The 72,089-nt window shown below is 33.2% G+C and overlaps 1 protein-coding gene across 1 annotated transcript; it reads left to right on the plus strand.

Moving 5' to 3' along the window:
- The first annotated feature begins 32,152 nt into the window (after window positions 1-32,152).
- LOC149536896 (wax ester synthase/diacylglycerol acyltransferase 11-like) lies at window positions 32,153-35,973 on the plus strand. The gene is made up of 7 exons (XM_089806366.1): window positions 32,153-32,359; window positions 33,481-34,086; window positions 34,184-34,256; window positions 34,344-34,432; window positions 35,190-35,387; window positions 35,479-35,612; window positions 35,829-35,973. The coding sequence occupies exons 1-7, from the start codon at window positions 32,153-32,155 to the stop codon at window positions 35,971-35,973; spliced, it is 1,452 nt and encodes a 483-aa protein (XP_089662492.1).
- The last annotated feature ends 36,116 nt before the right edge of the window (window positions 35,974-72,089 follow it).

Here is a 72,089-nt window from a genome sequence, read left to right on the forward strand (position 1 = left end):
TGGGTATCGAGTTACTGTAGCTCTTAGTGGTTGCTGAGTTACTATAGCTTCTAGTGGATACAAAGTTACTATAGCTCTTAGTGAATACCGCGTTACTGTAGCTCCTAGTGGGTGTTGAGTAATTGTAGCTCTTAGTGGATGCCAAGTTACTGTAGCTCCTAGTGTATGCTAAGTTACTATAGCTAGAGATTGCAAAGTGTTCCTATATGTGTCAAGTGCCAGTATTGATTTTGGTTATATTCGTGCCGAGTTGTCTGTGAGACAACTTTTGGCATTTAATTTATGTTTGGGTATTTAATTTGTGTTGTGGCCAACTTGTAGCTCAACATATATTTTATGTGAAGGATTTAATTTAGCTTGTAATGAACAAGGCTGACTTGTGGCCTAGTTGGGTATAAGTAAAGGGTTTTGTGGAGTCTTTAGCATAACTGGAGAGTTCATTTTTCATTTGGAGGAGTGAAGGGGATTGTGTGGATAATTTTTTTGAAGAGCTAGGGTTGTGGCTTGAGAACCAGAGAATTTTCTTGGTGGACCTGAGGGTACAAGTGTATATTTTCTTGGTGTTCTTATCTAGTTGTGGATTTGGACTAGCTAGAATCGAGTTTGTAAGTGAATCTTGTTGGATCTTGCAGAACTAATTTTGTAATTACTGTTTGTATTTGGCCCTAACCTGGAAGGCCTTGTAGCCAGGCATATTTCATGTAATTAGTTATATCTATGAAAAAAGAATTATGATTTGGTATAAGATCTTGTCTTGGTGTTGCTTTGTTGTATTGTTTCTATTGTGTGGTTGTTTGCTGGGGGCTAGGACATCTCCTTTAGGGATTCTCTTGCCTTGCATTGTGTCAACTAGCTCCAATTGATGAGATAATTTGATAGAGGGAAACTCTAGTGAAATAGGAAGCTTGGATTCACTTCCATATACTAGCATGAAAGGTGAATTCCCTACTACCCTCCTAGGTGTGATTTTGTCAACCTAAAGGGATGTCTTCAGTTTTGAATGCCAACACCTTTTGTTATCCTCAATTGTCCTCTTCATGATTCTAATTAGGTTCTTATTGTTGGAAATATAAGAGGAGTAATTAAGAGAGGAGGGGTGAATCAATTACTACAAAAATAAATCCCAAATCCCTTAGATGCCAATACAAAACAATTCTATGAAAGCTTAATTTTGCTGATGCTCAGCAAACAAAGAAATGTTGTAGCTTGGTAAATATTGAATATGCTTGGTAAACACTTATCATGAAAATCTTAAGATGTTATCTATGATTACTTATTACTTTAACTTAGTTGAAAACACAAAAGAAAATACCATGAACACATTTTACACCAAGATTTAATGTAGAAACTGAATTTGGGAAAAACCACCAATTGCAACTAGTTAGTAATTTCACGCTTCTAAAGTAAGCCCTATTAGGATCCAACAATATTAAAGGTTACAAAACACACTATTAGGTGTGACTCTATTAGAGGATTTAATCACCCTGTTAGGAGTGGCCTTGTTAGAGGTCTTTAAAAAAATCAATAAAATTGCTACCTTTTTAAAGGATTTACAAATAGCTGTTAAGCCAACTTTGTTAAGAGAGATCACTGCTACAATGGTTAGAGAGTAACAATGACACAACCTGATTTGGATGCAACTAAATTTTTGATCTTAGATCTCAATTCTAGATTATACTTGAACCTTCTTGATTGAATATATCTTTTTAACTTCTCAAGGATATTCTTCTTATCCTTCTGATTAGCTTCCTCTTAGCATCATTAGATCTTCAAATAATTGTCCATGCATTCTTGCTTCTAATCCTCAACTTGAACTTTTATTTATATCTTTCATATTGTCAAGTCAGCTCAAATACAAATTAGAATAATTAAATTCATCTTCTTAGTCGGCTAGAACCAATAGATAAAACAAATAAACTCAATATGCCAAAATAAGAAAATCCTTCATTAGTCAACCCTGCTTGGTAGACACTAACTCAGAAATAAATTTTCTATGTTAACCAAGTGGACTCGATTAATACTATATACTCACAAAGTTCCTTTGGTAACTGAGTGAGCTCGGCTAGCACTGGTTCCTTCCAACATTTCCTTCATTAATTGAGTGAACTCGATTAACAATCAACTTCTGCAATCTTTCCTTTGACACCCGAGTGAACTCGGTAGATACTATCTTCTGAATAGAACAAACTCTAGAATGCTCGGTAGATGCAAAAAAATTTCTTCATTGCTTGAATAAGCTTGACATATACTGACTGATATGACATTTTGTGTAGCATCAAAGACAATAGACAATTAATCAATTGTTTGAACAATCTCCCTCTTTGGCATTGATGGCAACACAACATGTCATAACACAATGAAATTTTGGAGCAAGAATAAAGTAAGGAACATATCCTTAGTTTCATTTTGATTCTCATCCATGAGAACTCCCTTTGTCTAAAAGCTTTTGTTTGCTAGAACTTTTTCCAAGTTCATTCTCCCTCATTGGCAATTCTTTTTATGACAACAAAATTCTCTCTCTTTTCAACTAAAATTTCTATGAGATATGATAGTAAAATTCTCCCTCTTTAACATCTTATGCCAAAGAAAATGATCAGTTAATATCAATGTACCTCAAGTACTGATTCATTTGCAATATGCCCTTGTCAATTCTGTATCAATTGATTGATCTTCAATAATGCACTAGTTGATGCATCACTAAACTTTATTTAGTGAGATTTAGATAGGGGAATGACCCCTAGCTTACCTCTTAGATACAAAAATGCATCCTTAGGTAATGGCTTGGTGAATATGTCTGCAATTTGTTCTTTTATATTCACATATTCCAATCTAACTTCTTTATCTTGCACCTATTCTCTCAAGAACTGATATTTTATAGCAATGTGATCTATTTTGGTATGCATCACTAGATTCTTTAATATATTGATTGCACTGGTGTTATCATAGTATATGATTACTGGATCCTTGATTTCTACCTTCATGCCCATCATTAGTTATTTGAACCAAACAATTTTAGAATACTTAACTATTGTTGCCACATATTCTACCTCTCTTGTGGATTGAGAGATACAATTATATTTCTTAATTGTCCAAGATATTAGTCTTTTACCAAGAAAGAATGCTCCACCACTACTGCTCTTTCTGTCATCAATACTTCCTACCCAATCAACATCGATAAATAGTTTTAAGTTTAAATCTCCTCCTATTTTGTACCATAAACCATAGTCTTATGTACCTTTCAGATATCTCATGATTCTTTTAACTACCATCATGTGATTTTCTTTGGGATTTGTTGAGAATCTTGTTACCATACTGATTGCTAATGCAATATCAAGCCTTATATGCACTACATATTGTAATTTTCCAATCATTGATCTGTATGTGGTCTAATCTACCTCTTTGGAATCATCATTGTTGGAAATCTTATGTCCAATAGACATAGGGGTTCCAATTGGTCTTGAGTTTTTCATTCCAAATTTCTTTAGTATCTTCTTGATGTACTTAGATTGAGTAATGTAGGTACCATCTATCTTCTATTGAATCTACAATCCAAAAAAGACATTTATCTCTCCAAACATAGACATCCCAAATTCTTTACTCATTTCTTCTAAAAATGCCTTGCACAAGTCATCATTTCCTATGAATAGAGTATCATCAATAAATATTTTTGCCAACACAATCTTCTTGTCTAGCCCTTCTTTGATGTACAAACTACTGTTATCATTTGTTCTTTGAAAACCAATTTGTATCAAGTAGTTATGAAGTCTTTCATACCAAGCTCTAGGAGCTTGCTTGAGTTCATATAATGCCTTGTGTAATTTGCAGACCATGTCCTTTTTGCTAGGATCTAAAAATCCTTCTGGTTGTTTAATGTAGACTTCCTCATCAAGAATTCCATTCAAGAATGCAAATTTTACATCCATTTGATAAACTTTAAATCCTCTATGAGTTGCATATGCTAGTAAAGTTCTAACACCTTCTAATCTTGCAACAGGAGCGAAAGTTTCACCATAGTCAATACCTTCTTCTTGCGAATAGCCTTTACATACCAACCTTGCTTTGTTTCTGGAATCTTTTCCATCTTCATTTTTCTTGTTTCTGAATACCCACTTTGTGCCAATTACATTTTTATCCTTAGGTCTAGGAACACAAGTCCAAGTTTTATTCTAACGTAGGCAAGGGATGAATAACTAGGGCCAAAGGCTCACCTAGCTATCCAAACCACCCTACAAGAGTTAACACAATGGAAGAAAATACAAGGAACAACAACCAAAGGAGGAAGAAGAGAGAAATACTTTTATTGATTCATCAAAACATCTTCATACATGCCCAGATGTAAGGCCTTCTAGGTTACGACCAATTATAAATACATTCACAATCAAAGATCCAACTGCAAATTAACACTTTCAGTTCTGCTCTCAAGAATTCCTCTTCTCCAAACTTGCCTAACTCTAAGCCTAAACACTCTATATATACTTGCCAAAATGGCTTATAGATCTTTCTAGAACATTACATAATAGCAAGGCTGACTCAATAACGGTCTGTATAAATCTCAAGAAAAGATCTTAGCATAAACATCACGATCAAAATAAATCTCACAAGTTAGCTCACAGAAATCATGTGCAAATATTTACACTCAACATAAACAAGAAAACTCAGGGCATGAAGGGTCAGTCAGCATACACTGGGTAACTCAACACATGAAGAGTCACTTGGCATACACTAGGTAACTCAACATCCACTAAGTGCTACAGTAACTTGGCTCCAATTGAGTGCTACAGTAACTCGGCTCCCACTGAGTGCTACAGTAACTTGGCTCCCACTGAGTGCTACAATAACCTAGCTCCAACTGAGTGCTACAGTAACTTGACACTTGAAGGATTTTCTAGGCACATGAAGGAATTGCTAGGCACCAACTTGTAGAATAAACAAAAATGAGTAGGATAACAAGGCAACCCAAGATGCTCCTACATCAGACAACTAGGGTTGAAAGAAATGATTCTCCTAAATCATCGAGACACAACAACTTGAGCTCAATCCAACTCAAATTGAGAAATCCATGAAACATCTTTAATAGGTCTATTCTTCCACTTCACCAAATATTCATAGTAATCTTTTCCTCTTGTGCTCTTGCCAACTCTCTGATCCAATGTCTGTTCAACTACTTCTTAGAATAATCTTCTGATACAATAACTTCATCCTCTGACTCATGATACTTATATAAATAAGAAATATTGAATATAAGAGATATATCCATGTCATCAGGTAACTCAACTTCATAAGTATTACCACTATCAAACTTCTTCAAGATCTTACAATGTCCAAATTTCTTCATCTTCAACTTACTATATGTTCCAACTGGGAATCTTCCTTTCTTCAGATGAACCATCACCTCATCACCAACTTGAAAATTATGGTGTCTTCTAGAATGATCAACATTCTCCTTATACTTCTAATTACTTTGTTCCAACCTCAACTTCACTTCCTTATACAAAGACTCCATAAAATTAGCAAATTCTTCTCCTGCAACGCTTCTCTTTTCTTCACCAACAACATTTCTCAAATCTGATATGCCTCTAGGATGCATTCCAGTAACAATCTCAAAAGGTTTCTTCCTTGTACTCCTATTCACAAAATTGTTATATGCAAATTCAGCTTGTGCCAATACCATCTTCCAATTACTTGGCTTATTCCCAACTAAACATCTTAGAAAATTACCCAAGATTCTATTCACAACCTCTATCTGTCCATCTATCTGTGGATGGAATGTAGAACTAAACTTCAGCTTAGTACCCATCTTCTTCCACAAAGTCTTCCAAAAAAACCAACAAACTCACTATCTCTGTTAGAAATAATGCTTCTTGGTAATCCATGCAATCTCACAATCTCTTTAAAGAAAAGTTTAGCAACATGCTCAGCATTTGATGCCTTCTTACATGGTATGAAATGAGCCATCTTTGAAAATCTATCCACTACAACAAATATATAATCATACCCCTTCACTGTCTTAGGCAATCTAAGAACAAAATCCATACTGATGTCAATCCAAGGTTTCTCAGGAATAGTAATAGGTGTATACAAACCAATATTTTGACTCACCCCTTTTGCAATTTGAAAAACTCCACAACTCTTTACAAATTTTTAAACATCCTTATACATTGGTGCCCAATAATACTTCTCTTTCAGCAAACTCAATGTCTTATCATTTCGAAAATGTCTAGCTAATCTACCACTATGCTTTTCCTTAATCAGATTCAACCTCATAGAACTTTTAGAAATACACAACTGAATACCTTTGAACAACATACCTTCTTGAATGAAATAATCATCATACTTACTTATGTGATCTATCAGATTTGGTGCTCTGCACTCTCTCCACGCCTTAGAAAAATAAGGATCAACATCATACAACTCTTTCATTTCATCAAAACCAAGAACTTCAACCTTCATTTCAGTCAACAAAGAATGTCTTCTACTTAATGCATCAACAACTTTGTTAGTAACTCCACTCTTATGCTTGATCACAAATGTAAAACTTTGCAAGTACTCAACCCACTTCATATGTCTTTGATTCAATTTATGTTGACTTCCCAAGTATTAAAAAGCTTTAGGATTAGTATACAGTACAAACTCTTCAGGAATCAAATAATGTCTCCACTTCTTCAATGCCTGGACAATAGCATAAAATTCTTGATCATACACAAAATATTTCCTTTTAGCATCATTCAACTTTTTACTAAAAAAACAACGAGTTTACCTTCTTCACTTAATATAGCTCCTATTTCATTACCACTTGCATCACATTCAACTTGAAATACTTTGTCGAAATCAGGTAAAGCCAATACAAGTAATTCAACAACCTTTTGTTTCAAAGTCTCAAAACTCTTATCAGCTCCATGTGTCCACTTGAATTCCTTTTTATCTCCCCTCATTGTCTTAGTCATAGCATTACAAATAGGATTGAAATTCTTTATAAAATTTCTATAAAAACTAGCCAAACCATGAAATGATCTTACCTCACCCACATTCTCAGGTGTAGGCCATTCCAAAATTTCTTTAACCTTCTCAGGATCCATCTTCAAACCATCAACTAAAATCACAAATCTCAAATACACAATCTCCTCTTGCATGAAAGAACACTTTTTCAGATTAATCAGCAACTTTTCCTCTTTCAACCTCTGCAATACTTGTCTAATATGCTCAAGATGTGCTTCCTTAGTCTTGTTGAATATCACAATATCATCCAAATAAACAATCAAAAACTTACCCAAGAATCTTTTTATAATTTCATTCATCAACCTCATGAAAGTACTAGATGCATTAGTCAAACCAAAAGGCATAACCAACCATTCATACAAACCATCTTTGGTCTTGAAAGCAGTCTTCCATTCATCACCTTCTCTAATTTTGATATGATGATAGTCACTCTTCAAATCAATCTTGGTAAAATACTTTTCTCTGCTCAAACAATCCATTATGTCATCCATCCTTGGCATAGGAAACCTATATTTCACTATGATCTTGTTAATAGTTCTAGAATTAGTACACATTCTCCATTCTCCATTCTTTTTAGGTGCTAATATAATAGGTACAACACATGCACTCAAGCTTTCTCTGATCAAACCTTTCTGCAACAACTCATGCACTTGTTTTTTAAGTTCTTCATTCTCTAAAGGTGTTAATCTATATGGTGCTTTGTTTGGAAAACTAGCTCTAGGAATCAGATCTATACAATGACTTATACTTCTTACTGGAGGTAAACCATCAGGAATATCATCAGCAATAATGTCTTTATACTCATTTAGCAATTTTTCAATTTCTGCTATCACTTTGTCATTACCAACTTCTACTACTTGGTCATTACTACCAACACTTGCTCCTCTAGGAACTATGGCAAAAAAAACTTGATTCTTCTTCACTTGCTTTTCAAATTGTTTCCCATTAACCATGAAATTTTTTATTATAGTGCAACTAACCTTATCTAGACTTTCAATCAAAGGCAACAATATTTGCTTCTTCCCATTCACCCAAAGAGTATATTGATTCAATCTTCCATCATGTACAACATATCTATCATATTGCTAAGGTCTACCCAAAAAAATATGACAACAATCCATGGGCATAATATCACACAAAACTTCATCAAAGCAATGCCCAATTTTAAACTTCACAAGGCATTGCTCACTTACCAATATCTTGTGCTCATTTTTGATCCATGAAACATGATAAGGTTTGGGATGTTTTAGCCTCTATAATTGCAACTTTGTAACTAGATCTTCTGATGCCAAATTTGTAGAACTTCCATTGTCAATGATTACCTTGCAGCATTTTCCAGCCATCTTACATCTGGTTTTGAAAAGACTTCTCCTTAAAGTAGGTTCCTCATCACTTCCCTTATTACATAAGGTTCTTCTCACCATCAGATTTTCTCTAGCCTTAGGTCCACTTGGTGAACCCTCATCATCTCCTTGAATCACAACATTTCTATTACCTTGCCCACTTTCAGAGGATCTACATTCAAAAGATCTATATCCCTCTTTACCACATCTGAAACAATTACCATGAAATCCACCTCTAGAATAAGAAATACCTCTTCCTCGGTAAGAATTAGTGCCTCCTTGGTAAGAATTACTACTTTTCCATTCAGTCTTGCTTTTATCTTCATTCTTCCATTTGGATTTTCCTTTATCTTGTACAAAATTATCAGATCTGCCACCTTCACCATAAGATCTACCTCAGCCTCTCTGGAATCTACCACCTCTACTTCTCTATCTTTGTTCATGCTTCTTTATCAAGATCTCCTCAACTTTCAAGGCATATTGATATGCTTCTTCTACACTTTCCAACTTCACAAAACTTATTTCATCTTGTATTCTAGATCTCAATCCATTAATGTACCTTGAAATTTTCTCAACATCATCATCCACATGTCTAGATCTGATGTCCAATATATATAATTCCTCGGTATATTCTTTCACAATCATGTTGATTTGTTTCAAATTTTACATCTTTCTCAACAAGATAACTTGGTAATCAACAGGGAGGAATTTTTTCTTTACCTTGTTCACCATCTTTGGCCAATTTTTGATCTTCTCCTTTCCTCTCCTTTGTCTATCAATTTGCAAGTGCTCCCACCATAGTGATGCATGGCAGTTTATTCTAGTGACTACAATCTTCATCTTTCTATTATCAAGAGTGTTTTCATATTCAAAGAATTTCTTCATATCAAAGATCTAATCCAACACAACATTGGTATCCAATTTTCTATCATAAGGAACAACTTCTACAATAGGCTTTGAATTTTCCCTAGACAACACTCGCAACAATCTTTCCTCATCTTGATCTTCTTTAGGTTATAGATTATGGTTTGGTGCTACTGCTTCATCATCACTTACATCATGAAGATGTGCTCCTCTCCTTTGGGTTGTCTCCATAGCATCTAATCTAGCTACAATTTGTCTGAACTGATCCAATATAACATCATCAACATTTCTTCTACCAGAAACTATCTTTACAAATCAAGTTCCTACAAAATCGTAATCCTCTGTAAGTTATAGGTCAAATGCATAGATCTGCAACCCTATAACCAAATTTGAATCAGGGTTCTACATGATCCAATCTACATAAGGATGAACCTCAAGCTGTGATACCACTTGACGCAGGCAAGAGATGAATAACTAGGGCCAAAGGCTCACCCAACTATCCAAACCACCCTGCAAGAGTTAACAGAATAAAAGAAAACACAAGGAACATCAACCAAAGTAGGAAGAAGAGAGAAATACTTTTATTGATTCATCAAAACATCTTCATACATGCCCAACTATAAGGCCTTCTGGGTTACAACCAATTACAAATACATTCACAATCAAAGATCCAACTACAAATTCACACTTTTAGTTCTACTCTCTAGAATTTTTTTTCTCCAAACTTGCCTAACTCTAATGCTAAACACTCTATATATACTTGACAAAATAGCTTATAGATCTTTCTATAACATTACATAATAGCAAGGCTAACTCAATAATTATCTAAACAAATCCCAAGAAAAGATCTTAATGTAAATATCGCGATCGAAATAAATCCTGCAAGTTAGCTCATAGAAATCATGTCCAAATACTGGCACGTGACATAAACAAGAAAATTTGGCACATGAAGGGTCACTTGGCATACACTGGGTAACTTAGCACATGAAGAGTCACTCGGCATACACTAGGTAACTCAACATCCACTAAGTGATATAGTAACTCAGCTCCAACTGAGTGCTACAGTAACTCGAGTCCCAGTAAGTGCTACAGTAACTCAGCTCCCACTAAGTGCTACAGTAACTCAGCTCCCACTGAGTGCTACAAATACTCCACTTGGCTCCAACTGAGTGCTACAGTAACTTGGCTCCAATTGAGTGCTACAATAACTCAACACATGAAGGAATTGCTAGGCACATGAAGTATTTTCTAGGCACATGAAGGAATTGCTAGGCACCGACTTGTAGAATGAACAAAAATGAGTAGGATAACAAGACAACCTAGGATGCTTCTGCATCATATTCTTCTCTATCTATTCTATTTCTTCATTCATTGGTTCAATCCAACTTTCATTATCCAAAGCATCTTTAACATTTCTAGGTCCAAATTCAACAAGTAAACATGTACCTTTCAATTTGCTTCTTGTCATTCTTCCATCTGATTTGTCTCCAATGATCTGATCATGTACATGATGCCTTCTGACATATCTTGCTAACACAAGTTCTTTGGATTTGGAATGAGTATCACAAATTTCATCATGAATTTCAATATTTAGCTCAGGTCCCACTACCTGTGACTTGGGTCCATCAGACACAGTTTTCTCTAGCTCAGTAGCCTTTGACTCAGGTCCTTCAGATTGTGACTTGGGTTGCATTGTCTGCAACTCAGTAATAGTTGGAGATTTTGGAGACTTGAGACCCCTTTTCTTAGATATATTTGGCAGGGTATTAGGTTCATAGTAAAAAAATCTTCTATAATCCTCTAGCTCTTTGTTGCTTTCTTCTTCACTCTTTTTTGCAAACTCATCAATTCTCACATGTGCACTTTCTATGATTTTATGAGTAGATAGATTAAAACATTTGTATGCTTTACTTCTGCAAGAGTATCCTAGAAATATGCCTTCATCACCTTTGACATCAAATTTGCCTTTTCTAAATTCTTTCAAGATAAAAAATTTGCTACCAAATTCTTTCAATTAATTTACATTAGGTTTGTAGCCATACCATAGTTCATAAGGAGTTTGATTTGAGTCTTTCTTCACCTATACTCTATTCAAGGTATGAACTGCAGTGCTGATTACTTCCTTCTAGTATTTGATTGCAACATTATTTTCTATCATCAATATTCTTGCACAATCTATGATGGATTTGTTCCTTCTTTTAGCTATACCATTCTGCCAAGGTGTATTAGGGGCTAATACTTATCTTTTAATTCCTTTTTCAATACAAAATTCATTGAATTCATTGGAGATGAATTCACCACCTTTATCTGATCTCAAACATTTCAATTTCTTTCCAGTTTCTTTTTCTACTCTTGCCAAATACCATTTGAATTTTTGAAAAGCTTCTAATTTTTCTTTTAGATACATTACAGTCATCATTCTAGAATAGTCATCAATAAAAATAATGAAAAACATATCTCCACTATAACTCTCTATTCCAATAGGTTCATATAAGTTTGTATGCACAAGCTCTAATACTTCTTCAGAATGATAGTTTTTTCTTTTTGAAATTAGTCTTTCCCATCTTACCAATTTAGCAATTTTTGCATAGACCCATATCAAGTTTCTTCAAGTTAGGAATACCTCTTACTCTTTCATGTTTACTTATCTTAACTAGATTATCAAAGTTTACATGACATAATCTTTTGTGCCATAACCAACTTTCTTCTAATTGAGCAATAAAACATGAACTTTCATTAAGATCAAGATAAAATAGATTACCTTTTGTTTGCTTGCCAGATCCAACCAGATTTTCTTTTCCATCTAACCATTTGGCCTTGCCATCCATGAATTCTACCTTGAATCCAATGTTATTCAACTGTGCCACACTCACTAGATTATGCTTTAATCCTTCAACCCAATAAGCATTATCTGTATGCAAGTTTATTAGTCAAAGAGATACATCCTCTTCCTTTTATGTTACAAGGTTCATTGTTTCCAAATCTCACACTACCACCATCATAATATTCCATGTGCTCAAATTTTGTTTTGTCTCCAGTCATATGATGTGAGCAGCCACTGTTAATAATCCAAGTATCATTTTTGCTAACATGAGAGATAAGTGCCATCTTATCTCATTCATCATCAGATTCATCTTTTACAACAATATATACCATTTCATCTTCATTGTTATCAAAATCTTTATCCATAAAAAAAGATTTCTTACCTTATCCTTGTAGTTCTTGAATTCCTTCTTGCCTTTGTACTTATTGCTTTTCTTCTCATCCTTGTCTTCTCTATTTGGACACCTAGCAACAATGTGACCAATTTCTTCACAAGAAAATAAGATTAGAGGAACTAAGAGGGAAGGTGTAAATCAATTACTACAAAAATAAATCCCAGATCCCTTAGACATCAATACAAAACAATTTTGTGAAAGCTTAATTTTGCTGATGCTCGACAAACAAAGAAACATTGTAACTTGGTAAATACTAAATATGCTCGGTAAACACTTATCATGAAAATCTTAAGATGTTATTTGTAATTAATTATTACTTTAACTTATTTGCAAACACATAAAATAAAATGGCATGAACACATTTTACACCAAGATTTAATGTGGAAATCCAATTTGGGAAAAACCACCAATTGCAACTAGTTATTGATTTTTACTCTTGTAAAGTGAGCCCTATTAAGAGTGAACCCTGTTAAAGGTTAAAAAACACACTATTAGTTGTGACACTATTAGAGGATTTAATCACCTTGTTAGGAGTGGCATTGTTAGAGGTCTTTAGACAATTCAATAATACTGCCACCTTGTTAGAGGATTTACAAATAGTTGTTAACTCAACTCTGTTAAGAGATTTAAATCACTGCTACAATGGTGGAAAACACACACTTTCTTGGATTCAATGACACACCGTACTCCTTGCACTTGATGAATACTTACCTTAGATGACCAAAGTGATTTTCCACATTCTTGGAGTATAATGTTATGTCATCTAGGTAGACTAGCAAAAACTTCTTGATCATACTCTTGAAGCCCATCTCCATTGCCTTTTGGAAGGTAACACTTGCATTGGTTAGTCCAAAAGGCATCTTGCTATAGGCATAAGTGCCTTATTTAGTAGTGAAAGTAGTCTTGTATCTATAAACTCTTGGACTAACACTTGGTTATACCCTGAAAACCCATCTAAGAATGAAAATCTTTCAGAACCACTGACCTTGGACAAGATTTGTTCCATGGAAGGGAGGGGGTGATGATCCTTAAGAGAAGCGCTATTCAGGTCTTTGAAATCTACACATAATCTAATTTCTCCACTCTTCTTCCCAATAGTAACAAGGTTGACTACCCAAGAGAAATGTTTAATAGGAAAAATAATATTAGCCTCTATTAGCTTGGATAGATCTTTTCTCATCATAGGCTCAATATTAGGGTTGACTGGTCTCTGCTTTTGCCTAACAAGTTTTGCATCACTACTCAAATCTATGGTATGTTGAGAAAAACTTGGGTCAAAACCCTTTAAATCATCATATGTCTATACAAATATATCATTGAATTCTTGACATAAATGAACAAAATTTTCTTGTTCAACTTCAGAGCATACCTTTCTCAAATTGAGAGTCTTCCCATTAGCAATGGCAACTGGTATGTGATCATATTTACTTGCAGCCAAGTTTGAGCCTTTGCCCCTTCCTTGATCATCAAGATTGGAGATACTCTTGAAAGTAATTAGACCTTTGGGCAACTTGTTGGAACTGAGATTCATGATCTGGTCACCATATTGGCTTTGTAGCCTGGACTGATTTCTCTCATAGAATTCTACTTCACATTGTAGGAAGTTGAAAATATGTACATTAAAGTCAAATGCCTTCCAATTGGTGTGGTTCTCTAGAACAATAGGTCTTATAACCAATCTGATGTGTTGTTATTTGTTATCCTCAACATGCTCTGGTACATCATAATGAGCACCTATTGCTACAAGTCTATCAACATGTTTTTTTCTCCTCTAGGGACACTTTGGATATTGAATGCCTGAAAACCCTCAAGAAAATCTCAAACCTTGTGCTTATGTGCTTTGATTAGATTATTCTTAGTGATATCCTGGCTCCTTACTTGATTAACAACTAGTTCACTATCTCCAAAGACCCTTAGAGCTTTGATTCCCCTCTTGCCTTGAATCAATGCTTCATATTCTACTATGTTGTTGGTGCAACTAAATTGGAGTTTGTAAGAGAAGTAAAACTTTTCCAAACTAGGGGAGACAAGCATCACACTAGCCCCTGAGCCATTCTTATTTATTGAGCCATCAAAGAACATGCTCCATAATCCATCAATATTCTCTTGTGTTTTCATGAGACTAGGAATGGGAGTACCCTTCTCCAATATACAATATGTGCTAAGGCCTATCTTTAGGGCTTCTTGTGTTGGGTCAAATTGATAAGCAGTGGCCCATTCATCCAAGAGATAATCATGCACCTTTGTTAAGGAAGTAGCATGATCACATGTTATTTGTTTCTCATCCTCCTCCCTAATTGTACAATTCATATTTATAACACTTGGAGTATAAGTCTTTATGTGATTAAGGGCTAGATGTTCTACCTTTAAGGAAGCTCTTGTTCCATATCTTGTTCTAAAGAATATATAGGACCAATCTGCTGCAATATGACCTCCAATTTGTGCAGTGAAATCCCTAAAAAGATAGATGGAAAAGTATGGCTCAACCTTAGCTACTGATAGATCTTGAGTGATAGTGCAACTAGGGCATGCATGCAAGGCCATTTCCACATCTTTTAGGATCCCTATAGTTTTGATAGAGCTACCATCTAACTGAAGGACATCCCTAACTATGGGTTCGTACTTAATGCCAAGGAGATCAACTACACTTCTAGATATTATAGAGCTACTAGCCCTTGAATCAATCATGCAATTATGGACTAGCTTATCTCTTATGATCAAAGAGACATAAAAAGGATGAGGTCTATTTCTCTTACTTATTTCTCCTTCTTTTGTTGGTTACACTAGGCTTGTTTCATTTTTCTCTCTAGGTGGTTGATCTTTTACCTTTATGTTCTCTAATTCCTGCTGCAACAGTTTCCTCTGTGATGGCATGAAGTTAATAGCATCCCATATAGAGATATTGATCATGGCCTTCTTCATTTGATCTAACATGTTAAGGGGAGTACTGATTGCCTTGCTTGGAACTTGGGGGGCTATGGGGATTGATGATTAAAATTTAGTAGCTTGGGTTCAATGCAACCTTTGCTGCTTATATTTTGCTTCTGCTGAGAGGTAACATTGGATTGTACATTCATTACTAGCACATGAGGAGAAACACCTAAATTTGAAGCTTCATTTGATGGAGGAGGGATGGCATCTTCAATAGATCTTATTTTGTTTATGGTATTATGAGCTATGACATCATGATTAGCATGACAATGTTCTTCTTGTTGATGGTTCATGAAAGAACAATCACCCTATTACTATAGATGAGAAGAATCAATGGATTGACCAACACTATATTGTTGTCCTATTTCTTGGTCTTGTATAGCTAGTGCTAAGAAAGATTTTTCCTTTTGGCACATAGAAAAACCATATGAATAATTACAAGAAGTACAAAAGTCTTGATCTTGAGCAAGATCATTCTGAGGGACTAAAGCCTTGTTTGGGTTTGTATTTGCATTTGTAGTAGGGATATTACTAGTAGGCCTATTCTAATTGTGTGGGGCATAACTTTGATTTTGATTTAGAGGCCTATTATGTATGGGACCTTGATACTGAAGTTGAGGAGGCTTATTGCTTTGAGCTTGTTGTCTTTCTAGGGTCACCACCTTGTTGCTCATCATCCGTATCACTGAGAAGCTATCCTCTAGCTTCTTCTCTTGACCCTACAACTTCTTGTCTATATTTTGCATCATAGACTGCATCATATCTTTAATTTCATCTATCCCATTCAAAGATGTGGAAACTGAAGGGACAATAGCAAGAGGTTGACTTGTATAAGTGGTAGGAATGGGGGCTACAATAGGTTGATGATTAGGCATGTCAAGAAAGAAAGGCATTGGAGACCTTGGAGCTAATCTCCCTCCTTGTATCAAGATATTTTCTGCCCTTATAGTGATCTCATAGGTAGCTGGCAAGGTATCTCCTCCCATGGATTATAAAGTGGTAGCAATATCACTATTAAAGGCTTTGAGGTAATACATGAAAGCATTACCAGGGGAAGGCTTTACTGCAGTGGGTATTCTATCCCATGTCTTCTAAAATCTATAATTGAAATCTATCATATATTCATGAGGTGCTCTTTTAATAGTTGTTAGCTGCTCTAAAAGTGATAAGTGACCACTCTTATCTTCAGAATGTTTACAAAGAACCGCTCCTAACCCATCCCAATTAGTAATAGAGTTGTGTGGTAAACCCCTATACCATTGTAAGGCCTTTCTATTTAGTGATGAGGCTAGCAATCTAACAAAGGCATCATCCTCTGTAATACCGTGTATATTATAGACATTTGAAATCTCTTGAATATGTTCTATAGGGGATATAGAAGTCTCACTAGTAAAATCAAGTATGCTTTTAAGGGCTAACACCGGGATATCATGTCTTTGAGCCATAAGGAGTGAACTTCCACTATTGAAGGTGAAAAAAGCATGGGCTCTAGGGAGGGCCATATGAAATAGTGATATGTTTAAATGGAAAGATGACACCCTAGGTTGTGATCAATCAATAGTAGGAGTAGAGAGAGATCTTGCAGTTGTATGTATTTCTTTTGTACTCCTAATTGGTGATAGAGAGAGTCTATTCTTTTTTCTTCTAGGACTTGAAAATGAAAGATTAGTATACTGAAAGTTACCTCTAGAAGATTCCCTTATATGAGCTTTAGGCACGAATCACAACAACTTTGGTCTAGAAACCAGAATGTAAAGTAGAATAGAGTTGCCAAGTACTTGTAAAACGAGCCTCTTGAAGGCTTGGAATACTAAGAGGAACACTATCTTCTCAGCATGTATTTGAATTTCTCTTCTTTGACATCACTAAACCAATAGACTGAAGAATGCTTCAATATGAGTCCCACTAGATGTGCCAAAAACTGTTGTCACAAAAACTTGCACCCTTGCCTAAAGTCTTACCTAAAGGAAACCTTGTGAAACATGGAAACAATTTCCAAGTTGTGGGAATTGAATAATGAGATTGAGTCTCTAGAGAAGGCCAACTTCCTTACTATCAGGGTGCATCTAACTACTTTCTTGAAGGGAAAAGGTTGAAGAAATGCATGAAAGAAAATTATCTAATCTAATCTAAAAGGTTGATACACCAAAATAGTTTGTTCAACCTTATCTCTTCCTTGCAATGCACTATTCATCAATATAATCTCAAGATACATTGATTCAACATTTGCATTAACTCAACAATCACATGTAGATTAGCAACCAAATGAGATGCTACAAGGAAGGAACTTCACTCTATAACATCCAAGAAGCAAAAGCAAATACTATAATGCAGGTTGAAGAATGAAAACAAAACATCAACAGAGGCAAGAAGGTTTTGCATTAATATTGATGAGAGAATAAGGTACAACAGAGAATTACATTCATTCATAGAAAAAGGAAATTAGAGTAATAGAGCATATAATACCACTGCTATAGAATTAGAGAAAATTGACCAACCCTTGGAAGAGTCACAAAACTTGCTTTTATAGTTCAAGCATAGCTGAGATAGCTTCTACCCTAAGGCTTAGCTCAACTACTGCCATTAAAGTTGTAGGGAAAAATTACTAAAAATTTGGGAAAATCTGATCTTGGTACACATCTATATGCAGAAAAATATATCTTTTATCAAACAGAGCCCAAAGAAGACAAAAATGATAGTCATTATCATTTTGGCTAGGTAGATGGATAACCAGGCAGTGAGAGGAATGCCCTTTACATCTACTAAGCATGGAGATCATAAAAAGGTAGTTGTAGATGATTAAAAAGATCTATTCATCATTAAAGAGCTACTTGCTTCCTTCTTGACATGCTAAATTAGATATATTAGCAAGTTAAACATATTCAACCTCCACCTTGTACCTTTCTTGATATTTCATTGGTTGAATACCCTTAATATTTTCTAGCTCAAAAAAGAAGAACACCCCTTTTGGTTAACTCAAGGACCTACGATCTTGCGATTATCAATGAAGTCAATCCCTCGTATCATCTTCAGCCTAGAATCTTAGTTCTACAATCCTACAATTGTCAACATATCTCATAGTCGAAGGTGCCTTTTATAATCTCTACAATCTTATGATCACAACTTATCATGACATCAAGTCATCCTTCATCCTTCACGATCTTATGATACACCACAACTTCATAGCTTTATAAAGCACTGAACCTACCCGTGAGATCTTACAATCTACTATTTGTCATATGGTCACAGTCCCTTTCTCTCTTGCTTTATGATCTCACGATATCATGACCACATGAAAACACCCTTGGCAAAGGGTCATGGGACCATCAATCTTCCTTTACAATGTTAAGAGCATGGTAAATTTTGACCTTACAATCTCACAATCATAGTCTATCATAACATCAACAGCATCAACTTTAATCCTCATGATCCTATGATTGTGATCAGCTAACCCTTGTCATGTCTTCAATAGTCTCATATTTTACCCTTGCAATATCACAAACAAAAGCCTTGTCATAAGATTGAAAGATTGCATTCCTTGCTCCATGATTTCACGATGAAAACCTTGATTCAACTTTTACCTCTTCATTTGATGGATGACTACTTCAAAAATGACCCTTTACCTCTTCATGCCCCCTATGATCTCACCATCATATGATGATACAATCAACCTTGCTCGTAGCTTTGGGAGACTAGAAAATCACCCCTAAGATCTTATGATCTACTGTTTAAATTAGCATCAAAACCCTTCAACATCTTAGCATTCATGTTCTTACAATCCTATGATTGCTTGATGCTATGACACCACAATGTCCTACTAACACCCTACCTTGTAAGGTCATAGCTCTCAACATTTTCCTCTATGATCCCTTGAACAACAACACATCGTTAAGATCAGAGACTTTCTTTGTTTTCCTTTTTGGTAGAATGCATGTCGATTGAGTGAGTTAACCTTAATTTGATGAATTAACCCTTAGAAACTTGCTCTTGCGATGCTATGACAATAGGAATTGAAAGATCAGGCCCACATAGACATGTATTGCATTGTCACTATCTCACTATGCTTAATAACCTTGCAACTCTGGCTAGCAACATAATGACAACCTTCGAGTTGTCCTCAATCTTATGGTGGAACAAAACAAACATATTATGAACTATGATGGGCCTGCTGGGACATGTGTCCTTACGTTGTATTCTCACTTTGGTTAAAAACCTTGCAACTTAAAAATGCGAGAATACAAAAATCATTGATCTTCCCAGATTTGACAATTAAGAAAATGCATACCTTTCTCATGTTGATAACCAATGAAAACATGCTAGCTAGAAACTTACATAGTCAACACTCCTTTTTGATACTTCGTATTATGAACAAGGCCCGTTGCGACACATGTCAACTCGTTGTATTATTGCTTTGGTTAAATGCCATGCATCTTGAAAATGCAAGAAAGTGACAACCCTAGACTTCCATCATTTGATGGTTGGGAGAAAAAATTTGCATTATAGAATTAGATCGGCCCATTAGGATAGGTGTCTCTTTTTCATTATGTCACATAGATTAAAACTCTTTCATCTTTCCATAATGACAAAGAAACAACCATAGATCCTCTAAGATTTGATTGTCAAGAAGATGCATTATCTTTCATTGCCTAGAACCAGAAAAGGACTTGCAAGATAGGTGTTTGATGCTCACATCCTCGTAACATGCAACTAGGGTTTGGCATTTAACTCCACAATAATGTGAACAAAGGGTTTTACAGCTTCATGACACTTACCATAGTTATCTCTTAACCCTTTTTGACTATGTGAACAAGGAAACTTTTACAAGATCACGACTTGGATTTCTCACCATATAACATAAAATATGAAGGGTATGGTTAAGACTTAGGGATATAAAAAGGTCAAAGCTTACATATTAATTAGACTTGCATGGAAATTTAATTTTCAATAAGTCAAACTTCACCATTGGACATGTCTGCCACCCTAAAATTCAAAGTTTAGTGTGGAGAGGAGGGGGGGGCGCAAAATGGTTAACACAACTTAAAACATCAACTCTGAAAAAATTGTATTCTACTATAACTCGAGAAACACTTAGGCACTCGATTTACACTAGCAAATGTTTAACTCAGTAACTACTAAGCATTTAGATGTTTAGATGTTTAATGTGATTAAGATTAATTATCTTAGTTGCATACACATAAAAGAAATATCATGAACACAAGTGACACCAAGATTTAACGTGGAAACCCAATTTGGGAAAAACCACCAATTGTAACTAGTTACTATTTTTCACTCATTTGAAGTGAGCCCTATTAGGAGCCAACCCTGTTAAAGGTTACAAAACACATTGTTAGATGTGTCCTTGTTAAAGTATTTAATCACCCTATTAGGAGTGGCCTTGTTAGAGGTCTTCAAGAAACTTCAAGTAGAAATGCCACCTTGTTAGAGGATTTACAAATAATTTTTAAGCCAAATTTGTTAAGAGATTTAGTTCACTACTATAATGGTTAGAGAGTAACAATAATATGACTTGATTGCTGATGCAAACTTATCTTTTTTGATTTTAGATCTCAATTCTAGCTTGAATACTTGATCCTTCTTGATCAAATGTATCTTTACAGCTCCACAAGGATATTATGCTTATCCTTCCAATTCACTTCCTCTAAGCATCTTCTTTTCTTCACACACTTATTCTACCTCAATTCCTGAAATTGACCTTATATTTATATTTTACACATTATCAAGTCAGTTTAAATACAACTTAAAACAATTTATATTCATCTCCTCAGTCGGCTAAAACCATCAAATAAATCCATTAAACTCAATATGCCAAAATAAGAAAATCCTTTGTTAGCCGACCCTTCTCGGTAGACACTAACCAAAATAGATTTTCCTTCATTAACCAAGTGAGCTTGGTTAACACTAGTTTTCATGTCAACTTTTATTTATCTCTCGATTGAACTTAGTAGACACTGTCTTCTATAAATTCTCTCTGGTAACTGAGTGAGCTCAGTCAATACTGGTTACCTTCCAAATTTCCTTTGTCTCTCAAGTGAACTTGGTAGACACAACCATCTGAACTTGACAAACACTAGAATGCTTGGTAGACACAGAGAACTATCTTCATCATGTGAGTGAGCTTGATAGACACTGACTAGTGAATGTATGACATTTTGTGTAACATTAAAGACAATACACACTTGATCAATTATTTTCAATAATCTCCCTTTTTGGCATTGATGGCAACACAACATGTCATAATACAATGAAATTATAGAGAAAAATAAAGTAAGAAAAATATCCTTAGTTTCATTTTGATTCTCATCCATTAGAACTCCCTCTGTCAGTGTGAACTCCCTTTGACTTTAGTCTTCTCCCTCTATCAACAAACTCTCTCTCTTTGATATCAGACCAAGTTCTTCAAACAACTTCAACTTTTCTCCTTGTTTGACATCTTCATATGACATCAAAACTCTCTCCTATCAAAATCTTCATAGAATTATGACATCAAAACTCTCTCCCTCTTTGACATCCTATGCCAAAGACCATGAAAAATGTAGTTTCCAATGTACCTTAAGTATTGATTCATATGCAATCTGCCCTTTCATTACTACATCAACTGGACTGATCTTCAACATGCTTTGGTTGATGCATCACTAAATGTTATTTAGTGAACTTCAAATAGAGGAATGACCCCTAGCTTACCTCTTAGATACAAAAATTCATCCTTAGGTAATGGCTTTGTGAATATGTCTATAATCTATTCTTTATTTTTCACATATTCCAACCTTACTTCCTTGTCTTGCACCAATTCTCTCAGAAAGTGATATTTTATTACAATGTGTTTGGTCTTGGTATGCATCATAGGATTCTTTGATATGTTGATTGCACTAGTATTATCATTGAAGATAACCACTGGATCCTTGATTTCTACCTTCATACTTGCCAATAGTTGCTTGAACCAAACAATATTAGAACAATTGACTTCTGCTACAACATATTCTTCCTCTACTGTTGACCGAGAGATGCAATTCTACTTTTTGCTTGTTGAAGAGACTAGTATTTTACCAAAAAAGAATGCCCCACCACTGGTGCTCTTCCTGCCATCAATTCTTCCTTCCCAATTAACATCATTGAAGGCTTTTAAATATAAGTTGCATCCTTTCTTGTATTATAGACCATAATCTTTAGTACCCTTTAGATACCTCATGATTCTCTTGATTGCCATCATATGATTTTCTTTGGGATTAGCTGAAAATTTTGCCACCATACCAACTCCAAGAGCAATGTTAGGCCTAGTATGCACAACATACTATAGTTTTCCAATCATAGATTTGTATGTGGTTTGATCTACCTCCTTGGAATCATCATTTTGGAAAGCTTATGTCTAGTAGACATAGGTGTTCCAATTGGTCTTGAATCCTCCATTCCAAATTTCTTTAGTATCTCCTTTATATACTTAGATTGAGTAATGTAGATACCATCTTTCTTCTATTAAATCTGTTGGGCAACAAATAATTGATTTCTTCAAACACTGACATCTCAAATTCCTTGCTCATTTCTTTAGAAAAATATTTACCTACGTCATCATAACCAGTAAACAATATATTAGATCCACAAAATTTTTTGCTAGTAATATCTCCTTCTCTGGTCCTTCTTTGATGTATAGACTACTATTATCATTTGTCCTTTGAAAACCAATCTTCATCAAATAACTATGAAATCTTTCATACCAAGCTTTGGGAGCTTGTTTGAGACCATATAATGCTTTGTACAGTTTATAGACCATATCCTTTTCGCTAGGATCTACAAAACCTTTAGGTTGCTCTATGTAGACTTCCTCTTCTATAATTCCATTCAAGAATGTAGATTTTACATCCATCTGATACATTTAAAAACCTTTATGTACTGCACATGCAAGTAAAGTCCTAATACCTTCTAATCTTGCATCCGAAGAAAAAGTTTCACCATAGTCAATACCTTCCTCTTGAGAATAACCTTTGCAAACTAACCTTGCTTTGTTTCTTAAAACTTCTCCATCTTCATTCAACTTGTTTCTAAATACCCACTTTGTGCCAATTACATTTTTATCCTTGGGTCTAGGAACAAGAGTCTAACTTTTATTCCTTTTAATCTATTCAATCTCTTCATTCATTGCTTCAATCCAAATTTCATTATCCAAATCATTTTAAATATTTCTAGGCTCAAATTCAGTAAGAAAACATGTACCTTTCAGTTTGTTTCTTATTATTGTACCTTCTAATTTGTCTCCAATGTTTTACTTGGGTGCATGGTGCCTTCTGACATATCTTTCTAGTAGGTACTTTGGAGTTTGAGCTTGTTCCACTTGCCTCACCATGATCTTTTGCATCATCCTTGGGTCTCACTTTCTGTGATTTTGGTCCTTCAGATTCTGACTCGAGTTGCATTGGCTGCAACTCGGTAGCCTTTGACTATGACTCAAGTCCTTCAGATTGTGACTCGGGTTGTATTGGCTGCAATTCAAGTGCTTCTAGAGATTTTGGGGACTTGGGAGGTGAAGTCTACTAACTTCAAATTGGATTAGGCAATGTATTAGGTTCAAAGTAAAAAAACCCTCTATAATCTTTAGGTTTTGTGTTGCTCTATTCTTCACTCTTTTCTACAAACTCTTCAATCTTCACATGTGCACTTTCTATGATTTTATGAGTAGTCATATTCAAACACTTATATGCTTTACTTCTACAGGAGTACCCTAGGAATATGCCTTCATCACTTTTGACATCAAATTTACCTTTCCTAGACTCCTTCAAGATATAACATTTGCTACCAAATACCTTTAGGTAACTTACATTGGGTTTATAACCATGTTCATAAGGTGTTTGATTTGAGTCTTTCTTCAGCTGTACTCTATTTAAGGTATGAATTGTTGTACTAATTTCTTCCTTCTAGTATTTGGTTGCAACATTCTTTTCTATCATCAGGGTTCTTACACAATCCATGATAGATCCATTCCTTCTTTCTGCTATACCATCCTGCTGAGGTGTTCCAAGGGCTGATACTTGTCTTTTGATACCTCTTTCAGTGCATAATTTATTGAATTCATTTGAGATGAATTCACCTCCTTTATTTGACCTTAGACATTTTAATTTCTTTCCTGTCTCTTTCTCAACTCTAGCCAGGTACCACTTGAACTTTTGAAAAGATTCAGACTTATCTTTCAAATACATTACAATCATTATTCTAGAATAATCATCAACAAATAAAATGAAATACTTATCTCCATTGTAGCTCTCTATGCCAATAGGTCCATAGAGGTCTATATAAACTAGCTCCAAGACTTCTTCTGAATGACAATTTTTTCTTTTGAAACTAGTCTTTCCCATCTTTCCAATTTGACAATTTTTGCACAAATCCATATCAGGCTTTCTTAGACTAGGAATACCTCTTACTCTTTTGTTTTTGCATATCTTGACCAGGTTATCAAAGTTCACATGACACAACCTTTTATGCCATAACCAACTTTCTTCTACTTGAGCAATGAAACATGAACTTTCACTGAGATCTAGGTAGAATAAGTTACCTTTTGTTTGATTACAAGACATAGGTAAAATAAGTTACGTCTGAGTTTATTGGTTAGTGAAATGAAACCTTTTCCTTTTATGCAACAAGGTTCATTATTTCTAAATCTAACACTTCCACCATTATAGTGTTCCATATGTTCAAACTTTGATTTATCATTAGTCATATGGTGAGAACAACCACTATCAATAATCCATGCATCATTCTTGCTAATATGATAAATAAGTGCTATCTTATCTGACTCATCATTTGATTCATCTTTTACAACAATATAGACCATTTCATTGTTTCCACTACTATCAGAATCTTTAGCCATAAAACATGACTTCTTACCTTTATCCTTGTAGTCCTTGTAGCTTTTGAATTCCTTCTTGCCTTTGTATATTTTGCCTTTCTTTTCATCTTTGCTTTCTCTGTTTGGACACCTTGTAACAATGTGATCAACTTCTTCACAAGAAAAATAGATTAGAGGAATTTTACCTTTGTACTTTCCTTTTCCTTTGGGGTATTTCCTTGCAAGTAGGGCTTCAATAACTTCAAGATCACCATTAGAACTTTCTTCCTCTTCTTCACTTTTAGATTGTTTTCCCTTTGATTTACGACCTTTCTTCTTGAGTGAAAGCTTGGCTTCAAATGCAGACTCAATGCCTTTGGAACTAGGAACATAGTTATCATAGTTATCCAAATCAAAGGTTGTCAATCTTCCCACTAGAGCATCTAGATTTATCTTATTATTTTGATCACATCTCATCTCTTAAATAGAAAATACTCTAATTTCATACATATGAAGAAGGGTTATGAGTACCTTGCTTACAACTATTTTATCATCAATGTCTCCTCTAGAGGCTTTGATTGCACTTACACTGGCTTTGATTCTTTCAACATATTTTGCAATGTTTTCATCCTCTCTCATTTTCATCTGATCAAAATAGCGTCTAAGACTTTCTACTTTGGCTCTCCTTACATTGTCATCACCTCCATAAAAATCTTTTAATTTGACCCACATTTCATAAGCAGTACCACAACCTTTGACCTCATCAAATTCAACATAGTTAAGTGAAGAATCAATGCCAATCATCATGATGTTATGATTTTTTTTTTCAGCAATTTCTTCTACTGTCAATGTTCCAGTAGGAGCCTTGTATTGATTTTTTAGATATTTCAAACTTGAATCACCGATGGTTGCCAAATGCAGCTTCATAAGTTCCTACCATGCTACAAAGTTATCTTTGTTCAACTTGGGAATCTCTCTTCTGTAAGACATCCTAATATTTAGCTTAGGTCCTTGAAACCTTCTCTACAAGCACCAAAAGTTATGATAGCAATTGTTGAAAATATAAGAGGAGTAACTGAGAGGGGAGGGGTGAATTACTTACTGCAAAAATAAATCCCAAATCACTTAGATGTCAACATAACTCAAAACATTAACTCTGATAAAATTATATTTTGCTATAATTTGAAAAACACACAGGCACTTGATTTACACTAGCAAATGTTGTAACTTGACAAGCACTGAAAATCAATTATAACTCAATAACTACTAAGCATTTAGATCTTTATGTTTAATGTGATTAACATTAATTAATTTAATTGCATACACGTAAAAGAAATAACATGAACACAAGTGACACCAAGATTTAATGTGAAAACCCAATTTGGGAAAAACCACCAATTACAACTAGTTACTATTTTTCACTCTTCTAAAGTGAGTCTTGTTAGGAGCCAACCCTGTTAAAGATTACAAAACACATTGTTAGGTGTGACCCTATTAAAGGATTTAATCACCTTGTTAGGAGTGGTCTTGTTAGATATCTTCAAGAAACTTCAAGTAGATATACCACCTTGTTAGAGAATTTACAAATAACTGTTAAGCCAACTCTGTTAAGAGATTTAGTTCACTGCTACAATGGTTAGAGAGTAACAATGATATGGCTTGATTTCTGATGAAAACTAATCTTTGCTGATTTCAAATCTCAATTTTGGCTTGAATACTTTCATCTATCCTTCTTGATCAAATGTATCTTTGTAGCTCCACAAGGATATTATGCTTATCCTTCCAATTCACTTCCTCTAAGCATCTTCTTTTCTTCACACACTTGTTCCACCTCAATTCCACAACTTGACCTTATATTTATATCTTATACATTGTCAAGACAAATTGAATAAAACTTAAAACAATTTATATTCATCTCCTCAGTTGGCTAAAACCATCAAATAAATCTATTAAACTCAATATGCCAAAATAAGAAAATCCTTTGTTAGCCGACCCTGCTTGGTAGACACTAACCAAAATAGATTTTTCTTCATTAACCAAGTGATCTCAGTTAACACTAGTTTTCATACCAACTTTTCTTTGTCTCCTGAGTGAACTCGGTAGACACTATCTTTTGCAAATTCTCTTTGGTAACTGAGTGAGCTCAGTTAACACTTGTTACCTTCCAACTTTCCTTTATCTCCCGAGTGAACTTAGTAGACACTACCATCTAAACTTGGCAAACACTAAAATGCTCAGAAGACACAAAGAACTATCTTCATTACCTGAGTGAGCTCGACAAACATTGATTGGTGAATGTATGCCATTTTTTTTTACATCAAAGACAATATATAATTGATCAATTATTTTTAACAATAGACATATATACGTATGTATATGTATGTATATGTATGTATATATGTAAATATGTGTGTGTGTGTGTGTGTGTGTGTGTGTGTGTGTATCTATATCTATATCTATATATATATGTATGTATGTATGTATATGTAAATATATATATGCATATTCATATGTATATCTATATGTGTATATATATATATATGTACATGTACACACACACACACATACATATCCATATACATGTATATGCATATTATATATGTACATGTACATACACACACACACACACACACACATCCATATACATGTATATGCATATTACAAAGAAACCTAAAATAAAACTATGAAACTTCTATCTAAAACCTTTCTAATGAGATAATGTGATATGAGCTCTTAATCAATGGGATGGAACCTAAATCTTGGAGGTAGGGGTGCATCACCCTTATCATGACTACAACCAAAGTTAGGATCCTCCATTATTGAATTCTCTTCCCAATCTTTCGACAAAAACACAAGAAAGAAAATAGGTTATTTCAATTGAACTCCACTATATAGGTTAAGGAAGCCTTATCCAATTTTCCAAATGCTCACTTAGCCTTTTGCAAAATCTGATATGTGGGTTGTGGGGAGATGTATTGACTTCTTATATGGGTGTTAGCCATGGTGGGAAAATGGAATGGGATGGGATGTGTGGAGAGGCATAAATTTTCTTGGTGTTAGAAGAGTATGTCTATATATCATTATCATTACAAGAGGGGGAGAAGAGGTTTTAGTTTTGTGGGGGGGCTATTAAAACCTCCTCTTATGATGTATCTCAAAATCCTTATAGAGAGAATGCATGTGTGTGTGAATATGTGTATTGTCAGTAATGATAGAAAGTAAGTGAATGTAAAATTAGGTTGCAGGGGAATAAAAAGGAGTTTTTGGGGCTGTAGCTAAGATTGATAAAGGATTATTTTGATTGCCCATTGTATATAAAGAGGAGAGAGCAAAGAGCCTACAGTGAGAACACTAGATCAAAACCATGAACAACAAGGAACTGCATTGTTTAGTTCCTGGTCATTTTTGACTGTTTATATTCTTACCCACCTTGGAAAAATCCCAACTATTTCTCATCAAATCCCATCTAGCTTTATAAATCAACATCCCACAAACTAGAATAAAAAAAATCATAATCATGGTCAGCGTGTAGATATAATAAATGAATATATAAATGCTATGGGAATAGGCATGTTGTATAGTTGAGCCAGGTGGTTACATTTTTACTAAAACTTAGTGCTGAATGAAGTCATCCTAAAAAGATTGGTGCTACAAATTGTGCTACTCAATTGCAACAAGGGCTACAGTATTCTTAGGGCATAATTGATGGTGTTTCTACACATTTTTTGCTGTTCCAAGTAGTTTTATTTTTAAATAAAATTAGGTTTCAAGCTAAGAATTTTTATTTTAAAATCACATAAATCAGGTTCAAACAATTTCAGTTTCAAATCACATAAATAACATTTCAAGAAATTTCATTTTCAAATCACATAAACTTGAAGCAATACATATCCTTACCTAGGTAGTGTTGCTGATGGGTTTACAACCTTCAATGGTACTCATATTTTCATGCTCGAATGAGAATCATACCTTTTGCATGCGATCTCGGGTGAAAATGATTTGGGTTTTGTCTTTTTTTTTAGTGATAGCCTATTATTGTCATAATTTTGATGGTTTACAAGATAAGTAGTTAGATGTTCACCAGTGTTGGGAATTTTTTTTTAAAAAAACACCAATTTCACAAAATATGCCCTTCCATTGAATATTAATGTTGGAAATTAGGGCCAAAGCTGGTAGTGATTAGTTTGGTGGGCACCCTTTCCTTGTTTTGGACCTGTGTACCATTTTTTATTCAACAATCTGGTCAAATCCCATAACATTTTCATATTATTTTTTTAATAAAAATGAATTTTATTTGGTTAATTTATGGAATCAACATTTGACTTAGTTGATTGTCTGTGTCTTGTGTATATTGTTGATGTGGAATTTTTTTTCAAAATGTTTCTCATTACAACTTCTCTACTACTCTATCTTTCTTTTTTAATTTAATTTTTTGTTTTGAATAGTTGTTTGGTTGTTGGTTCGTTATTTTGGCATGTCTTAAATATATTGTGATTATATTATTTTTTAAGCGCATGTAGGAGCGTGTTTAACCTTACACAACATTTTTTATTTTTAGATTCATAAGATTCTAGCTTAGACCACATGAAAATTTTTCTTATAATTTTTCTTATTATTTTACATTATGATGTAACAACCATACATTATGAGGTTGTCCATGCTATACATTAATGTCCATGACACAAATCTACTTGATCAATATTTACAAATTCTATATATGTCCAAATTTAGTTCTATATTAATTGCATCATATATTACCATCCATTTTTAAAAAAAATAGTTAAAGTTGCATATTGTATTTTGTTGTTTAATAGTCTCTTATTATTATAATGGAAGGGGAATTTACTATGTAGACACATTGAAAGGATTGAATTGTGAAAAGAAAAAACAACAAATGAAATGAATGAATAGAAAAGAGAAAATACAACACAAGGTTTATCCCAAATCACCACAAATGTGGCTACATCCATACTGAGCAAAGTATTGTATTATTTATGTAAAAGATTGAGTACAAATGCAGGAGCAACATATATAAAGGCTCCAATTATGTTACAAATAAAGAATCTTGTAAAGCCAAGAGTGTTAGAAAGTAAAGTCCACCAAGATAACTGAGGGGGGGTGGGGGTGGGGGTGGGGGTGGGGTGGTGCGTGAATCAATTATCCAACTATTATAACATTTATCAAACTTATTAAACCTTGACCATGTGAGAAATATAATCAACAAACATAAGAAGATACTTATACACAATAACACCAGATATGTTAACTGGGGAAAACCCTAGTGGGGATGGTACCCACAAAATGATGTACTAATATAAAAGATCTTTGGTAGAGGATGGACCATGTTAAGAGCCAATAAAATACATTCAGTATATATCAGTCCCTGTTAGGAGACTTTGAACCCCTTTTAGGAGAGTTCAATCCTGTTAGGAGTTGTAGAAGGCAGATGGACCCACTATCCAAATGGCTTCAGAAGCAAGATCACTAAACTCATTGTCCAACTAATCTTCATATTATTCCTTGTAGAATAATAGAAATGTATAACTTCTTCTCCATCCTCTAATTGGACCAAACCTCTTTTGATCTCGATACCAAATCACCAAATTTGCATCCAATAATCCCTTAGATCGCTTACTCACAATTACCAAATACTTCACGTATCACACTTGAATTACTTCAATCACACACTTCATAACAAGAAAAATATCCTTCCTTTATACCATATCCTCTAAATAATTCGGGGAGTTGGGCGTGATAATTCTGGTATATTCGATTTTTTTTTTTCTATATACAAGGGTTACCATAACTAATAACCTCATGGAAGCCCTGGCTATCTTGGTTGCAGTGGAACAATGCTGTCAACATGGCTAGAAAAGAATTATATGTGAGACTGACTTGCAGGTGGTTGTGAATTTGTTGAGTAGAAGGAACCTTGTGCATGTGGATTGGCAATTGGCTCTAGTAATTCAGCAGATCATTCAGTTATGCAATTCTTTGGATTTTGTGTCTTTTATGCATATCCCTCATGAGTGGAATGGTGTGGTTGATTGTCTGGCTAAATGGGCCTCTGAGCATGGGCCGGATTGGAACATTATCGATCACAGGATGCTTTCCCTTGATTTATCTTAGATGCTAATTCAACTTGTGGATCAGGATAAAGCTTTGTAGTTCTCTTTGTTTCTTGTGTTGTTCTGCTCTCTTTGGTATTCAATAAATTTTTATCCCTTATTTAGTTCATATAATAACACACATAAGATTCATCCTTAAACGTGCATGATTCATTCTCACAAAAATATATATTATTTTGTAAGAACCATGCACAAAATCACTTATTAATATCGGTCATAATCGAATTGATATCAAATGAACTAAACGAATTTGTCTTTTTATTTAATTTCCACGATCATTTATGAACACATTTAATTTGCATATCCCAATTAATACCCAAATCTAGTTTTGTTTAAAATGGCTCATTGACTAATTTACCGTAGGCTACTATTTAGGTAAGGAAACCAATCTACATGAATACTGGTTCGTATAAAACTCAAAATATGTTTCATAAAATCCATGGCGCCTAAAAGGTTATCAGTATGACGTAGTCACTGCACATTATCAACTTACGCTGAAATTTGATGGCCAGTTCGATGGGACGGATATCTTTACAGAGTTGAATGGGACATTTCATAGATGTAATCAACAACATATTTACCATCTTGAGTAACAATTTAATTTGGACCTTTCCATCCGCCTTTTATCTTGCAATAATCGCCGAAGAAATTGGGTGTTGAGTTGTACCGAGCTTAATGAAAACTTGACAAATTTGTCGTTCTTTTCAACGCCAATATTTAACACTCATTAAGTGAAGATCAGAAAATGTCAGTGGAGGCTTTATATATCAAGCTTTGTTAACTGTGGCGTTCATAATTTAAGTATAGATAAAAATTGATTGAGGAAAAAGATTTAGTTTGATGGAGCTGAGTGTGGAAACATCGTTGGTAGACAGTAATGCAGAGGACGAGGCGGTGAGTCCGTTCAGTCGGACATTTTGTACTCCATTACTTTCATTATGCGTCCAGGCCATATTTGAGCTTGAAGAAGCCTTTGATGTCTCTAGCGCCAAGCAAGCCATTGAGAGTATTCTTCTGCCAAGCAACCCACGGTTTTGTAGAAAGATGGTCCGTAGCTTTTCTTTACATAACACTTTATAATTCTATTCTGTCATGACTTGATTTTTATCGGCACGTGATGGTTCTCTCTTTTATATTAAAAATAGCTCCTCCTAATAAATAAATGCCAATATCATCACATGGTTAAAAAATTGGTAGATACAGTTACACTTGAAAGATCTAAACATGATATATTAAAAGAACAAAAGTACTATGGATAAGCAGTGGGTTAAGTAGAATTTAATATATTCATAATACTTTTATAATAATATGCTTTATAGAATATAGTTCAAATAAAATAGATCTTAAATATTAATAGGACTCATCTTGTATTCTCGAACCTCCACTTTATTATTATCCTGGCCTCTATTTAGAATGTTCATTTTCTTCTATTAATAGATCAAATATAAGAGTAAATAGAATCTATTTCAAGAAATCTAACTAGATACTTGAAATACGAGTAAATAGAATCTACTTCAAGAATCTAACTAGACACTTGGAGAAGAAGTAGCTAGGCTACATTATATGCAATACATCAGTGAGTTTTAGAATATCTAGAATACTTTTTATGTTAATATACTTGTCATAACCATAGTTCAAATATAATAGATCAAATAACTAAACTGAATTATTTACAGGGCTGTATTGTTCACTTGTTTTTTGATCTGCCCATATTTGATGAATGATTTCATCTGTTCAAGTTGTGCATATTTCTTCTTTACACATGGAATCATACTTTAAAAGTCTATCAGTTTGGCTGCTGGCATTAACAAATTTTGTATTTGTTTTATATTTAGAATTTGTCACATGTTTTGTCAATTGGAACAGAAAAAACAAGAAAATCTGACACTCAAATTTCAATTCTGCGTATAAATTGAAGATTAATTTTTCTTTAGAATTTATTCCTACCAATTCTGGTTAAATTCCAAACCCAAATGGACCGCAAGAGTTCTAAGAAAAAGCGAATTGGATCATAAATATTGAATCTATATTAATTTTGATGTTAAATGTTTTACAATTGTAGCTATAGTTCAACTACAATATATCCTAACCAAACCAAAAAAAATTCTTCAAACCAATTAACTTCTAAAATATTTGTTGAATAATTGTTTTTATTGATGTAATGGCAGACTGAGAATAGACATGGAGTTCTGCATTGGGTGGAAACTGAAGTAAACGTGGACGATCATGTAATTGTTCCAGAGTTTCCTCCGGGCCAAACTGAATATGATGAGTTTGTGAAAGAGTATATCAGTACTATACATTTAACCCCTCTTCCCAAGTGTAGGCCCATGTGGGCATTTCACATTCTCAACTACAATACAAGCAAGGCCAGATCCACATTAATCATAAACATGCACCATTCCTTAGGTGATGGCACTTCCCTCATGTCCCTTCTTCTCCACTGTGTCACCAGAGCAGATGATCCCAATCTCCCCGTTAACTTTCCTTCATTCATGAAATCTCCACCTCGCAAAAGGATTCCATACTATTCATCATCATGGGTTTCCATTGAATTTATGTATTTCATGCTCCATAGGCTATTGTTCATGCCTCTTCTTGTACTGTGGAACACTTTTTGTGATCTCATAAGTAGCTTCCTTAGAATTATATGGACGGATGATAGCAAGTTGCCCTTCCGTGGGCCTCCCGGTGTTGAAATGCTGCCCAAAGTCATATCCTCCGTAACCCTCCTCATGGAAGACGTCAAAAAGATAAAGAATTCCGTCGGAGGAGTAAAACTCTCATTTTATATCACTATACTATATGTTTAATCCTTCCAAACATTTGTTTTCATTATGGTAGGCTCATTTCGGTAAAATACTCTTGCAGACGGTTAATGATGTTGTAATGGGCGTTATATTCGCTGGATTTCAACGATACCTGGAGACAACTCTTTCTCATGGTGCGTGCAATGAATATTCATTATTTTAACTATATTAATTCTGACTAATGACGTATAATTAGTAATTATAATACATCTCTTTTGCAGGAGAAGCGGCAAAAGTCGGCAAGGAAATGGAGAAGTCAAGAGTAACGGGAATTGTATTCATGAACACAAGAGCACTGTCTGGATTGAAGGTACTCCACAATATCTCTCCATCTTTTTGGAAAAGAAATTTATATGAGAGTTTTGTAGTATGATATTATTTCAGCATCGGGGATGAACAATAGTATTCAGTCCATTTCTTGATTAAAATTAAATATTATCAGTATGCATTAATTGTTGATAATTAATAGAGAAATAATAAAATCATGTGGAATATGTCAAAGAAACATACCTCTAGAATAATTACAATGTTTCAAACACTTATTAAATTATCTTCAATGGATAAGAAAGATATATATTATAATAATAACAATCATTACTCTTATACTTATAGTCTAATTTTAATTGAAATATACATAGTCTTTTAAAAAATAGTACTTTTTCATAAGATAAATATTTTATTTGAGTAGTTGTCATTTTCAATGATTGTAAGATTTTTTAAATTTTATTTTAATTTTTTATAAAATATAAAGAAATGTTGAAACTTAATATTAATATCATGACTAAATCAAATTTTACATTCAAAAGAAATCATTGAAGTAAGATCTCATAACTATACATAATATTCTAACAAATATAAAAAATTATCATTAAAAAGTTATAAATTTCCTAATATATATTCCTCTAATAAAATTGTTGACTGATACCTACTTACTGTAGGTAGACAAATCTACTAATAAAAAAATTATATACGCAGGCACAAATGAATGACTATTGATAAATATTTTACTAGTTGATTGGTTGCAATTGGAATATGAGAAAACCTGCTTATATTGTGGAGTTCTGTAGGATATAAAAGAAATGATGAAACTTGGCAGTCAAGCACCATGGGGAAACTGCTTTGGGATGTTACAAATCCCTATGCCTATAAATAATGTAGATAGTCCATTAGGCTTCATACAAAGAGCTAAGCAAATCATAGATAGAAAGAAAATGTCACTCGAAGTCTTCATCACTAGAAAACTACTCAGTTATCTAGGCCCACGGGTATGTGGTTTATCCTGAGATTGATTTCATTACATTTGTAGGTTGAGAGAATTTTAGGTTGAATTAAAGCTTCTGCTATTAAATTTTGTAGGCATCTGCTACTGGCATGTATAACACTCTCGCAAACACAACATTAGCATTATCAAATATGATCGGCCCCATGGATAAGATAGCACTCAATCGAATTCCCATTAAGAGCATCTCTTTCTTGGTATCAGGGATTCCTCAAGTAAGTAGTTTAGAGGCCATTATAGAAAAAATTAACTTAAAATTATTCACCAAATACTTATCAGATATATGCTTACCACTTTTATTCTAATTATTAGTGTAAGAATGTGTGTATCTGCTACTTGAAGTTCATCTTTTAGGTTAGGAATATGATAATTCTAAACTCTATTTCCTATGGAAGATATTATTTGACATAACAAATTGTTTTGCTATACAAACTCTTCTTTTGACTGTGGTGAGCTACATGGGAAGTTTGAGGTTGGAAGTGATTGGCACCAAGGGTTATGTGAATATTGATGCTTTGGCCAAGTGTTTTACTCAGTGCTTTAATGATATGATGGAGGCCATCAAGGAATAGCTCAATTGGGTCCTTGATTTGTCTTCTTTCTTTTAAATAAGAGCTTATTCCTAAGCTTGGGTTTGTGTATCTAAAATATTGATACAAATGGAAAACCTAACATCCAGACTCCAACACATTGGCTAAGTATTGTAACAATTAACGTTAGAATTTGTAATTGCTAATTGTAAGTCTTGCTTCATTTTCTTTCATTATAATAAGATCTTATCCCTAAGTTTGGGTGTGTGTATCTAAAATATAGTATTGATACAAGCTGAAAACCTTACATCAATGACTCCAACACATTGGACGAGTACTATAAGAATTAATGTTAGAATGTGTAATTGTTAACAGTAAGCTTTGTTTTTATGTAATAGGTAAGATAGTTTAACAATTGTTCAACTTTTATGACTTATAAGAGCTATGATATGTGGATTTCAAAAATCAATGTACCTAATTGTGGAGCTATTTTAAAGTCTTTATTAGTTTATTATACCAGTACAATTTCATCTTTTATTTACATTATATTTTTTACTAATTGGTATGAAAGTCCGTAGAATAATCCTCGTGCACTTTTTATCGTTTCTTTAAATTCTCTTTTGTAATCAGTGGGTTGAATAAAAATGAAAGTTTATAGGAGAGTTCAAATGCATTCTTTTATTGGATTTGGTGATATTAATATTTAGAACTGATGACAATGTATTTAAATTTAAATAATTCATAATTAAATTACCACTAGCTCAGCTCCTGATAAAAAGTGCAATCTTAATATGTATAAGATATTATATAGTAATCATCTTGAACACAAACAAACGATGACAAACATAATGAACAAGAATAAATATTTGAATCCCTCTTCCGCTGCTTCTACATTTCCATTTTTATTTTGTTCCAACCATTGTCATTGCTTGAAGAATTTACCTATATGAATCTCTAAAATCAAGTAAAATTTTGCACAAGAAAGATAAAAGGAAATATATGATCTCTAAAATCCTAATAAGACTAACAGATACACAAGAAAGTTACAAAGAGGAACAAGAAATATATGATCTCTAAAATCCTAATAAGACTAAAAGATACACAAGAAAGTTACAAAGAATAAGAAGAAGAAGATATTTTAAAGTAGTTAATTCAGAAAATAAGACAAGTTGTTGTGGAGGCAAAAAAAAAGGATTAAGAGAACTAGAATAAAAACTAATATCATAGGAAAAATATATTTAGTAAAAATGCTAAATGCTACAACTTTTTACAAGGATCCTCCTCATGTGTAGACAAGAGCATTAGGTCAAGGTTTGGAGATCAAAGGGCTTTTTGGTCTTTGAATTAAGAACAATCTAGGTTTTGATTTAAGGGCTTTGTGGGTATTTTGGAATGATGATAATGGGTTTGTGGGCAGGTGTGCACATTAATCTAGTTGCAACTTTAATGGTATTTCTGGCAAGAAAGATTTTACTGCCACAATTCTGATCGTAGGAATGTGCATCGACCTTGCTTGGAGCCTTGGAGCTATCATAACTTTCAACAAAGAACATGCCTTGGATGACCATGTTAGCATATGTTTAATCCCTACTTTAATTTATGTTTGATCATTTAAATGCGCAAAGATTTGGGATCTTCATTTCTATTTATGTAGCCTAGTTTTTACTTGGGTTTTTATGTTTGATACAATAATTTTACATCGAATTATCATCCGATGTTAAAAAAAAATTATGAGTGAGAAAAATAATTAAATTATTTGTTAATGTTAGACTTTAAAAATATTCTTTAATATAGAAATGTGAGTTACATTATTTTAAATTATTATTATTTGATTGGTAAGTGTGAGGTTTCCATGATACAGTCTTGATTTTAAAACATTTAATTTAACCTTCAATTGTCATTGTAGTCATTTATCTATTTTACCAAAGATATTTTAATTTCTCAATTATTAAAAATAGTTTCAATAGCTTCTAAAAATAAATTATAAATAATAAAATTATTTTACTTCACGAAGTTAGACTTGACAAATGGATTAAAATTTTGTTATTTTTGAGTGATAAATTTTATATTTTAATGCAATTTTATATTTAATTTTGATGTATTTTTAAAAAATTTGAAGAATAGTAAAATCTTATGTAAAGCTAGATTCATTCTCATCACCCTTGTCTATGGAAACTCATTCAAACATATTTGATCCATATGTTGTCTCTATTCACATAACATAAAAGTAACAATTATTTATACAATATTTCACATAATCAATGAAAAACAATACCTTAGCATTGAGGTAATTTATATCAAACACATGAAATGTTAAACTAGATTTTGTGAAATTGGGAATGAAACGGAGAGAAAGAATTCAATTTTAATGCATTCCTTGTTATTGATATTTTATCTCCCTCCTTGCTTGGTAGTTTTAGTTGTTGGAAGTGGGCAACACTTCCTATGTTAAACTACTATACTTGTGGAGAAAGTAGATTTTAAATTTTAAATTTTATTTATTATAGGATTAAGGAGGATTATCAAAAATATGTGTGAATTTTCATTAAAATTTAGAAAATATATTCATTTAATTTAAAATAGATGTTGTGACCGATTGCAATGTAATGAATCAGATTAAATAGCTATACAATTTTTAGTTTGGTGACATAAATTTAAATGTATGCAAGCAATGTAAATTGAAACTATAAAAATTGAAACTATAAAGGAAAGTATCAGAGCATCTAAATGAAACACAAATAAACACCATAATATTTATTTTTTGCCGATTGTAAAACCCTCAAAACCATGTGTTTTTCTCATAGGGAGAAGAACAACTCCAAATCTGTATCTCTTTAATGATTTGAATGACCACCAACACTTTACAAAGTTTAGCAACACGTATTGCAAGGAGCACCTATTGAACTATAGTGTGACACAATTTTCACTTTTTCAAATTAAAGCAAGGACTGACAATGTTATGGCCAATTGCAATGTAATGAATAAAATTAAATAGCTATACAATTTTTAGTTCAATGATAGAAATATAAATGTATGAAAGCAATGTAAACTGAAACTTTAAAGGAAAGTATTAGAGCATCTAAATGGAACACAAATAAACACCATAAAACATCAATTTGTCTCAATTGGGAAACCCTCAAAACCAACTAATTTTGTCATAAGGAGAAAAATCACTCAAAATTTGTGTCTCTTTATTGATTCAAATGACACCAACTCTTTACAAACTTTAGCAACACCTATTGCAAGGAACACCTACTAAATCAGAGTGTGACACAATTTTCACTTTTTTCAGATTAAAACAAGGATTGAAAATTTTGTGTCCAATTTCCATGTAATGATTCAAATTAAATAGCTATAAAATTGTTAGTTCAATGACAAAAATATAGATGTATGTAAGCAATGTAAATTGAAACTATAAAGGAAAGTATTGAAGCATCTAAATGGAACACAGATAAATACAATAACACATTATTTTATAGTGTCGATTGGGAAACCATCAAAACTAATTCATTTTGTCATAGGGAGAAAAAAAACTCCAAAAGCGTATCTCTTATTTGACTCAAATGATCACCAACTCTTTACAAAGTTTAGCAACACCTATTGCAAGGAGGACCAACCCATCTTCCAAATTCTAACTAAAAATAATGATCAAATTACAAATGGTTTCATAAATTTATCAATGACTTAGGATCCATGAGATCACATGCAAGTATATCATATTTTAATTGTTGATTTTCTTAGATCAGTGCAAATGTACTAAGCACTGCCATGATATTTGGTATGTGTTTTCCAATTTGCAACAATCTCTTATTTATATATACAAGTGAATAAAGAGTACACATGTCCCTTCATGGGACATGTCTATTCATTAATATAATCACAATCTTATAGTTATGTTATATATATATATATATATATATATATATATATATATATATATATATATATATATATATATATATATTTGAGAGAAGCTACAAAACATTAACACTCTCTCTTAGCTAGAGAGGATAAACACATGACATGTATTACACCATTGGTAATGTTAGGAATGAAAAATTTTAAGGATATCTTTGATTAGAAGATATCCAACATTTTGATATCAAGAGTATTGGCCTCCTAGAATATCATACGATACTCACTAATTACTCAAAATAAAGTTTGATATCACATCTGATCAAGATTATTGGCCTCCCATAATATCAATGATATTCACCAAGTACTCTTTGAGTAATGGCCTCCCAGAATGTTGAGATGCAAAACATTCACCATATACTCATTGTTTAATCTCATAATAAAAGTTATTGTAAGGTCATCACCTTACAACAACTTCTCCAAATACAAGTGATAATCATTTGGAAGTCATCACTTCCTCATGATATACATAGGGGGTAGGCCCATTAAAATCATATGGTCACAATGTATGAACCAAGGTCCTCTTGACTATGACAATTTATTGATCATTGAAAAATCCATCTCATCATTGTTTATTCCCTCTTAATCAATAACATCGAGATCACTGAAGGTTAATAACATCCTCAATCTTCTCCCTCTCTTTCAAATATGTCAGGCTCCCTCTACATCTCAATCTTCCTTTCCCTGCAATAACATTCTCAAAGAAAAAGATCAAGGAACATAACTGTTATAATAAGAATGATTTGCATAATAATATAAGATCATTCTAATTTAATATAGAAAAATATGGGTAAAAGTACAAAGTTGTGTCACCTTTCAGTCTGACTTATCAGAATGACTAAATTTGAGTATTTCTATCTCAAAATCTTTTTCTTTAAAACATATGATATAGACAAATTCATTCTAGCTAAGTTATATACGGTCTCACACTTTTCAAATTGAAAACATTGTCTATTAAATACATGTTTTATACTGGTTTGTATCCAATTACTAAAGAAATAAAATTGTTTTAGAAAAGTGGCATTTCAATAACTCTAACTATTTTTTATGATATTTTTTTAATAATATGTAAACACCATTTTATAGTGTTCAGAGTCAAGAATATTCTCATATAAAGTCTATAGTGTTTTAATTAGATATAGTATATTGTAATTAAAAAATTCTACAACCACGTATTTTAATACTTGAAATGATGTCAATTTTGAGAAAGAAAAAAATATTAGATCGTATCAAAAAAATCTAAAAACGATACGACATTCTAGAGGAGAGAGTCCTCTTCTAGAATGTATAATTTTTCTCCTAGTTAGAATAGATTTAAGGTGAGTTGAGATTTCAATCCCCATAAAAGAGAAAATATAGGTCTAAAACTGATTTTTATTTTTGATTGTTCTAGATATAAATGTTATCTATAACATAGTTTGAGATCAAAGGGAAATAAGTTTATTTCCATATAGTTTTGTGGTGGGAATTAGACCCCTAATTTCAACATTTTTCAGCACCTAAAATACTATCTACAAAAATTAGGAAAATATATTAATTCTTATTCCAAATAATTATTAAAAATTATAATCCTAAACTTCATCCATTTTTACACATTTCATTAGTTTACTTCATTTCTAAATTCAAAATAATAATACCAATTTTATGTCATTAAAAGTGAACAATTATAATTTTGTTAGCCTTTTCCTTTACAAAAGGGTGACACAAGTTTGCGCTTTTACCCATATCTAATTTAAAGATATTATTTAATCTATAGTCATTTATATTTATAAGAGGTTATATTACTATCTTGATGTAAACCAACTAATTCTATTACATTTCATAATGTCAAATTATTAAATTAAAATATGTTACACATAGATATATTTTGTATATTCATGCTATTTCCATTTACATACAAATTAATAATATATCATACTTACCTTTGGAATAGCTACTCAATACTTCTATTAACTTAGGTGGTTGATGTGTATGACATGTGTAGTTTTTATTATTATCATGCTTACACTCCCTATGCCTGATCAATGCCCTTCCTCATAATATCTTCCTTGTTGAGGTCACTATATATGTATATATATAAAGCATGTTATGTTGGGGCCTCTAAGTTTGATTATACTTCTCACATTGTAGAGTACCTAAGTATACACCACCTTATAGTGGTTTTTAATAGTTTGGAATGTACACAACAATTGTTATTTATTCCTTTATGGCCCACAAATATCTTAGAAACCTGAACAATGACAGGGACTCTATTGTCACTGTTGTGCTAGATCTCATCTGCCCTTGGGTCTTGCTTCTTACCCTTCATAATCGGTCTTGCAAAAATTGAATGTATACATACCATTATAAATTTTAGTCATCCTTCTATCTTGACCTCAATATGTATCATATTATTCCCTATTATTTCTTTATACATTATTGTTCCTTAATCTATTATGCATTTATATCTGTCCAGCTTGCTGCTAGGAGTATGGTTAATCCTTAGTGGAGTACATAGGTCTCAATGTAATTGCCTGTAATGACCATCCTTGTATATGCTCTTTTTGATAATAGAAACCAATCCATGATATTCAATTATATTGGAAAAGGTATCTCAATAGCCAAGTTTTCCATTTCTATGTTGATGAACATATATTTCTTTACAAACTAAGAGATTCAAATAAGTCTACTGATATCTTCATTGTATTTGTATAGTAATATATGAAGGAGACATTGTATACTGAATGTTATCTCTTACGTATCACTCTCTATCACCACACCAATTGTTAGGTGGGCAGAGGCATAGTAAAATATGAAATGCAATAAATGTGCTGCGACACAATATTTGATTATCCTTTTATTGATTGACCGAATGAATACACGACACTCCCTTTTATAGGCAAGTTTACAATCTCTAGAAATCTCTAACATTTGCTGACAAGACAAATATCTACAAAATTCTGGAAACTACTACAGCCAACACAACCTAACCCTATACCTAAACCTAAAATTCTAGAATCATTTAATGAATCATTTAATGACAGATTGAATAGAAATTAATATTTCTAACACTCCCCCCTAATTTATACTATCAACTATTACAAAACTTCTTTAATATTTACAACTCTTAGAGCCTCCTTCAAAATTTCAAACTGTACTTGTGGTAAAGCCTTGGTGAAGATGTCTGCAAGTTGCTCCTCTGATCTGCAATGTTGTAGATTAATTTCTCTACTATTAACCAACTCTCTAATGAAATGATACCTTGTGTCAATGTTCTTTGTCCTCTTGTGAAACACATGGTTCTTTGAAAGTGCAATAGCAGACTTGTTATCACAATAGATTGTAGTAGGTCCATCTTGAGCTTGCATTAAGTCTTTCAAAATTCTTCGCATCCATACTGCTTGACAGGCTGTTATTGTTCCTGCTACATACTCTGCTTCAGCTGATGAGAGTTACTACAGGTTGCTTCTTTGATGCCCAAGCTACAACACCTGTCCCAAGATGAAATGCATATCCAGATGTGCTCCTTCTATTCTCAGTATTCCTTGCAAAATCACTATTTGTATATCCAACTAACTAAGAATTATTTCAAGTAGAATACAAAATGCCATAATTTGTAGTTCCTGCAATATATCTCAAAATCCTTTTTCCTACCAGCCAATGTGAGGTCTTTGGTGAATCCATGAATCTAGAGATTAAACTCACTCCATACATTATATCTAGTCTTGTAGTAGTGAGATACATCAAACTACCAACCAATCTTCTAAATATAGTTGAATCAAAATCTTTCTCAGTATCTTCTCTATTTAATTTGGTGCCTACTACCACAGGTGTAGAAACTGGACTACAATTTATCATTCTAAATCTTTTCAAAATATCTTTTGCATATTTACTTTGGCAAATAAAAATTCCTTTGTCATTTTGAGTAACTTCAATGCCAAGAAAATATTTCATCAATCCTAGATCTGTCATTTCAAATTCCCTTTTCATTGTTGATTTAAACATGTCAATAGATAAATTACCTGTGAAGATCAAATCATCAACATATAAATAAACAATCAAAATCTGACCTTGTTCATTGATCTTGGTATATAATTTAGGTTCACTAGTGCTTCTCTTGAATCCATTCTCCATCATGTATGAATCTATTCTACTGTACCAGGCTCTTGGAGCTTGCTTCAATCCATAGAGTGCATTCTTCAACTTACAAACTTTGTCTTTATGTCCTCTTATTTCATATCTTGGTGGTTGTTGCAGATAGACTTCTTCATCCAAATATCCATTCAAAAATGCTGATTTGACGTCCATTTGGTGAACCATCCACTTGTTTTGAGCTGCAATAGCTAATACTATTCTGACAGTATCAAGTCTTGCTATAGGTGCAAATTTCTCATTATAGTCAACCCCATATTCTTGTGAAAATATCTTAGCAACTAACCTTGCCTTATATTTTTCTACATCTCCATTAGCTTTAAACTTAGTCTTATAAACCCATTTTACACCAATAGAATCTTTGTTCTTAGGCAAATCAACTAATTCCCATGTATCATTTCTCTCAATTGATTCTATTTCATCATCCATTGCATTAATCCAATGTTCTTCCTTAATTGCATCTTCAAAATATATAGGATCTTGAGTAAATAAAGAAAAATTTGATTGCAAATCTAATTTACTTCCTTGCTCATAAATCTCACTCAACCTTCTAGTTTTCTTGCTTGATCTCAGTTGTGCAAGTATAGGGTTTGAATTATTACTTACTTGTGAATTTGAAGATTCTCCATGCTCAACTTCAATTTCTAAGCGATCTCCTTGTGGACTTTGTGGTGTAGTTCCTTCTTGGTCACTTGGTTGATCCTCTTGATCTTCATGATCCTTTTTATCCTTCTCATCATATGTTATTGTTCCAACACTTGTAACATTTGTATCTATATTTCCATCCCAAGATTCATCTTCTTTAAATACAACATCCCTACTCACAATGACTTTTCTAGTGATAGGATTAAACAACCTATATGCCTTAGATTGCTCATCATAGCCAACAAAAATGCATTTCTCACTCTTATCATCTAACTTACTTCTATTTTCTTTAGGAACATGTGCATATGCAATACAACCAAATACTTTGAGATGAGAAACACTATGAATCTTACCACTCCATGCTTGTTGTGGAACCATGTCCCTCACAATCTTTGTTGGACTCCTATTCAAAATATAAACAACACAAGAAACTGCCTCAACCCAATACTCATTAGGAAGATTCTTACCTTTCAACATGCTCCTTGCCATCTCCATTATTGTCCTATTTTTTCTCTCTACGACACCATTTTGCTGTGGTGTGTAACTGGTAGTAAATTGTTTTTTGATTCCATTATCCCTGCAATAATCTAAAAATTCATTTGACTTATACTCTCCTCCTCTATCAGATCTCAATACCTTGATAGGTAAACCACTTTGTTTCTCAACAAAAGCCGTAAATTCTTTAAATTTGCCCAAAGTTTCAGATTTGTATTTAAGAAAGTAAACCCATGTCTTTCTAGTAAAGTCATCAATAAATTTTAAGAAATAAATACTCCCCCCTCCTGATGGCGTTTTCATTGGACCACATATATCTGAATGCACAATTTCTAAAGGTACCAATGCTCTATATGACACCCCTTTTGGAAAAATTTCTCTATGATGTTTGGCCAAAATACAACTTTCACATGGACCTAATGATGCTTCAATTGGGGGTAAGCCTCTTACCATTTCCTTTCTTTGCAATAAAGATAATCCTTTGAGATTTAGGTGACCATACCTCAAGTGCCATATCCATGTTTGATCTTGACTTGCTGCAACTTCATCAGTAATATTGCTCTTCATCCAAAGTGGAAACATTCTATTATTTGTCATTTCTACCCTTGCAATCACCATTTTACTAGGAGGCATATCAAATATAGTGCACAAATTTTTTCTCAAAAATAACTCTATAACCTTTTTGACTAAGCTACTCCACACTTATATGATTATGTTTCAAACTAGGTACAAAGTATACATCATAAATAGATTTCTTACCTTGCTTTGTTATAACATTGATTGTGCCTTTTCTACTCACTTCCACTATCTCATTATTTCCTAACTTCACTTCAGATTTAATTGATCTATCTAAACTTTCAAAAAACTCTTCATTGCTTGTCATATGATTGCTGCAACCACTATCTAAAAACCAAAAATCATTTGTGCTCTTTTGAGCTACATTACAAGTAATGAACAATGACTCAGAATTACTCTAAGAAAAATTTACATTTTTCTTACTGATATCAGCTTGTTTTTCTCGACACTCATTTGGAAAATGTCTAAACTTCTTGTAGTAATAACATTGAACATTTGATTTATCATACCTTTGTGATGTCTGATGGTTATAGCTTCCCCTTGAGTATTGATTTCTTCTTTCTCTTGAATCTAGACTCCGTTCTTCTTTTTGAAAATTATTTTGCCTCTTCCTCTTCCTCTAAATCCAACATTTCCTCTTCCTTTGCCAAATGTCATTTGTGTTTTAAATGCATTCTCCAGTGAATTACCATTACGCTTGTTCAACTTGTCTTCATGATTATACAAGGATCCAAAAACCTCATCTATAGAAAATGTTGTTAAATCCTTAGATTGTTCAATTGCAACCATAACATTATCAAACTTAGGAGGCAAACTTCTTAAAATCTTTTCTAAAAATTTTTGGTTAGAAAGCTCATCACCATTCATCCTTACTTGATTAACCACATTTATAACACGATTTGAAAATTGTTCTACAGAGTCAGACTCCTTCATTTGTAAATTCTCAAATTCTCTTCTAAGTGCTTGCAATTTGACAATCTTTACCTTACTTGTACCTTGATATGAAGTCTCAAGAATGTCCCAAGCTTGCTTGGCTGTAACAACTGGCTTAATTTTTCCAAGAACTGAGTCATCCAGAGCTTGTCCAATAATCTGCAAAGCTTTTTTACTCTTTTGCCTATTCTCATCAAGCTTTTTCTTTTGGTCAACATTTAAAGTAGACTCATCCACAGGTTCAACATAACCAGTTAATATTATATCTAATAACTCATAGGAATCAAATATAAGCTTCATTCTAAAAGCCCAATCATCATAATTCTTTCCAGAGAACATAGGAATTGAAGCCTGAAAACTCCCTGAAGCCATGCTCGACAAATACTTATAAACAATAAGAAACTTACTGATCTCACAATAACTTTCTCTGCTATAGTCCTCCTTACATACAATCCTTCAAATAATTCTTCTTAACTTGGCTCTGATACCACTTGTTAGGTGGGTAGAGGCATAGTAAAATATGAAATGCAATAAATGTGTTGCGGCATAATATTTGATTATCCTTTTATTGATTGACCAAATGAATACACGACACTCCCTTTTATAGGCAAGTTTACAATCTCTAGAAATCTCTAACATTTTTCGAAAGACAAATATCTACAAAATTTTGGAAACTACTACAACCGACACAACCTAACCCTATATCTAAACCTAAACTTCTAGAATCATTTAATGACAGATTGAGTAGAAATTAATATTTCTAACACCAATGACATTGTTGTAAATAGTTTCTAATATTAAGACAATGACTCCCAATAACATTGATGATATAATATGGGTTCTCAAAGCCTCTCCCCTTTCATGACTTATTTGAACATGGCCGCTAAGGCCGAGAAAGTCCCTCTCTAGGATCTAATTGAGTAGTTTCTGATCTCCACCCTCATAAAGATTAAAATTTAAAATTGTGATGCCACTAGAGGATACTAAGAAATCTCCATTAAATAATCCATTACCCAGAAGATCATGGATAGCAATAGCAACGACCTACACTTGTATCATATCAAATGAGGGAAATAGAAAAGAAGACAGAGTAATATCAATGGAGGGAAGTGGCACTAGTGTATGTGGATGAGAAGTTAGGGAAAAAAAAGTTTATGAAGATGCAATGCCTCCATAGGCCAACCTCTCTGTAATGAGAAGTCTTCTTCAGTATAAGCTTATCAACCTGACTCAGATGGAGTCTTGAGTAGTCAAAATTTTCTTAGGCGACCATATTAGAAATAATGAGTAGTGATGTAGTGTGGATCATTACCAATGGATTTTGCAGTCTACTATAATCTTTTGATTATACTTCTCTTGTCAACTATGTAATTAAATGCATTTGCACTTATCTAGCAAAACATGATCAAGATTCTTCACTATTTAATGGTCATGCAAAAAATGAAGTGCTCATGATTAGGAAATAGAGCTTGAATTTACACATTGCATTAATATCTTTTTCAGAACCATTCATTTTCTTCTACGCTAGTCCTAAATACTCTCATGGCGTGATCATCCATACTAGGTTGCGACATCTTTGTAGATATCGCTGGTCACTAAGGAATAATTTGGGGAGACTATGAGGGAATATCTTAAAAATTAAAATTACTCTCATTAATAACAATTCAATAATCATCCACATTGCATTTAATTCTCAAATCTTTTCATCTTCAACGCACAGGTAGATCTTCTTCTCTGATATCATGTTGATTTTCTCAGATTGATGCAAATGTACTAAGCACTGCCATGATATTTGGTACGTGTTTTCGAATTTGCATCCATCAGTTATTTATATATAAAAGTGAGTAAAGAGAAGACACGTCCCTTCATGGGACATGTCTATTCATTAATATATATATATATATATATATATATATATATATATATATATATCTTTGCTAAAGTTTATCCAAGAGAATATCTATATATATATATATATATATATATATCCATCTCATATATACATATATATCTTTGCTACAGTTTATCCAAGAGAATATATATATATATATAAACACACACACATGCACACATACATATATATCTTTGCTATAGTTTATACGAGAGAAGCTACAAAATATTAACATTAATGAATCAATAGACAAATACAACGTTATACAAATGTAGATAGACACACATGCTCTATGAATTTTGCATGCCTACCTTCATTTATATGTAAGGCATATGATACATATTTCACATTTCATTCCTTGTTTAAATAATTATTTCAACAAAAAGATTCAATTGCCATATTTTTGGATAGATTTATCCTCTATTAGGGTAAAAACAAAAAATTCAGACTATTCAAGATATTTTGTTCATACAAAAGTCAACATTGTTCATAGTACCACAAAATGAAGTTGTTTTTCATTTAAACATAATCTTCAAATAAACTAACTCATTTGTTTTTATTCCAAAGAATCACTCAACAAAGATTTCTAAAACAAACCCATTTAGTGTTTGTTTCCAAAGAAATCTTCTTCATTTAAAATCTATTTTCCAAAGATGTAATTGTTTTAAGGATGCACCTTATACAGTACAAAATATCTAACAAGGGTTTTACACAAAATCTTTAATACTTTATCTAGGGTCTTTCATCAAACACATTTTTTTTTTCCTAAAATAAAGTTTACATTCTAAATCATCGTGAAATGAACTAAGAACGTTAATGTTAAGTTCTATTTGTTTTTGTCAACAAAATAGGCCAATTGGACAGTGAGTTCGGTGGTCTTGCCCCTGAAGCTATTTGGACAATGGGTCCTTCTACCTTCCATAATTCCTAACAAGATTGGAATCTCCTCACATGGATTCAAAGTCTCATAATAGGGTCTGATATGTATTGAATATATTTCATTGACTTCTAATAGGGTTTATCCTTTTACAAAGAACTTATATATTAGTACATCATTTTGTGGGTACTATCCCCACCAAGGTTTTCCCTTTGATCAAGGGTTTCCCTAGTCAATAGATATGGTTATCTTCTTGTGGTTATTACACTTGTTGATTACATGTTTCAAATTTAATAAGGTTAATAAGAGTTGTTTTAATTGGATAACTAATTCCTCGCCCCCCCCCTCGCCCCCCACCCCCCCTCCCTCACAATTATATTGGTGAACTTTAGTTTCTAACATAATTAACTTGTAAGGAACTCCAAATCTGGTTATAATATTTTTCATCAAAAATTTAGTCATGACTTTGCTAGTTTTTTGCTTGGTAGCTAGGTATGGCTTCTACCCATTTAATGAAATAATCAATGGCCACAAAGATTCAATTGTGTCGTCCACTTGATTTATGTGAAATTTCACCTATGAAGTCAATACCCCACATCTAAAATGGTTCCTAAGATTGAAAATTCCTTAAAGAGAGCACTCCATTATACTTTTTCTTTCCAGAGAACTAACATGCTTCTCATTTCCTAGAATAGGTATGATAATCCCTAAATTTATATGGCTAGTAGTATCCTGCACATAGTACCTTATTAGTTGTAGTCTTAGCTCAGAAGTGAGCCCCACAAAGTCCTTCAAGGTAACTTTTTCCTGATATGCATTCAAATACAATAGTAATATTCCATCCTTGTTTCTCTAATAAAGATCTCCATGAATTAAGACATACTTTGATGCTTGCAATTTTATAATCCTTTTTTATTTTTATCTAGATCAACATGACATTTCAAATGTCTTAATTAGTAAACCACATTTTTTTACCAAGGGAAATTCTCAATACTAAAAAATGTGTTTTCTAAATTGACATGATTCACCTAGGCTCTGTCCAAATTAGCATCAGTCATAATCTTTGCTAGACCTTGACCTCTTACCAACTTTGCAATTTGAATGTTGATGTTGAATTCTTGAATTTGATTGATCCACATGCATCTCCTCACTATAGTTTATGTCTTCCTAATGTTGTCTTTAATAGTAGCATTTGGTGCATATTCCATTACTTTAGCACCAACTAGATATAGCTTAAAGGACTTTACAACCTTTACTAATGCATAGGCTTGTTTTTTATTGATGTCATAATTTAAGTCAGAACTTTGCAAGCTTTACTAAAGAATAAAATATGTTGTTCATGTCCTTAATTTTTCTATAGCATGACAACAACTATTGTATGGTATGAAACAAAGGAAAATATTTGAAACAATTTTTTAAAATTAGGAGTCTTTAAGACTGGTGCCTCTTTTACTACTTTCTTGATATCAAAGAATGTATGTAAAGTTTCCTCATTCCAAATCATTTTAGCTCCCTTTTTAAACATTTTAGAAATAGGCTTGACTATCTCTAAAAAATTTGAAACAAATCTTCTCACAAAACTAATTTTCCAAAAAAATTCTTAAATAGCTTTAATAGTTTTAGGGATCTTAATATTGTCAATTACTGCTACCTTCTAAGCATCTTTCCTAACTTTGTCTTTAGACACTAGATGCCTAAGAATTTTTCCTTTTGTGACACCAGATTGACACTTTTTAGGGTTTAAGGATACCCCATGCTCAAGATCTCTTTTGAATATCTTCTCTAGATGATTATAATGATCATCTTCCCTTTTTGAATAAGCAATGAGATCATCATGATATACTACAACAATAAGATCAATTAGACCCTCAAAACCAACATCCATAGCCCTTTGAAAAGTAGCTCTTGCATTGGTTAAACCAAATAGAATTCTTTCTTACACATATGTTCCCCATGGAGTGGTAAAAGAAGTCTTATATTGTTCAGATTCTTTTACTTTTACCTGGTTGTAACTAGAGAAACCATCCATCATAGAAAAGAGTTCATTCCTTGTTACTTTCTCCAATAGTGCTTCCATGTTAGGAAGAGCATAATTATCCTTTAGTGATGAGATATTCAAATTTATGAAATCAATGCATAATATGAGGTCACCATTCTTTTTCCTTATAAGGAAAAGGTTGGAAACCCATGTAGAGTGTCTAATTGGTTTAATAATCCTTACATCCCTCATTTTGATTAACTCCTCCTTCATTTTTATACTAACACTGGATTTATAGGCCTTTACTTTTTTTTGAATGGCTTAGCATTTGGTTTTACAGATATTTCATGTTGGAATAAATCATCTCTATAAGCTTTCAACTCATTATAAGACCATGCAAACACATGTTTGTATTTTCTCAACAAAGAGGTGAGATCTAATCTAACTTTAGGAGATAATTTTTTACCAATAAAGATTTCTTTTGTAGAATTTTCATTCCCAAGGTTCAGTTTCTCAACTTTATCTGGCATAGCAGTAGGTGTTTAAGTTTTGAGGTTTTCATGTTCATCAAAGATTCTTTCTAATGCTACAAATCCTTTGGGTAATTTATTAGACATGAGCTGAACAATTTCTTCTCCAAATAAAGTCTCCTTATCTTCTTGATTTTAAACAAAACTATTCCAACCAATACTTTGATCTTGGTAATGTCCTTCACATGTTAGAAAATAAAGCATATCCTTATCATTATCAAAAACCTTCCAATTGTGTACATTATTAGGTATAGATTGCCTATTTTTCATCTCAACTTAAACAATCTATTGTATGTGATGACAATATATTTGATAGCTAAATCAACCATCATATCAGCCAAGAACTTTTCACTTCTGTCAATCCATTTTATTGAAAATGTATCAAAATGTTCAATCAAGTCCCATAAATAATTTATTTATTGCTTCAATCTTGAATTCTTAGTGGTATGTAGGCTTCTAATTTGAGATAGTGTTAGTTTAGAATCTCCTAAAACTGATAAGATTTTGATCTTATGTACTTTAGTCATGTTTAGCCCCAATATTAATGCTTTATGTTCAGCAATGTTGTTGGTGAATTTAAAATTTAATAAAAAGGAATATTTGAATTTTTTTTAGGAGATATAAGACTTACTCCTACACTATTACCTTCCTTACTACAAGCTCCACCAAAATTTATCTAACATATTTCATTCCTCTCCTCCTATGGATATGATGCAGGAGCATCTAAGGTCTTTTCTATTTACTCCAGTAGTCTGATGTAGGGGCATCCTTGGTTCCTTAACTTTCTACTCTTTTCTACTAGTTGCTACCGAGTTTCAATGGCTACCAAGTTCCAATTGCTGCAGAATATTCCTTCATGTGCCGAGTTATCCAATGGGTGTCGAGTTTGTGTGGTTGCTGAGTTCCTGTTGATGCTGAATGATCCTTTGGGTGTGAAGTTCCTATTGATGCCGAGTGATCCTTTGGGTGTCGAGTTCTTGTTGATGCCAAGTGATCCTTTGGGTGCCAAGTTCCTGTTGATGCCGAGTGATTCTTTGGGTGCCGAGTGCCACTATTTTGTAGAATGTTCATTTGTCGAGTTGTTTGTGTCTAGTTCCAGTTTGGGCCAACCTTGCAAGTGTTTAATTTCATGATGGGCATTTAATATTTATTGAGAGCTGACTTGTAGTTATGTATTTAATGTAAGGGTTTATTAGTTGGTATTTTCTTCAAGCTGACTTGTGGCCTTTCTATGTTCTAGAATCTTCTATAAGCCATTTTAGCAAGTATTTAAAGGAGTCTTAGGTAGAGTCTTAGGCATTATGATTAGATGAAGATTAAGGATTCAATGAGGGATGATTGCAAAAGCTGGAGATGTAGAATTTGGAAGTATGGAGTCTTAGCCTAGAGTAGTTTGGAGATAGAATTCACATTTGAGTCTTGAGATCTATTCTTCTTTGAAAGATGTATTCTTCTTTGTAATGATCATAACCCAAAAGGTCGTATATTTAGGCATGTTGGATGTAAACTTATTGCTTCAAATATATGAAATATTGTCTCTCTAGATCTAAATCTCATTCCTCTTGGTCATATTCTACTGTGTGTTTGTTTGTTGGTTTCTGGATCACCTCATTTTGGGGTACATCCAGAATAGCACTGCATCAGGATAAATTTCCTTTGGCTCATCAATATATTGTATGGGTTTACTAAAATAAACCTTTAAGTTTTCTATATCAGTTTGACAAAAGTTAACTCCATAGTCAAGGATGAAGCTCTAAACTAGGTATGTGAATCTTGTTTCCTTGTCAATTCTAACACATCTTCTATTTAGAGGGATGGTTACATAGGAAGTCTATATTGAACATCATGGCTTGTATTTTCAACATTCTAAAATTTTGAAAAAATATTGTGAAAATTAGGGAGATGTATGCAATTAGGGTTTTCATGTATTCTGTTGCAAAAAATTTAGCAGAGAAGCCCTAAATTGGTTAACTCGTTCCCTAGGTCATGTTAAGATTTTAAGTATGGAGCATAGAGTCATAAGGGATATGAATCAAGTGTCTCAACCTTACATCTAAGACTCAAGTGTATCATCGTAAGTCTATTCTTTAAAGGTAAAAGTTTCTCCCAATTATATGTTCCAAGAGTTGAGCATAATGTCGTAAGTCAAAGTCCTTAAGTCTTGAAGTGAGTCTCGATAATATGAATAAAGGGAAAGTATAAGTGAATAGGTTGTCTTGCAAGATTCATCCAAAGATATGGCTAGGACTTGAGTGTAAATGCATAAAAACTATTTCCCATAGGGAATGAAGTCGTTTGATGCTATGATTAAATATTAAAGGTAATATTGTAAGGTTTACTTCAAGGTCTTATGAAGCTATGACTGAAGTGAAGCATAAGATTGGAGGATCATTTCAAAAGGTGACATGAATAGTCTCGATATCATGTTGAAATGATATTAAATTCCAAGCATAAGTTCACGGTTTGAAAGAGGATATAATAGTTAGGATCTCCAACTATACAATAAGTTTTCGAATGTAAGATCAGAGGAGTCTAGTAGTAAGGTTCACGAGGTTATGATGAAAGTCAAATTCAATGGAGCGTAAGATCGGAACTCTAATATGAAAAAAGTGCATAAAGTGACCTTGCTAAATTGAGAAAAGGTAGGTTTTCAGTCAATCAAACACTTTAATATAAAATAAAGAAGCTTAGTTGGTTGTTAACGTCACCAAATTCTAAAGTGACACTCATACTAAAAATTTGAATACTCATGCATGTAGATATTTAATGGAGTAATTGAAGTTAATGAAGCACACTCATGCATAAATACATTCTCTATAATTAAGAAAAGTACCAATTGTTGAAATTAGGGAAAAATATTGAGTTGCAGGGTGTTTAGGCCATCAAATTGCCAAATTGTTTCTTGTGAATTGTAGAATTTGAGTTTTATTTGTAGTTAAAATGTCTGAGATGGGAATTAATGAAGGATAATCCAAGAATGTGGAGATAGTTCAAGCATCACATCAAAAATGACCAAACTAGATAGAGAAAGCCAAATAAATATTTAGATGAATGGGCTCGACTCCTACCTAGGTCATTGAATGTTATTTCAAAAAATGACCACAATTTCAGAGACCCATATATGTATTATAGAGATGCCACATGCCCAAACACAAATGGGTATGAGCTTTTCATGTTTTTCTTCAGCAATAGATTCAAGAAGCCACCAGCCTCAAACCCATGGTAGAGGAATTGGGCAAAGATCATATTCCCAGAGGTATATGTCAATATAGACCTACTGAAAGCCCTTATAGTGTGTTATAACCCTACAACAAAATCCTTTCATAAGAAGGATAGGAGCGCATTGTGTACAATTCATCGTGCCTCTTTCATTGAATCTTTTGGGCTTGAAGGCCATATGAGTGCAGAGGTTGACATCCAACATTTTTTAAGAGAAGTTTGAAAGAAACGTCAGGTTTTATATTGGAAAAGTGATGATCCACCACATTCCATGTGAGCTCAAGTCAGTTAGAGACATCCCAAAGAAGGTGGATAAGATGCTCCTAGTAAAGAAGTTTTGTAATTATATGCAAGACACAATCTATGGCTTGCATAAGGCACTCAGGAGTGACGGTTTTGATATGGTGTATAGAGGTCCTTACCTCATGGCCCTGAATATTCAATACCCTTTCAAAAATATAGAGTATGATTATGTGAAATATATCATTGAGAAGATGCAAGAACATATTGGAGCTTCCTAAAGGGGAGAATTTGGGAGTTTCAAATTCTGCCACTATTCATTGCTGATGCATTTGATTCTATGCAAGAATATTGGCTACTTCAACACATAAAGTTTTATAGATCAAACTTTAGATCTTGATGGAGATTTTCTAGAGCAACTTTGGACCCAAATATGGGATAGGAACTACCCTTACTCTAGCTCAGTGTCATTTTAAAAAAAAAAAGTTTTGTTGTTATAAAAATGTTAGGTGCCCAACAAGATAGAATTCCAAAATTTTTAAAGAAAGCGTTGAGGCTTGCATTATTAAAAGATGATGCTAAGCTAGATCATAACTGTCGGGATGCATTTTTGTTTCAAAAAAAATTAGTCATGAGAGTTTATGCTTGCCCTCAACCCCCACATATATTGCCAAGATATATACCTACTAGGCTGGGGATAATGGAATTCTTGTGGCAACTCATCATGATGGATAGAGAATATCTAGGCCCTAACTTGCATAAAGGAAATTTTTTGTCTAGATATTTCAAGATAGGTAACTTCTTTATCGGGAAGGAATCTGTTGATCAAATTCATAAATTTTTGAGACATTATAATTTTTCTTCTGCACCACATAGAACATATGATCTTGAGAATGTAGTTAGGAGTGCCCTAAAAGAAATAAGAAACTACAATCTACCTAATAGTAAAGAATTTCCTCAAGAGGATATAATTAGAAATAATTTGATTTAGAGTGATAGAGAGGATAGGTTGATAAATTTTGAAGATATTCAAAGGGTGGAAAGGGAATTGAAGAAGAGTGACCCTGATTTCAAGGGATTTTGCTTAGAAGTTTCTTACCCTTTCAGATTAAAATTTTTATTGCAAAATTATTATCATATTATGTCTCAAATGCCACAAGACCCTAGAGAAGAAGATAGAGTAAACCCAGACTCTCCTAAACTAGATGTCACTCTGGAAGAAATAGATGATTAGTCTGAAACATCTGCATGGGTAGCCAAAGGAAATAAGAGGCAAAAAATTGTCCATATGCTTGAAAAGGTTAAGGAGGGGACTCTGCAATTAATTCCTAGCAAGAGGCAATATTTTGTTGGCATGAGGTAAAGCTTCTTGCAAGAAAGGGTCAAGGCAATTGAAATTTCCTTGACAAACTTGCAATTAACTGCAACAAGGCTGGATGATATGATCATTCAAGTAGAGAAATTTTTAGAAGATGATGAATTTATTAGATCATAAGAATTCAAAATTTTCTTTTACAAGGTCAAACAAAGTGAACTGACACTCACATTAAAACCAGGGGAGTTCGAGGAAAAGACCAAGGAGCTCATTGAGAAGCTACTGGTGTATGACCCTAATAGTGAAACCATGATAGTGAGAGAGGCAAAAGATCTTGTACAAATGAGTAGCATGCTACTGGTGCCTAGTTGTGACTTGGGGACATCTTTTGTGTTGGATTAGATAAGAAGGAAAGAAAAAAAATTCATATGAAACTTTTGGTGCACAGGGTCCACAAAGAGGCTATGATTTCAGTATTGACAATAAAACATTAGTTGTGTGGATCTTTTCTCCTAATACAAATAAGCCTTGATTGTTGGATGTGCAAGATATAGCTTAAGGAAGTACTGTACTGATAGTGGAATCTCAAGTGCTTTGAAACACTTTTCTTTCATGAATGAGGCCAAGGTTGGACAGATTGAAGATCATCTTGCCCAGAACTTCAAAGAATACATTACTAATAGAAAATTGTATGAAGAAGAGCTCAAGAAGATCTATGTATTGGAACAAAGGGTGAAGGAGCTAGAGGATAAAATACAAGAGTTAGAAAGTGAGATTGTCACTTTAAAGGAGTAGCTCAAAGCTATGGAAGAAAGAAAAGTGAGATGATGGTTGAGGAATCAGAAGGAGCAAATGAAAAAATTTCTCCCATGGCATAAGATAAAGTAGTTGAGACTAAGAAGGTAGTTCTTGTGATGGAGACTAAATCTCTAAATCAGAATAATCAAGTGAAGGTGGATGTGCTAAAGGGAATGTTAAATCACAGATTAGAGGTATTGAAAAGAGTATCCCGACATGTTCACCGTGTCTTCATCTCTTTGCAAAGTGTAGAATATGTGTGCAAAGAAGTTCTGACATGGTTCTTCCCTATCTTTAATCAATGGGGCCCATACATTCCATTCTTTGATAAGTTAATTATGTTGATGGCTATGAAGCTAGAGTTTCCTGACAAAATATTCATAGTAAAATTTGTTTTCAAAATGGGATATAAAGTTGGTCATCACTTGTTACAATAATTTGTCAAGTTTATTATTGGTTATTATTGACTTGTCATTAAAATTGCAATTTCAAAGAAGTTTCAAGACCAAAATCTGTTGTATGGGATTTGTGAGATAAGGTATTATTCATAAATTGTCAAAATCCTTAGGTTGACCCACCTTAGCTTAGAAGAGCCTAAAGAGTAAAAAGTATAAGTGTTTTGTTAAGTTGGTCCAGACTCCAATAAGTGTTGTAAACAGATTGATACAAGTATGATAAATGTGTTTCAATCATTGTTTTGTCACTGATGTCAAACCTGCTATTTGCTGGTAAGACAACTACTTACATGATTTAATTACTATCACTTATTTGATGATGAAGAGGATTTGATCAAAATATGTAACAATAGCACCTAGAGAAAAGGTTGAGTTATGATACAAAAAGAAGTACAAGACTCAACTAAGACAGTGGTAACATAGTGCATTGATAATCTACTTTAGGTTGCAAAAAGTTGGTTGCACTAAGCAAGTTCAGAGAACAAGTATAACAAATTTTGTCTACAAAGCTTAACCGAGTGGACAGTAGGTCCCGAGCAAAGTTAATGCAAGTCAAGCAGTAAATTAGTTGAAATTGAGTAAAAGTCTATTTTAGTGTATGCCGAGAAAAATAGTGGATGCCAAGTAAAGTTTAGTTGATGCCAAGCACCAGTAAACTTTAGTTCATGCTGAGTGATTTTACAAAGGATGTTGAGCAATGTAGTATATGTCGAGCATCAAAAGCAAGTTAATGTCAAGTGTCAACATTATTAGAAAGATCATGAATTTGACGGATTTGAGCTGACAAGTTTGTTTTCTTGGATTGTGTGAACCAGGTCGAAGATAAGATTGATGAGTTAGTGGCACAGAATTCATGATAAACTATTTTGAGGTGAATTCAAAGAGGGTTGAAGGATAAGTTTCTAGAAGTGATATGAAATGAGGGGTAGATTCATGGAATCCTACCTAATTTTCCCTAACCTTAAATTGGATGATGGAGAATGAACATCAAAAGATCTTAATTTCCTATTTAAAGGAATAGTTGTTCAGAAGCAAAGGTTGTCATGTGTGAGAACCTAAGGAAGACAAGCAGTCAAGGGTATTGCTTCATTCAAGTGACCTAATTAAAAGTTTGCTTTGACATGTTAAGCAATAAGGCTTAAGTGTATGGATGTTGAAGGGTGAACAAGTTGTCAGAATTGAAATGTGTGAAAGCCAAGTAGAATGGAGGACTGAAACAAAGATTTGTAATCTGCAAATTAAGTTGTTATCAGATGAAGCCTTACTATTACTCTTTAACAATTGTATCAATGTAGGGTAAATCCTTTGGATTAAGGTTGATCTAACAGTCATTTATAAATCCTTTAATGGAGTGACATTCCAAGTGAATGGTTTAAAGTCCTCTAACAAGGCTCACTCCTAACAGGGTGATTGAAATCGTATAACCAAGTCAAATTTAACAGTGTCTATTGTAACCTTTACCAAGGTTGGTCTTTCACGGGGCATCACTTTAGAAGACTGAAAAAGAGTAGCATGTTACTAGTGATTTTTCTCAAATTGGGTTTCCATGTAAATCATTGTGTCAAGTGTGTTGTTGAATCTGTTATGCTTCATGTTTACATTTTTGCAAATTGATTTGACAATAACCTACAAGTTTTAAGTGATTGCATAATCTTATGGATGCATGCATGATGATAAATGTTTTATGGGTTCACTAAGCTATGAAAAGTTTTATTTATACATCTGGACCTTGGATAACTGATTTACCCCTCCGTCCCCCCTCTTAGTTATTCTAAAAAATTTCAACAATGAGATGTACCATGCATGAGAAGTAGCTAACCCCTAGGTGTCATCTTATTCTTGTTTTTATGGTATTATTAAATATGTTAAATCAAAAACCAATAGAACAACTTGAAGGATTTGTTGATCCAAACAAAATTGATATGGTATGTAAGTTGCATAGAGCTTTGTATGGATTAAAACAAGCCCCTAGAGCATGGTATGACAGGTCACACACATACTTTGTGAAGATTGGTTTTGCAAGGACAAATGATAATTTAAATCTATATTTGAAGACTAAATCTAAATAAGTGATACTGTTACCTGAGATATTTTTGGATGATATCATATTTAGAGGAAATGATGCGTTGTGTAAGTCATTTGCAGATCAAATGAGGCAAGAGTTTGAGATGTCTATGTTTGGAGAGATAAAATGCTTTGTTGGCTTGCAAGTGTATCAAATGAAGAAATGTATCTACATTACTCAATCAAAATTTATCAAGGAAATATTGAAAAATTTAGTATGGAAGACTCAAAACCAGTTGGAACACCCATGTATGCTGAACATAAACTTTCAAAGAATGATGATTCTATTGTTGTGAACTAGACCTTGTATAGATCAATGGTTGGAAAATTACAATAAGTTGTTCATAGCATACCAGATATTGCACTAGCAGTTGGGATAGTTGCTAGATTTTTTTCAAATCCCATTGAAAATTGCATGATTGTTGTCAAAAGAACAGTGAGATATTTGAAAGGAACAGAGGATTATGGATTGTATTACAAGAAGAATGACAAGTTTCAACTAAAAGTGTATACTAATGTAGATTGGGTTAAAAATTTTGATGATAGAAAGAGTACAAGTGATGGCGCCTTCTTTCTAGGAAAGAGACTAGTTTCATGGACAATTAAGAAGTAAAATTGCATCTCCTACTCTATAGCACAAGTTGAAAATGTAGTAGCAACAGTTCATTGTTCTAACATATTGTAGATCAAGCAATTATTGAAAGGAATGAAGGAAGAGATCACTGAACCAATTGTCATATTTTGTGATAATACAAATGTTATAAACATATCTAAAAATCTTGTGATGCACACTAAGACCTAGCATATTGCTAACACGTATCATTACTTGAGAGAGTTGGTACAAGACAAAGAAGTGAGATTACAATATGTGAAACAAAGGAATAGATAGTTGATATATTCAAAAAATCTTTACCTAAGGATGCTCATGATTATCTAAGAGGTAAACTAGGGGTGATTCCCCTAATGGAGGCTACTTATGCTAAGATGGAGCTCTACATCAAATATTTTGCTCAGAATATCTTCCAAATTGATGTAGAAGTTTATAGTTTAGGATTTGCCTAAAGTTACGAGGAGATAAGAACAAGAAGATAAATCAGTCATAAGCAAGATGATATAGGGAAAATATAGTTTAGAAAATTGACAAAGAGATATGTACATGTTGAAGATGTATGAGATAGAGTTAACTGAGGATGTTGGAGTGTCTTTGGCATTATTGTCAAAGAGGGAGAGAATTGTATATTAGTTACCCCAAGAAGATAAGGTCAAGATGAAGAAATTGTTAGTCATGTATGCAATTAGAGGGAGAGCTTCTAAAGTAGTTCATGTTATGATATGATAGAAGCAAAATTGATGACTAGAGATGATGCATATCAGACTTGCATAAATGAGAATTAGAATGAAACTAAAAGATGAGATCATAAAACTTGTTGGATGTTGAGATGAGAATCAGAATGAAAGTAAAGATATAAATAAAAATTTGTTACTAAACATAGAGGGATTTGATTGAAGCAAGTCAAATATTTTAGATTACATGGTAACTAGAGGTGTTGTCATCAATGCCAAAGAGGGAGATTGTTGGAAACTATAATTTGAGCAATTGTTATATTATCATTGATGTCAAACCTTAGTGGTGAGACACTTTCTACCTGAGAAGAGTTTCATATCAAGATGATTGATGAAGAGGATTTGAGAAGAACATATATCAAGATGACCTAGTGGAAAGGTTGATTTATGTGGAAATTAAAATGGGCACTTAATCAGCTGGACCTTGACAAGATAATGTGTTGTTCAATCATAGCACAAGTGAAGGAGTTAGTTGTGTTGAAGCCTAGAAGAGATGATATTATCAATGAAAGATCAAATTAATAGCCTAAACTAAGCTACAAAGTAGAAGATTAAGGAACTTATAATTGAAGTCAAGCTATGCTTGTGTTGATTGAGTAAACAGTAGAAGCCAAGAAAATTTAGTGTTGACAAAGCACCATTAAAAGATCGAGTGAAGACAGTATAAGTCGAACAAGAAAGTTAGTGATGACCAAGGCTAAGGAACACAGTATTGACCGAGTGACATCATTTTATAGTTTGTGAAGGAATTAAGATTCCTAGTCGACATAGATTAAATTCTTGTAATATATAAAGCATGTTGAAGATAAGGATTGATGAGCTAGATTTTTTAATACAAAATAAATTGTGTTTGAGTGTTCCTAGGCATGGATTTAAAGAGAGGTTTTGAGGAGTTTCTAGAAGGAAAAGAAAGAAAGAAAATGATAGAATGGGTCAATGAAACTGACCTAAACCTAAGATCAATGGTGTTGTTTAAGAAGAAAAAGGTCAAAGTTACCTATTTAAGGAGGCATAAGGATTAACCTAAAAGAGATTAGTAGTTGTTGATTTTGTTGATTGGGGAACTTGAGCAGCAGGCTAAGAAGGAGCATAGTATAGTTGAAGAGTGATTGCTTGAAGGATTTTCCAAGAAAATCAGAGATAGTGATAGAGACATGAATGGAGTCTAGTCAATGAGTTAGTTGATGAGCTACATTGTGATTTGTATTTGCAAAGTGAGTCGTACTTATTAGATCAACCTGGTGTTACTTTCTAACCATTGTATAAGTTGAAATCCTTTAATAAAATTTGACTTAACAATCATTTATAAATCCTTTAATCAAGGTGACATTCTAATGGAATGTTCTTAAGTCCTCTAACAAGGCCACTCTTAATAGGGTGATTAAATCCTTTTATAGGGTCACACCTAATAGTGTGTATTGCAACCTTTAACGTGGTTGGCTCCTAATAGAGCTCACTTTAGAAGAGTACAAATTTTTGTAGCATATTACTAGGGGTTTTACCCAAATTGGGTTTCCACGTTAAATCTTAGTGTTATACTTGTGTGAATGTTGTTTTGGAATGTTTTACTGTTTAATGTGTATCATTCTACAAGTTGGTTACTATTGGGATAGTAAGTTGCATGTAACTAAATGTTAAATTGCTATATAGAGGTCAAGCTACTTAATGAACAGATCTAAGTTTCTTAAAGAGTTCAAAAGTTGAATTGGTACATTGGGTAAGGAAAACTGATTCACCAACCCTCCCCCTCTTAGTTATTCTAAATCATTCTAACTATATATATATATATATATATATATATATATATATATATATATATATATATTTACACACATATATATACACACATATATATGTGTGTGTGTGTATGTATATATATATATATATATATAGATATATGTATGTATGTATGTATGTATGTACATATATGTATATATGTAAATATATCTATATAGATGTGTATATATATACATATATATAGATGCATACAAATATATAAATGTGTCTGTAGATATATCTATATATATGTAGATATATTAATATTTATCTATATAAATAAATAAATAAATAAATAGTTTAAGATATGTAAATAAGTGAAGTTAAAGTTATAGTCATGTTGATCTACCTTCTTGATATGTTTCTAGGGGAATAGGAAGTGCGTGCAAGAAGGGGACATCAAGATATGATCCATAGAAGTTAGTCAATCTTATGGGAGGGATGTGTACCTATTAACTCCATTATGAGAGCTAATACAAATTAACAATCTTGATATATAAGATGATTGTCACAACTTGACAAACTCATCCTAAAATATGTATATGCATATCACTTAGGTTATTGGATTCAAATTGAAATTATTTTTAAATATTCAAAGAAGTTGGAAGGTCATTGTGCATTCATGTCCTCATTAGAAGTTAAACATAGACTTGATCTGAAATTGAAAGGCCTTTTCAACTTATAAAATATATGTTTAAATTGATTAAATTGGTAGATACTTGAGAGGGGGGTGAATTAGTTATGTCCAGTTATCTTATGGGCCTTTCAAACACTTTAGTAACAATTAAACTTCATAAACATCAATAGCAATAACTCAAAGATCTCACTCAACTTCACAATTCAATCTTGTAATAAATTTACCCCAAATTGGTATCTCACTATATTTGTTATTACCAAGTACCAGAAATATAACTTAGTTTTTACTCAACTCTTACCTAGTTGTTACTGAGTTGTAGTATTAAGTAAATACCATGAAAATCAACTTACAACATAAAAACATTCACACATTTGAAACCATGATTTAACATGGAAAGATTGTATAAGAAAAAACCACCTGGGTCCAGAAATCCAAATAATTTCACTCTTCTAAAGTGAGATCTGTTGGAGCCAACCTTGTTAAAGGTTTACATGCACATTTTTAGTGTTACCTGGTTAGAGGGTTTTAACACAGAGATCACCTAGACCTTATCACTCCTTGATCATGTCTAAAGGACTTACAAACATCACTAACTGATGTTACCATATAGGATTTCAAAGACTTGTTAGGTCCACTTAGTTAAGAGAATTTTCTACTACAATGGTAAGAAAGGAGCATTCAAATGATCTATAAGATTTACCACTACCTTTTTGCCATGAGTTTTGATGATACTACACTGGGGGAGTATCCTAAGCATTGGAGAGTATTGACATATTGCATTCATGACTGTGTTTGTCATTGATGTCAACATAGCATGATTTCTATTAAGATTGGTTGAGAAGTAGACAGAGATCTTAATGGTGCAAACAATGGTTTAATTATCTAGTAATACACAATTACGAAAAATGTTCGACAAAGTGTCCTGATGACGTGGTTAAGTGCATAGAGTCTGAGTCGAAGATGTACAAAAGTTGTACCTAATTTACAGAAAGCATTTCAGAGATAGAGTATTGGGAAAGTTCCTAATGTTTGTGTGCTAGATTACATCAGAGATGTAGTGAGAAGATGCACAATTAAGTAGTGAAAGAGGACAATAAGCTGATGACATCGACAAGTGTGCAAGCCCTAGCATGTGTGAATTTTTGTATAGACTTTGAGCCAATAGTGCTATTGTAATTGTAATTAATTAATTATCTTATTATAATTAATTGGGAAATCCTCAAGGGTGACTCAAGGAATTATTATGAAGATATGGTATAAAGGGAACATGTTTTCCTTGTTTTTAATGTGGAATATGTGTTATGATCGTTGTATGAAGTGAAAAGTGTGAAAAGGAGCAAAGTTCTTACTAAATGCGTTAAGTGATATAAGGGATTATTGGATGTGAGATTTTTGATTTGGTTACAAGATCAGAAGGAGAAGAGGTTTGGTTGACAAGAAAAAAAAAGATGAAGGAACAATACAATACAATTCTATTATTCTGCAAGGAATAATACAAAGATCATTTGAATAGTGGGTTCATTGGTCTTGCCCTTGAAGTTGTTTGGGCAGTGGGTCCAGCTATCTTCCAAAACTCCTAATAGGGTTGGCACAACTCCTAACAGGGATTCAAAGTCTCCTAATAGGTACTCATATGTATTGAATGTATTCATAGACTCCTAACAGGGTCCATCCTCTAAAAAGGAACATTTATATTAGCACATCATCTTGTGGGTAACATCCCCACCAGGGTTTTCCCTCTAGTCAAGGCTTTCCCTAGTTAACATATATGGTGTCATTGTGTATGAGTATCTTGTTGTGGTTTTAGTTTATATTACTCATATGTTTAAGTTTTTTTAAGGTTGATAATTGTGATAATAGTTGTATAACTGATTCACCACCCCCCCCCCCCCCCCGCCTCTCAGTTAGATCAATGGACTATATATTGTAACAATTGGTATCAGAGCATCAAATTCTTGAAGGATAAGCTTAATAGCTTTGGGAGATTGATGCTAAATCTTTTTAGAAAGCATGGTCCTAAATTTGATGGGGCCAACTATGACAGTTGGAAGGAGAAGATGAAGACTCGTCTGTTGTGCATGGGCCTAAGATATTGGATCTTAACTAAGAGTAAGAAGTCAATCATTGAAGAAGAAAAGCTAGAAGGATGTAGTGAAGATGAAAGAGATCTGTTCATGTGTAACACGAGAGAAAGAGAAGCTCTACTAACATCTTCTCCATTGAATGAATATAGTCAGGTAGGGTCACTTGAAACATCTTATGAAATTTGGAAAGCATTAGAATCTACCTTTGAAGGTGATAAACATGCAAAAAGAATGAGATTACAGAATTGGATATGTGCATTTCAAGATGCTAAAATGATGGAAGATGAATCTGTATGAAGTTTTATTGGTAGAATATTAGAAATTTTTGTAGGAATTCAGTCTCATGGTGGAAGCAAGGAAGATGATTAAGTTATATGGAAGATCTTGAAAATTTTGACACCACCATTCAAGAAAGTAGCTCAAATGATTCAGCTAGTAATGCCCTACATTAAGGATTTCAAAAAGGAAAGGTTGCTTGGAAAATTAGAATCAACATAAGTAGATCTAAAACTATCTGGAGATCTAGCAAGAGTTGAAACAAATTTCAGTGCCCTAAACTTTCAACCTAATATGACAAAGAGTGCAACCACAAGTGGAGATTTTGCTGGTAGCAACAGATCTAATGAAGATAAGAAGATTTAGGAAGGAATAACCCTTCTTGTGAGAAGAGAAAAAGATGGTATGACAATCTTTGAATGTTGGACTTGTGATGAAATTGGTCATTATGTATCTAAATGTCCTAAAAGAGAGAAAAAATATAAGGAAAATTTTAAGCCTAGAAGAGATAGAGATAGAAATTGTTTGTATGCAAATGAAGATGAAGAATCTGATGAGAAAATTCAAAGTGAAAGTGATGATGGATTGGGATTTGTGGCTATCAAGGAAGATGATCTTGATAGAGAAATTAGAGAAGAAAGAGTTGTAATTTCCCCAGTGGAAAATAAATATGATTGGATAATTGACAATGGTTGATCACATCGCATGACTGGTGATATGAATAAGTTTGTTAAGTTCAAGAATCATGATGGAGGTATTGTTAGAGTTGGTAACAATGCAACCCGCCATATAATAGGAATTGGATCCATTACTCTTGATGTAAAACTAACATGAATGATGTTTATTTTGTTGATGGATTGAAGCATAACTTGTTGAGTTGGATAGTTGGTGGACAAGGGTTATCAGTTGTGGTTCACTGAGAAGACCTGCATTATCAAAGACAGAGATGGTAAGCTAATTGGAACTGGCACTAGATCTAGAGATAATGTATTTCAATTGAATCGAACTGAAATAATAGTTAGTTTTGGCATAGAAGATTTTGTCACATAAACTTTGATAATATTGTGAAGGTTAGTATCACTTTTGCAATCAGAGACTTGCCTAAGATTACAAAGCCTAATAATGTTGTGTGTAAAGAACGTATTTTGGCTAAGCAAAAAGATTACAAAGCCTACTAATGTTGTGTGTAAAGAGTGTATTTTGGCTAAGCAAAATAAAGTATCCTTTTCTAGGAAGAAGTTCACTACCATAGAGAAGCTAGAGATATTTCACACAAATTTGAGTGGTCCCTCTAGAACAAGAGGATTCTATGGTGAAAGGTATTTTATAGTTTTGGTTGATGATTTCACTAGAATGATGTGGGTAGCATTTCTTAAGGAGAAATTTGAAGCTTTTGAGAAGTTTAAGATATTTAAGAATAGAGTTGAGAATGAATCTGGTGTTAAGATAAAGTGTTTGAGGTCTGATAGAGGAGGACAATTCACCTCTACAGAGCTTAACTTATTTTGCGAAGAGAATGGAATCAAAAGGAAACTATCTTCACCTAGAACACCTGAGAAAAATGGTATTATTGAAAGAAGAAATAAGTCAGTAGCAAAAGAAACAAGAGTGATGTTGTTTGAGAATGATATTTCTAAGAAATTTTGGAGAGAAGCAGTCAATACAACACTATACACTCTGAACAGGGTACAGATCATAAAAGGTATGAACACGACACCTTATGAACTATGGTTTGGTCATTCACCATCAATTAATTATTTTAGAATATTCGAGAGAAAATGTTATATTAAGAGAGATGATGACATTGGTAAGTTTGATCCAAGAAGTGATGAAGGTATGTTTCTTGGTTATTCATTGAAAAGCAAGGCATACAGATGTTTAAAATATAGAACTAAGACAATAGTTAAATGCACAACTGTAAGGATTGATAAAAAGTTTGGAACTAAGGAAAAGATGGTGGATTATAATTTAGATAAAGAAGAAGATAATTATGGAATTATTAGACAGAATGTTGAAGTTTTCTTTGAGACTAACAATGATTTGTAGAATGATATGCTAATTGCTGAGCAAAGAGAAGAGCAGAGATCTGAACCTAGAGATGTGATAAGAGTTGAGATGTCAATTCCTACCTCTAATAGGAATCTAACAAAGAATCACCCTCCTAAGAAGATAATTGGAAAAGACAAAGGTCTGATGAAAAGGAACAAAGTAAATGAGGAGATATGTTTGATATCTCAAGTTGAACCTAAGAGCACAAATGAAGCATGTAAAGATTATCATTGGATTCAAGCGATGAAGGAAGAATTAGATTAGATTAAGAAGAATGATACGTGGGAGTTAGTTTCTAGACCTAAAGACAAGAATGTGATAGGAACCAAATGGGTATTCAGAAAAAAGATGAATGAGCAAGGCGGAGTTGTGAATGGAAGCAATAAGGATGTTCTTGGCTTATGCAACAAATAAGAAGTTCAAGGTTTAGCAGATGGATGTTAAATCAACCTTTCTAAATGGAGAACTTGAAGAAATATATATTGAGTAGCCTGAAGGTTTTCCTTTATTAGAAGACAAAGACATGGTATGTAGACTAAAGAAAGCTCTATATCGTTTGAAACAAGTAGCTAAAACTTGGTATGCAAGGTTGGATAGTTATTTGGCAAAGCTTGGATTTGCTAAAGGTATGACAAATAATAACTTGTATTTGAAAGAAGTTGAAAATGGTTTGTTGATTATTGTAATATTTGTTGATGACATCATTTTTTGAGGTAATGATGAAGCAAGTGATAAGTTTGTTGAAGAGAGCATGATAGGAGAAATGAAGTTTTTCCTAGAATTGTAGATTGTATAGAATAGTGATGGTATTTTTATTTCACAAGCTAAGTACTTGAATGATTTTTTGAAAAGGTTTGGTTTGGAAAGTTCTAAACCTATTGGTACACCTATGATAACTGGTCACAAGTTATCCAACAAAGATGAGACACCTGCAGTAGAGAAGAAGAAGTATAGATCCATGATTGGAGGTTTGTAGTATCTGACTCACACCAGACATATTATAGAAGATGTAGTTGGGATTGTAGCTAGATTTCAGGATGATCCTAAGGAGTATCATTTTGCAGTAGTAAAGAGAATATTTAGATATTTGAAAGGAACATCTGACTATGGAATTTGCTATGATAGATCAAGTGATTTCACTCTATGTGCATCTACTAATGTAGATTGGGCAAGAAGTATGGATGATAGAAAGAGCACCAGTAGTGGAACATTATTTCTTGGAGGAAGATTGGTTCCTTGGTTAAGCAAGAAGCAAGATTGTATTTCGTAGAGTATGTTGCAGTAGCAAATAACTGTAATCAAGTTATGTGGATGAAAAAGATGTTGAAGGATATTATAATTGAGTTTGAAGAACCTGTTATCATTTACAATGATAACACAAGTACAATGAGTATGTCTAAGAATAATGTATTACATTCTAAAACTAAGCATATATCTATTAAGTATCATGTGCTGAGAGAGAAAGTAGTAGGTAAGGAGATCATATTGGAGTATGTGAGTACTAAAGATCATATTGAAGATATCCTTAAGAAGCCTTTTTCATAAAGATACATTTGAGTACTTAAGAGGTATTCTTGGGGTTATGAACCTACCTACTTCTGAATGAATGATGCAAAGAGTGCATCAGTCCAGTGGCATAGAGAACTATTGTTATCCTGGACTAAATGTTGATGCTTCTCATATGGGGGAGTATTTTTGATGATTTGAGTCACTAAGGACTCTTGGTATTCGGTATCGAATAGTGTCATTAGACACTCGAGTTGGTTGAAGATGTGGTGCAACATATCAGCAATTGGTATTTAACAATTGGTATGTTGTGACAATGAGATTGAGGTCTTTGACATTGATGTCAATGGGGGAGAGTATGTATGAAAGAAACAACTCCTAAGAATGGGAGAGAGATATCTCTTTAGAGGGATTTAGAAAGATTCATGAAAGGAAGTAGGGATATGCATTTGATGCATTGTGAATTGTTTAGTGTGAAGTAAATAATTAATTTCTAAGAAGCAGGAGTAAGCACCTATTGTATTGATATTATTTTTAGTGTCTGGACAACTATTGTTGGTCAGTAGTAGCAATAGAACATTGTTTGGTATTCTTGAAACTTAGATGGTTCTTTCATCTATGTTGTCATCAATGTCAAAGGGGGATATTGTTAGCATGAATACTGATGATACTACATTGGGGAGTATCCTAAGCATTGGAGAGTATTGACAGGTTGCATGCATGACTATGTTTGTCATTGATGTCAACATAGCATGGTTTCGATAAAGACTGGTTGAGTAGCATATAGAGATCTTAATGGTATGGACAATGGTTTGATTTTTTGGTAATGTGCAGTTATGAACATATTCGACACAATGTCCTAATGATGTGGTTAAGTGTATAGAGTCTGAGTCAAAGATGTACGGAAGTTGTACATGATTTACAAAAAGCAGTTTAGAGACAAAGTAATGTGAAAGCAATTCCTAATGTTTGTTCTCTAGATTACATCTGAGATGTAGTGAGAAGATGCACAATCAGGAAATGACAGAGCACAGTTAGTTGATGGTGTGAACGAGTGTGCAAGCCCTAGTATCGCACGTGTCAAGTTTTGTATAGACTGCGAGCCAACAGTGCTATTGTAATTGTAATTAATTAATTATCTTATTATAATTAATTGGGAAAGCCTCAAGGTTGAATCAAGGAATTATTATGAATATATGGTATAAAGGAAAGATGTTTTCCTTGTTTTTAATGTGGATTATGTGTTATGATCATTGTATTAAGTGTGAAGTGTGAAGTGTGAAAAGGAGCAGAGTGCTTACTCATTGCGTGTAAGCGATCCAAGGGATTATTGGATGCAAGATTTGTGATTTGGTTACAAGATTAGAAGAAGAGGTCTAGTTGATAGGACAGAAAAAGAGGAAGGAAAAATACAGTAAAATTCTATTATTCTACAAGGAATAATACAAAGATCATTTGGACAGTGGGTTCATTGGTCTTGCCCTTGAAGTTTTTTGGGCAGTGGGTCCAGTTGTCTTCCACAACTCCTAACAGGGTTGGAATCTCCTAATAGGGATTCAAAGTCTCCTAACAAGGACTCATATGTATTGAATGTATTTGTAGACTCCTAACAAGGTCCATCCTCTAACAAGGAACATTTATATTAGTACATCATCTTGTCGGAACCATCCCCACTAAGGTTTTCCCTCTAATCAAGGGTTTCCCTAGTTAACATATCTGGTGTCATTGTGTACAAGTATCTTGTTGTGGTTTTAGTTTATATTACTCATATGGTTAAGTTTTTTTAAGGTTAATAATTGTGATAATAGTTGTAGAACTGATTCAAACCACACCCCCAAGAGTTATATCAGTGAACTATATATTTTAACATACCTTTCTTGTTCAAATGTTTGTTATGTTATGTCTTCTTCCTCTTTTGATCTTTGTTTGGTTGGTTCACTTCTTCACACTTTCACTTTTCTCTAACTCTATTTGATCTTCCTTCTTCTCTACTTGGATCACCTTGCTCCTTTCTTTTTCTTTCTTTGCACAAATTTGCAACTCCAACAATATTGATCAACAACCAAAAACTTGTTCCAACATCTCCTTAAATAGTAAACTCTCGTCTTCCAAATTCTTCCAAGTTTTTCCATTTAATCACATCTATCAATTTGAAATTCAATGTACTTAGTCACTTAAAAAATAGAGCTTTCATTGAACTTTATGGTCATCCTTATCTCCCTTAAATCTCCATCACCCTATCTTTATTATATTTTTCCAATTGTCGATCTTAAAACAAACTTTGACTTTATCCTTTGAACTTCTTGAACATTTTTTATTTTCACCATAAGTCAACCTCAGATTCCATCTTTCTTAACTTGTTCTTCCAACACTTACTAAGTGAACATTGCATTTCACTCAGGCAATACATCACTTGGTTAGCAT

This window comes from Cupressus sempervirens, chromosome 10 (genome assembly GCF_028749045.1).
Source record: "Cupressus sempervirens isolate cs-2001-9-10 chromosome 10, ASM2874904v1, whole genome shotgun sequence".
Taxonomy (NCBI): domain Eukaryota; kingdom Viridiplantae; phylum Streptophyta; class Pinopsida; order Cupressales; family Cupressaceae; genus Cupressus; species Cupressus sempervirens.

What these genes read in the sequence shown, in the direction of transcription:
- LOC149536896 (XM_089806366.1), top strand. Translation starts at nt 32,153, where the DNA reads ATGGAGCTGAGTGTGGAAACATCGTTGGTAGACAGTAATGCAGAGGAC. An exon ending in CACGGTTTTGTAGAAAGATG is followed by an intron (nt 32,360 to 33,480) that starts GTCCGTAGCTTT and finishes ATGTAATGGCAG; the next exon opens with ACTGAGAATAGACATGGAGT. An exon ending in GGAGACAACTCTTTCTCATG is followed by an intron (nt 34,257 to 34,343) that starts GTGCGTGCAATG and finishes TCTCTTTTGCAG; the next exon opens with GAGAAGCGGCAAAAGTCGGC.